Source organism: Dipteris shenzhenensis, chromosome 27 (genome assembly GCF_047967505.1).
Source record: "Dipteris shenzhenensis isolate YYH24624 ecotype China chromosome 27, Dip_SZ_1.0, whole genome shotgun sequence".
Lineage (NCBI taxonomy): Eukaryota > Viridiplantae > Streptophyta > Polypodiopsida > Gleicheniales > Dipteridaceae > Dipteris > Dipteris shenzhenensis.
In genome coordinates, this window is record NC_141622.1 from 13,312,697 (window position 1) to 13,384,785 (window position 72,089).

The 72,089-nt window shown below is 42.3% G+C and overlaps 1 protein-coding gene across 11 annotated transcripts; it reads right to left on the minus strand.

The window, feature by feature from the left end:
- Positions 1-13,829: 13,829 nt before the first annotated feature.
- On the minus strand, positions 13,830-47,809 carry LOC147883890 (golgin). 11 transcript variants are annotated; one of them, XR_015543662.1, is made up of 16 exons: positions 47,506-47,809; positions 47,302-47,344; positions 46,596-46,664; positions 46,324-46,341; positions 46,119-46,193; positions 28,461-28,562; positions 28,300-28,386; positions 27,630-28,184; positions 20,911-21,345; positions 15,837-15,901; positions 15,641-15,737; positions 15,330-15,409; positions 15,099-15,178; positions 14,731-14,953; positions 14,443-14,579; positions 13,830-14,338 (listed from the first exon to the last, which is right to left on the minus strand). XR_015543662.1 is itself a non-coding variant. In XM_087398571.1 (15 exons), the coding sequence occupies exons 1-15, from the start codon at positions 47,514-47,516 to the stop codon at positions 14,546-14,548; spliced, it is 1,962 nt and encodes a 653-aa protein (XP_087254697.1). In that variant the 5' UTR covers positions 47,517-47,809; the 3' UTR covers positions 13,830-14,545. The 11 variants fall into 11 exon arrangements, 8 of the variants coding, with proteins under 8 accessions (XP_087254697.1, XP_087254695.1, XP_087254696.1 ...); XM_087398571.1 differs by having other exon boundaries at positions 13,830-14,579; positions 46,119-46,187; positions 46,602-46,664; XM_087398569.1 differs by having other exon boundaries at positions 13,830-14,579; positions 46,602-46,664.
- Positions 47,810-72,089: the final 24,280 nt, after the last annotated feature.

The window sequence follows — 72,089 nt, forward strand, 5'->3', positions numbered from 1 at the left end:
GTTGAGCTTTATCAAAATGATGCGACCCAACAACCCCATATGTCAGAATGATCCCTACCAATTCATCCCCTTCACTTCCATCCATGTAGTTCGTAGCATGAAAATTTTCTTCCAATGGAGGCTTGCTCTTACATTTGGCACTGAACGCTTGGTAGAAATCAATGCTTCCCCTCAACCTTTCCTCTTGCCCATGTTGAACTATGATCTCACCTTTGATGTTTATATCTTTATCTTGCTTTGATTCGTCTATTTTCCTTTCCCTCTTGCTCTTTTGACTCTAAGAAGTGACTAGAATGAAGCATTCTGTGTCACATATTTTGGTGGAGACACCGGGTAGGTTTTGCCTAGGATTTTCATATCATAACCTCACGATCTCAGCTTGTTTACAAGCAAAGACTTTCTTCTTTGTGCTCATTTTTTGTGTAAGATGTACAACATTCCAGTGTTCCATGGATCAAAAGGAGAAGACCCGAGGAGTTACCTTCGGGAATTCAATCGAGCATGCCACTTGATTAGTTAGTCTATGAAGGAGCGTGCTGAGATAGTTCTAGATCTCTTGGAGGGTGTGGCATTAACTTGGTACAAGGCCTTGCCAAAAGATACCAAGGATGATTGGGAAAGCTTAGTTGAGACAATGAAGGAGAGATTTGGGACATTGGAGTCACCAAATTCCTTATTATTGTAGCTGGAGAAGATTTTCCAAAAGGAAGGAGAGTCAGTTTCGACCTTCACTATGAGGTATGAGGATTTATTCATCAAGTACCAACAAGCTGGTTTGCATGTGGTTGAGTCTTCTACATCTTCTATGAGAGATTCTAAAGGTTCGGAACATCTCAAGATAAGCAAATTTGTTTATGGTTTGGATTCTACCTTACGTGAAAAGTTCTAAGCAAAAATCCCAGTAATTTCAAAGAGGGTCTTTGCATTGCTTTGAAGAAGGAAGCGGCCCATCAAATTGAGTCCGCATTTCATCCATCTACAAGTGTCATGACTCCGGCACATCGGGTAGAGGTAGCCTCAACATCCCATGTATCTGCTCCCTCACTGGATTATAATATTGCACAATTGATGGCAGAATTTGCTGATTTGAAGTTGCACTTAGTGAATGCCAAGCCACATAGGGCTCCATGAACTGAGAATAAGCCTAGGGATAAAAGCAATGTTACTTGTTATGAATGTCAAGAGAAGGGACAGTATTGTCCCGAATGTCCAAAATTGAAAAAGAAAGAAGACAATAGTGTAGTACTCTTAGAAAGAACATGTTCAGAGGAGGAAGATGAGGAAGAAACTTTGATGCCATTGATGATAAGAAGTTGTAAAACTAGGAGTGACAAGGAAGAGGAGGAAGAGAAAGAACGCAAACATAAGAAGAAAAAGTCATCCCGAAGAAAGGTTGGACAATCTAATTTTCCTCTTGGACAAGGGACTCTTAGTTATGATCTATCGACAAATCTTAGAGAGAAGACTTCACAAATCACATTCGGGCAGCTTTTGGCACTCTCTCCAAAACTTAGGACGGAATGGAGTAAATTGGCCAGCACTAGGGAGTCTAAGAAAAAGAAGAAAAAGGATAACGGGACACCTATGGTACAAAAGGTAGACATAGATGTGGGAGATGATGTACCTGTTGTTGATGTTATCATAGATGGCCAAACTATTTCTAATGCATACATTGATGGGGGTACATCGATAAATGTCATGACTGAAAAGACAATGAAAGATGCTGATTTGAAGTTATCTTCTCTTAACTCTCCTTATTGCATTAAGTTGGCTGATAATACTAGAGTGAAAACTCTAAGAGTTGTGAAGAATTTGGCAGTGGATGTGTGTGGAATTTTTGCACCTACAACATTTCAGGTTATTCCTACAAAACCAAATGCTAGGGCTTACCCATTGATCTTGGAAAGGCCTTGGCTCCGTCAAGTGAAGGCAGTACAAAAGTGGGAGACAAGTGATCTTATTCTCCAAGGAGGGAATAGGAAGGTCCGCTACAACATCAAGATTTGGCACAAGAAGGTGGTAAAGGAGGAAACTTCAACTTCCGAGAGCTCAAAGTCCGAGTCATCCGATCACGAGACAAGCGGCACCTCCGAGGAGTCCATCTCAGGAGACGTGGAAGGAGTGGTGTTTGGTCTTTGCCTTAGTGTTGATTGGGGGGACAATCAAGGAAATAGAGTTTCAAAAGAAGAATCATCTTCAACCATGTATGAGGAAGTGGTGGATCACACTAGTCTTCGCCAACAAAATGAGATTCTTCTTGATGAGACTATAACAGGTATGGAAAGAGATGAATACCTAGAAATGCTTGATGGGTTTCCTAATCTATTTGCAAATAGTTACTCACAGGTGCGCCAAGTTACCTTAGTCAAACACAAAATTGACTTGAAGCCTCAAAGAAAGCCAATGGTGCAACGGCTTAGACAGTTGGGAGTGGTACAAGCAGAAGTGCTCAGGAAGGAGGTAACTAACTTGCTCCAAGCTGGATTTATTTTTCCAATTGAGAATTCAAAGTGGGTTTCTCCAGTGGTGGTTACTCTCAAGAATGGATTGACCCCTCAACAAAAGCATAGGCTCACAAGGAAGGCTCGTCCTTATACAATCTCTATACAAGCAAGGTAAAGATAAGGTTCTTAGGATGGTAGTGAGCTTGGAAGAATCTAAAAGGATTATGGAGCTATGTCATGAATGTTCAGGTCACTTTGCTTTAACTAGCACTACTCAAAAGATCCTTAACACAAGGTATTATTGGCCTCGACTCAACAAAGATGTCCATGAGTGGCGCCAAAGTTGTGAGGTATGCCAAGCATATGGACGCGTTCCTGGGCCCTTGAATCCCATTTCAGCATATGGTCCATTTGAGAGGTAAGGTTTGGATTTTGTTGGCCCCCTTCCTCGTTCTTCACAAGGGAAGTATTATATATTAGTTGCAACTGATTATGCAACTAGATGGGCAGAAGCAAAAGCTACTATCAACAACAAAGCAACAACGGTGGCATCATTTCTCAAGGAGTTTATGTGTGGTCATTTTGGTTGCCCTTTGGAAATCCTTACAAATGGAGGAAGGTCTCTTAGGAATGACTTGATTAAATCTTTGGTGCACAAATTGAAAATAAATCATGTCATATTAACTCCATATTATCCCCAATGCAATGTTCTTGTGGAAAAAACTAATGGTTTGCTTTGTGGGTCCTTGTCTAAGCTAGTAGACACCATGAAAAGGAAGTGGGATGTGCATATACCAGAGGTTTTGTGGGCTTATAGAACCACTCATAAGCTTTCCCTTGGTTTCACACCTTTTTAGCTAGTTTATGCAGTGGAGGCCATCTTGCCAATAGAATTGGAAATCTCAAGCCTTCGCACGACTTTTTCTTGATTGTGCAACGAAGAAGAAACACATGCCCAACGTCTAGTACAACTGGAGACCTTGGATGAGAAGCGGCTTCAAGCACTTCAACATTTGGAGGCAACACAACAACGTCTCAAAGCAAGGTATGATGCTCTTACCAAGAAGAAGAAGAAGCCAGAACTTAAAGAAGGAAGCTTGGTCATGAAGTTTGATGGTCGTGTGGAGAAGTGGCTAGACAAGAAACTCCTTCGGTGCTGGGAAGGTCCCTTCAGGGTGAAGAAAAAGTTCAAAAATAACACTTATCTTTTGGAAGATGCAAATGGTCAAGAGGTTCCTAGACGTGCCAATGAGTACTGGTTAAAAGTGTTTCATCCATGGGTACCATGGCCAGTAGACCCCCATGCCAAGCTCGGGGATCTGCTAGAGGGGGGAAGATGTGACAACAAAAAATGATATTTTGTTTTGAAACCTGTGGGAGGATTGGTGGGGCCTGCAAGGTGACAAAAGCTAGCCATAGAAACAAAGAACCAAAAAGCGTGATGGAGAAGTTAGTGGTGAGAGACGGCTCTTTGCAACTACTGTCGTTGCGGCTTGACAATCTTTTGATGTCTACTTTATTTCATGTAATCATTAATGTGGGTTTGACACTAATTAGAATAATTAGTGAAAATGATTGCAAATGTGATTATGAGTGGAGTGCATCATTGTAAATACCACAGGCATGAATTATAAATACCTTGGTATAGGGAGATATATTATTTGCTTTGTAGTTGGGAAATAGAAATGAGTCATATATTTAGAGTGGGCCAAAAGCCTACACGAACTCAATAATGTACTAAAATAATAGGGAGTGCACATGGAGAGCATGTGGAGGGAAGGTCAAAAAGTGTGAAGGAGTGTGGAGTCAAAAGGAATCCTTTTAGAATTCTTATGTGGAAAGTCGAGGATGTTGACATGTGGAAAAGAGGAGGGTCCCCTTGGGCTTCATGAGGAAGGACTATTGATTTTTCTACTCAAAAGGATAAAGAAGCATCTTGTGATGGGACACTTGTCAAAATCCTCCTAAAAGGACAATTGATGGTGACCCATGCCCTTATGTCATGAAGAGGTGAAAGAATCTACTGCCAGCAAATGTAATAGGGTGAAGGAAGGTGAGAATTGCACTATAAAAGAAGCCCCTCCCCTCTCTCTCAAGCATCTCATTTTCTCCTTGTAGCCTTGTCGTTGCCTTGTATCTAGCTCCTTCTATGCCTCTCCTTTCCCTTGAGCCTTAGCCCCTCTCTTCTTTGTAGTTCTCTGCCATTGGGAAGCTTTCCTGGCTTCCAGAACCAAGATCTTCCCTTCTTTTCCCTCTTCGCTCGGGAGCTCCGTTGGTGCTCATGTATGGCTTGTTTTAGGATCTGTTCTAAGGGGATTCTCTACCCTTTAGGGCGACCTCAATCCAATATGTACTGTGGAAGCAACCCCTTCAGTAAGAGAAATCATTGCCTTTTCCTATTGCTCAAGTCGCTCCTGGACTGTTTTGGTACCCTGTCGTAAAACGGCCATAACTTTTTGCTTCCTACTCCATTTTGGTCGAACCTATATTAAAATCTTCATCTCTTTGAGCTCTATCCATTTATGTCTTTACTTTGCAGAATAGGGTAGACGTGGATTTGGGATGGTTTTAGAGTCTGTTACTAAAATGGTCCTAACTTCTCATCTCTCGTTCCATTTTTCATGAACTATATGATGTCAATATTCTTGTCTTTTAAAACCCTACAAGCATGTGTTCTTTGTTTTGGGTTTTGAGGGTCAAAGCAAGAGCTATTCCCATGCTATCGTAGTAGCTGTATTTTTATTTCCAATAATTGTGGGTTCTCTTGTGTTGAGCTTTATCAAAATAATGCGACCCAACAACCCCATACATCAGAATGATCCCTACTAATTCAGCCCCTTCACTTCCATCCATGTAGTTCTTAGTATGAAAATTTTCTTCCAACAGAGGCTTGCTCTTACATTCGGCACCAAACGGTTTGTAGAAATCAATGCTTCCCCTCAACCTTTCCTCTTTACCATGTTGAACTATGATCTCACCTTTGATGTTTATATCTTTATCTTGTTTTGATTCGTCTATTTTCCTTTCCTTCTTGTTCTTTTGACTCTAAGAAGTAACTAGAATTAAGCCCCCAAATTCTGTGTCACAGTGTGCTTACTGCATGACAAATATATGGCTGTGTGATAGTCAGATATATAAGAGATCCGATGAGCTACCTATAGTACTTGTCATTGACTATAGGATTTTCTTAGTCTTTTGTAAGTTTCAAACTCTATTCCATGGGAGTGGCTGCAATCTTGCAATCTGCCATATGAAACTTCTTCAGCAGACTATCGACATATGTGAGTTGACTCACAAATGTGCTATCTGAATCTCTCAAGACTCAATTCCAAGACAATAGTGCATAAGTCCAAGGTCTTTCATGTCGAACTCTGCAAATAAGTCTTGTTTTAGCTTTTTTATGAAGCTATCCTTGCTTCCTGTCACAATCAAGTCATCTACGTACAAAAGTAAAATAGTAATGTCTTCCCCTTGAACTTTGTAGTAGAGAGTATGATCTGCATTGGACTTCATGTATCCCAGATCAGGAAAATACTTGTCGATTCTCCTATACCAACTTTTGGGTGCTTGCTTTAAGCCATAGAGACTTTTCTTGAGATAGAAAACCTTATTCTCTTTTCTTTGTTCAACATAACATGCTGGTTGTTGCATGTAGACTTCCTCGTCTAGATAACCATTGAGAAATGCATTATTGACATCAAGCTGATACATATTCCATCTGCTGAGAGTGTTGCTAGTGATATCAAGAATTTTATGGAATCCATCTTTGCTACTAGAGCATAAGTCTCATCATTATCTTGACCATATTGTTGTGCAAATCCTTTTGCAACTAGTCTGGCTTTGTATCTTTGAATACTTCCATCTAGATTGTACTTCACTTTGTGTACCCATTTGTTTGCTATGGCCTTATTTCTTGGTGGAAGGTTGCATAATTCCCAAGTATTATTCTTATACAAAGCATCCATTTCTTCATTCATAGCAATTTGCCATTCTGGCTTGTCTACTACATCTTCGAAGTACACTGGCTCTTCTATAGCCATGATGGTAGTCATAAGAACAAAGTTGGTGGTTTCAACTTGAATTGCTTTGCCTTTCTGAGCATATGTCAATCTGGCTGGTGGTCTACTTTCCCTAGTAGACCGTATGAGCTACTGTGGCTCTACTTGGGGTGTTACTAGCAATTGTTGCTCTTCTTCATCAACCTATTCTATAGATGACTGTGAAATCGGTGCATTTATCTCCTGTGTATTTGAGGTTTTCCATTCTGATTCCTCATCAAAGATTACATCTCTAGAGATAATGACCTTGCGGAGGTTGATGGGATCATACAAATTATATGCTTTGCTTTCTTCACTCTAGCCAACCATGATGCATTTACGTGACTTCGCATCTAATTTCCTACAATGATCATCATGTATGTGGGCATATGATATGCAACCAAATATGCGGAGATACCCAATGTGTGGTTATGTCCAGTGAATGCTTCATAAGGTGTCATACCCTATATCGATTAGGTAGAAAGCCGATTAAGCAAATAGTTTGCAGTGTCTATTGCTTCTGTCCAATACTGATTCGGAAGATGCTTCTCACTAAGCATTGCTCTAGCACTGTCTACTAAAGTACCATTCTTCCTTTCAACTCTTGCATTCTGCTGAGGAGTATTTGCACAAGTAAATTGTCTTCAAATGCCATGACTTTTGCAAAAGTTCATGAATGCTGAAGACATGTATTCACCTCCTCTATCTAATCTCATGACTTTGATCTTTCTGCCTGTTTGGTTTTCTACCATGGTTTTGAATTCTTAAAATTTGGAAAACACTTCATATTTCTCTTTCAGAATGTAGACCCAATAATATCTGTTGTAGTCGTCGATGAAAGTCAAGTAGTAAAGTGAACCATTGATGCTGCGGGTCTGGGCATAACCCCATACATCTGTATGTATCAAATCAAAAATACTCCATGCTCGAGAGGTACTTCCGCCAAAGTTGGTTCGCTTTTGTTTGCCGAAGCAGCATGCTTCGCAAAATTTTTCAAGAAACTGTAGCTTAGGAATCCCAATTGCCATATTTTGATTCCTAAGATCTAGCAACCTCTTTAAATTAACATGACCATATCTCTTATGCCATTTTGCGGACAGTGGCATCTGTTGTAGTTGAGCTGACATGGCATGCTTATTCGGTATTGTAGCTAGCATTCTGTACAAGCATCCTTCCTTGACACCTTTTGCTACTAGCTAAAATCTTCAGGATTTGTCTCTGATAGTGCATTCATCTCCGTCAAAGATGACTCGATAGTTTTGTTCCGTCATTTGACCTACTGACAAAAGGTTCTTGTTGAGCTTCAGAACATAGAGTACATCTTTCACCAATCCTTTCGTACCTGTGAAATTGTTCATAGGGATAAGACCTGTCTCTTGAATTGGATTTGGTGTATTATCTGTTGTGTAGATGACATTCTTTTGACCTTCTAATGGTTTCATCTCTGTGAACACCTGATGATTTGTCATGTGAGATGATGCACCACTGTCGATATACCAAGGATCCTGTTATGCTTGGTTGACTTGATAATTGAAATCCTCTTTGGGATTGAAATCAATGTCTAGGTACACCGTATCAGTTTGCTGCATTTTCTCATTTGCAAGAAACATATTCCCATGTTCATTTGCAAAATGACTATGACTAGAATGTCCACCACAATGATTTCCTTAGCCATGGAGATTCCCTCAATTACTACTGGATTGACTGCCTTGGTCGTACTGCTTCTTGCGGCAATCTCTTTCATAGTGTCCAAACTTATGACAGTAGTTGCACTGAATGTTTGACACGTTGGTGGATGCATTCCCTCGTCCTTGGAATCTTCATCGATTGGAATGATTTCCTCTTTATTGATTCTGATGCTGACTTTGCTGATGACTTTGTTGCTGATGATGACCACTTTTTTAAAAATGTCTACCTCTGCCTCTGCTTTTGTCTGAAGCTGTGAATGCCTGATCATTAGAATGACCTTCGCGTGCATGACTGGCCCGAGTCCTAAGTTCTTCCCTCACCAAGTAATACTGACTAAAGTTCTTCCAGTGTCGAAATTTATCATTGGATGGCAATACTCTGGACTAGATTCTTGTATCCTTCTCCTAGTCCATTCAAGATGACTTGAACCATTTCTGATGGGTTCATAGTCTCTTCTGCTGCTACAAGTTGATTGTTGTAGTCTCTGATCCTGAGTACGTAAACATGACCGGTTTTGCTGTTGTTGCGGAAAACTCTGGTTGATTTGGTTTCTCAGCGTGAGAATCCTCGAAGTGTTCTTGGACTCGTAAAGAGCTGCAAACATATCCCATGCTTCTTTCGATGTCTTGGCGGTGTTGAGTTGTCCTAGCATGACATCTTGCTTATTCTACTTGATCAGATGATATGCATATTTATCTTTTTTATCCCATTCTGCCTGAGCTCGGGCAACAATGGCAAGATCTGCTACAGGTGCGAAAATTGATTGTGTAGCTGGAGATCCTTTGTGGATCTCGCTGCTGGTGTTGTGACAACAAGTGGAGTAGAGCTACTGGCTGGGGCTGGATCGTCCAATGGTCTAGGTGTAGATCCATCAACATACTCCCATTTAACCTGAAGTACAAGAATAGTCTCCATTCGGTATTTCCATGTGTCGTAATTGGAGTTGTCTAGCTTAGCAGATGCCTCCAGATTGAGGTTGCTAGTCGTAGACATGGTGCAAGCAATGTACTCAAAGTGTCGTGAAAATCTCTGTGTGAATCAACTGCAAAACACTGACTATGGCAAGTGAACTATGAACTATCGGTGAAGGTAGAACTGCAATATATAATCCGATCTGAATTACAAGGCTTGTAGCAAATAATGCCGGGAATACCCAAGAGTCTTTACAAGGCTTGAAATGATGTACACAATGCTGTGAAATAGCCAAATAGGCTTTACAATGATGGCATGTGTGTGTGAAATCAAATCATGTGCTATCTTCCCACTGATCAATCGGCAATACCTCTGAACACTCTGAAGTCTGCTCACTGAACTGATGAATGTCAAGTTTTAGGTAATGTGATGATGTGAAACCGTATGTGAGCGTATGGACTGACTCTGAGTAGAAACTAGTCGGGAATTTCGAGCATGGCTTAGATTGGCAACTTGGGGAGATTTAAAGCGTCCTCTCTATGGCAATCTAGACTACTCTAATCTAGATCTATACCAACCATCGATCGATGAAAGAACAACAAATAATTTCTTTTCTTTGGTTCTTTTTAAGTGCTGGGTTAGATGCGTCGATGTAGAGGCGGATGTGCGTGTAGGAAGTGGATTTAATGGCGAAGCTCAAAAGTGAGTGATACTTGAACAAAATCTATGCATGATGTGATGACTGCATAGAGCACAAAAAATTGATCGATTTTCCTTTTTGGAGGACCCTCAAATTCTTCCTAGATCAAGAGATACGACTTGATCTAGGTGGAGGGGCAAAAGGAGTGCAAATGTGCTCAATGATGATGTGGCAGTCAAAGGGTCACATGCAGTGATTGTGCCTAACAGGGACTATGCCTGTGGACTTGTGCTGAGGTGGCAAGAGTGGTCACATGAAGTGCTTATGGAGCATTGTGGATGCTTGACTATGTATGTGGCGACTATACTGAGATGAGGTGGTAATCTGATGATGTGGTAATGATGCCAGAGCTGATGACATGGCAAGGTGCCACGTGTCTAAGTCTTGACCAAGCTGCTTTGTGGTAACCCAATCGTGGGTTAACCAGACTGGTGTTAAATTAACCAACCCTATCCATTGTAAACCTTACTCTGGTTACAAGTGACTCTTGGATATGGTTAGGTCTACCTAGGGTTAAGTAACCCTAGGTGACGTGGCAGATAAGGTCTACCACGTGTCAAGTCTTTGACCAAGGATTGAAGACTTGACCAAGGATTGAAGTGGTGACCTTTGGATAAGGGGTGACCAGGGTGTGCCACATGTCGTATCAACAGCCACCGAAATCTTTTGGAGATGTTGCAGAATCATTGGAGTCATGGCCGCGCAGCTTCGAAGATGAGGCGTCAAAGATGAAGCTCTGTGAATGGTCGTCGTTGCCAAAGCCTTTAGAGAATCCCTTTGGAGAAGATGCTCTGTCATGCGTGGAGCAGGAGTCGTTGGGCTCTTGGGCTAGCTGCAGTGTCGCTTGTTGAGGCTAGAGGGAGCTTGGGAGCTACAGTCTGTCGCTTGTGTAGGAGCTTTATAGGTGCTAGGTAGTAGGCGATAGTTGGTAGCCCGGTTGTTGAAGACTATTATGCCACTGAGAATTGGATGCACAGTAGTTGGTTGGATGGAGGTCACTTTGCAGCTGGCTGCTGCGTCGTATGATGTGACTTCAAGGCTATGTGTCGTCCATGGAACAGGAGGTCGATAGCAGGAGTGTCGGTTCTTGCTTGCCTTGCGACTGTAGAGAGGAGCCTGGAGCCGGAAGCCCTTAGAGGAGCTTATTGAAGGCTCGTTGATGGTCGTTGGAGAGGGCAGTGAGGCTTTGGCACTGCGTGGTTGTCCGCTGTAGGCGCTAGCGTTGGATGCGCGTTGGTGCTGTGGAAGCCAGCAGCTATGGCTGTTGTAGGATCGAAGAAGTCTGCACGTTGAAAGCTTGGAGTGGGATTGTAGAGACTTGATTCGCTGGTGCTAGCTCAATGGCTGAGTACTTTGTTGATGGCCTTCAAGGTCGAAAGCTTGGAGTGGGATTGTAGAGACTTGATTCGCTGGTGCTAGCTCAATGGCTGAGTACTTTGTTGATGGCCTTCAAGGTCGAAAAGCTGTCTGTAGAGCCGGGAGTTGGTGGCGTAGAGCTGCTGCAGCTTGTGTGCATGCACCTTTTGGATGAGCTTAGGAGCCGCTGAAGAGTTCGCCCATCACTACTGGAAAGCCTTGGATGTTGGAGAGAAGCCTTAGTTAGAGATGCATCTTTTTTGAGTGCTTGTTGATGAAGGAGAAGGTCGAGGCACCTCCAAGCTCCAATGCTCGCTAAGAAGGAAACCTTTTAGCTCCAATCTCTCTGTTCTCTCTCACAGAGAGAATTCTATCTATGTAGCAAACAATCTCTCTCTCTCTCTCTCTCTCTCTCTCTTTCGCACAATCTCTCAATACAAGAGATGTCTCTCAGATCTCTCTCTCTCTCAAATCGGAAGTGAAATTTCTCACTAAAATCTCTCAAACATCAAGATGTACGAATATACTTCTCGTCGGAGGAGAACAGAATGAACAAACTCACTCTGATTGAACAGAAATGGACGAAAATCTCTTACAAATGGACGAAATTTCCTTCTCATGAACGGAAGTCTCTCATGGAAGAGAACACTCGAGAAGCTCTTGATCTCTCAATCACTCTCACACTCTCAAGGATCGCAATGTCTCAGCAAAAGACAAGGGAGCTCTCATACCATAACAAAGTATGAAGAGGGAAGAGAAGAGTGGAAATGAGGAGAGAGAGCACAAGTAGAGAGCACACCCTAAATGACTAACTGTACACTAGATTTAGTTGAAAATGTAGAATATATACAGACACAATAGGGCTAGGATTTAGAGCATCTAACCCTTTCCTTTATAGCACTCTATTGGGTTAGTGCTATGCACATATGATAACATGATGTTGAGCATGAACTCTCAACACTTTAGTTCCAAGAAGGCCGACAAGTTACCCATCCAATAACACTCTGTTGCATCTTCATGACATGTGAATCGTAGATTTATTCTTTGCTTACATTTTCAATTATTTATTTTTTTATATCGTACTATTGCAACTTTAATTAATGCTTTAGTGCTTCCCTTTTTTCCAAGATAAAGTTCAAGCCTTATATCCTTTTGAATTTGAATGCCTCATGTTTCGAGCTTTTCATTCTCTCAAAGCAATGGATTAAAAAACATCTTACTATGTCCTAGCATTTGATCTTCTAATAGAAAAGAAAGCAAAACATAGTAGCTTGAATTTGAATTAACAAATGGTCATGTTCATTCTACTATGGAAAGCTGAACCATTGAGCTTAGTAGCCATAAGGCATGTTGTGCAAACTAATTAGGTCTGTTCAAACTTATTGGCATGAAAGTTGTTCTTTTCTCAAACGCAATGCGCAACTTTCATACAAATGTAATAAAAATTCTCCGCTAGAAATGTCTCAACCTAGCCACCTAATGTCTATATGCAACGATGTTTCGAAAAGTGTTTTAAAATGGACATTAATAATATGTTTTAACCTTAACCAAAAGCTTCCATCAACAAACTCTTCACTTCCATGACTTACCACAACCCAAAACCTTCTATCATTTCGCCTCCAAGGTCATTTTGAAAACAATCAAGACATGTACTCGTAGGCGAATTCAATGGAGCAGCAACAGCTTGGGATATCCAAGTTTGTGGATATTCAAGATTGGGACAGAATTTGCATGTCCTCGTTACAATTATGTTGTGGAATCAACTCAACATTGCTTGTGGGATTATAAACAAGGGATATATAGAAAGGGATTGCTAGGATCTTCAATACTTTTGCTCTCTCTCCCTACTTTATGAGTTGGGGATCAATTGCTTGGCTTTCCCTTTAAGAGCCATGACTCTTCTTGGGTTTTCTTGATTCGATGATACTTAGTTGAGTCATGCTCTGTGAATGGTGTTCCAACCTAACCCTTTAGACTAGTACATACATCTCTGGATTTCTCTTGGGAGATTCTGGCGAGCATTTCACAATGGACGGCTAGATGCACAGAGGCCTTGGATGGATCCTAGGTCCACCCCTCACACTTCAGCCAGTGTTTAGAAAGATACTATACATGCGCTGATGGCCACCTCGACGAGCATGCAAAGATCCTCTTGAACTACCTCTACTACGAGAGTTACTTTCCTTGGGGAATGAAGAGGCTCCCATTTCTTATCAAAGTCTACAGCAAGATTGAGAGCGACATTCTTAGGCTCAACCATGGTCATTTTCTAGCTCTTTTTTAGAAGCTTTTTTGGCCCATTTTGAGGCCTTATTTTCATGCACAGCCTGTTGTATTTCCACTTTGAGCTTGCTCTCACGCATTTTTTCATACTAAAAAGAAGTCTTTTTCATGGAAAAGAAACGTTTGAACAAAGTTAGAAAATCCTTTAGTTATTGGTCCGTCACATCTTTCATATAACTGTCAAACATTAAAAGATCCATCCACTATTTGACCACATATTTTGGTGGCTAGGTAAGTACGTAGAGCTTATGCTCATGCTGTGTGGTGTTTTATGCCATAGACATTGAGAAGTTCCTACATTTTTAATTCTGCTCCAGCTTTAGTAAAAAACAGTTAACAGCATGAAGTGGGGTCCTAAACAATCTCTTGCACAGCCTTAACCGCACCAAATATATGTTAAGGCTCATATAGTGTCCAAGGAATGCACCTTGTTGATCTCCACCATCACTGAAAAACTTCAAAACAGTCCCCTATCTCCAATATTGCCCTAGATCCACTGATGACTAGATCAGAGTAGAGAAGCCTCTCTGAGGCATTGAATTAGTAGTTATTAGCCATATCAGATGTGTCAAGGCACTATTGAAGCCCTCCATGGATAACAAATCATACAATGGCGAAGCAACTGTTCACACCTTGTGTAGTACTGCATTATAATACCTCTGTAATAGCAAAAGCATAATCATTCTTGTACAAACATCGAAGACCAACCAGCTGCCCATAAAGGTTCCATCCAAATCTTTTAAAGGTTCCATCCAAATCTTTTAGAGGCAAGCAGAAAAATCCACCTGCAACTAGATGGGATAAGAACCCACATCCAACAGGCATGCCTTTGTGGTGAGTTACTCGTGGGAAAAATGAGAATCAATCTGCCTCCTCAAGCTTCCCCCAACGAGTCATGGACCAATAGTACAGCAGCCCTGTTAAGACCTTCAATAATAAACTTAACATTGCCACTGTTTGTTATTGCCATGTTCAATTTTTGCATAGACATGCTAAGCATAGAATAATCAACATTACATACATGTGCAAATTCACCATCCCAGTGACATGATAAAGAAACGTTCTCCAACGACTCCATCATGTAATTATAATCAACCAGATTGTGGTTTGCGTTAAAAGCGATTTTAAAGCCACCAAAGCTGTTGAAACAAATCTAGCCTGCCAAAACCATAAATGTCTTTAAACGTATGTCGCAGAAAACAAATAATACAATCATGGTGCATCATAAGCTAGTACTTCTCAGCAAAGATGTATGACTATCCACAAAAACAAAGAGATTAGATTACAGTTAAAAGAAGAGCATTCATACTGCCTGAGGAGAGCTGAAGGGTTGTAAGGGAAGACGTGCTTTTGATGCAGGCGCTGAATTGCAACTTTCAAACTCAATAAACAATTTGCGGCCTTCTGCATGTCTATAGTTGTATCAAGCATCAAAAGCGACTTGCCCTCTCTCTTGTTGGAAAAAGAGACCATCGGATCAGTTGTAGAATCAGCCTGAATTTTCTTTGTTGCCTCCAACATGTAAGATTTATCTGCAAGTTTCCAATAGAATATCGAGCATAAGCTGGACTTCTAGCAGAGCCATCTTGATGTATGGCTGACACCAAACAGCATATGATTCTCAGCCGGATTTTGAAATGACAAATCATAAAAACCGTGTTCAAATTGGAAAACTACCAGTTTGACACTCTTTATCAGGCGATCTGTGTGACAACGATAAAAATTCTGGCCAAGTATTGCGAACTACACGGAGACATCTGCCAGAAACAGAGCATCAGCACATTTTTAGATTCTCCCATCCTAATGACAGGAGTAAAAATTGCTTTTAGAAGAGTAAGGAAGTCAAGTGCCGAACAAACAATGGGTCTACTAAACTCTAAAACTATGTATAGCCCATGGGATGTATACCGCAAGAGATACTGGATACAGAAAGAGCTTGTGTCCTTGGAGATAAGAAAGTCGACAATAACTGAATGATCATAGCAAACCTGCCAAGTCCACAAAGCAAGCCAACCATTGTCAAAATGTAGTGAGCAATTCAGCAATTTGAATAGTAGTACAATCACAGGTGGTTCATTACCAAAGTTTTGTGGCTTAACTACTAAGCACGGCTACAAGTAAATGGATAAATGCAGGCAGATGAGAATCATGCTTGTTTTTTTTTAGCACTTTGAATTGAAGACACGTGTGCATTAAAAAGTACCATTGAAGAAGAGTACCATTGATAAAAACACAGCAAAAAGACGTAGTGGTTTGAACATTTCCACCAGCAAGCTGTGGGCCAATTTTAAGTGTTCTTCAGCAGTCTCATTGAGGCTGGTGACAAAAGACACAAAATCACCCCTCAATCCCTAGCCACTATACAACATGGCCTTGTTGGAATGAAATTAAACTTGGTGAAAATGAGAGACTTACGTGCAGAAGGCATCGATTGTGGGAATGTCAAGCAACAGCAACAGCATCTCCAGCATTAAACTGTCCTGCCAGTCTCAAGCAAAAGGTTAAAAAGACAGCTCTAATAAAAGACAAGCACCTACTCTAACTGTGGCCAAATAATTTTTGGGTTTCTGGACTTCATTGCTTTTTGGGCTACTCATAGTCGTTTTGTTAAGGTTGCTTCAGGGGTCACTGCTTCCCATTTTAACACTATTACCCACCCTTCCCATAGATAAGTACATGCATATTGTTCACATCCATGCTGTTTGCTACCCTATAGAGCCTTGCTTTGGAGTAAGTACATCTTGCAGCACAGATCTGGAGTTCAGATCTGTGCCACCTCTTTGCAGTCCCATTACACCACCAGCCTGTGCCATCCTTGAGCTCTATCTAAATTTAGACTGTCTTCGCTCAGAATAGCCAATAGTTGCTACGATTTGCTCACCCAGGTTTTCTGCTCTCCCAAAGCATTGTTGCTTATACTCATCCTGCTGTATCCTGAAGCACAAAGCTGTAAATTGATGAGTAGCCTGCAGATATTGAGGTCTATGTCTATAAAAACAGTTACTGGAGCTCTGATTGGTGTTGATAGTAATTCACTTATTCCAGGTTGAGAACCTCAGGGAATTCTAAACTATTTTGCATGCAACAAGCACTTAACATTGTTTTTTTTTTAACAGAAAGAGCACTTTACATTGTTTTTTGGGGAAAGAAGTATGAGATGGTTTTTTTTTTAACAGAAAGAGCACTTTACATTGTTTTTTGGGGAAAGAAGTATGAGATGGTTGACCTGCAAGGAAGTCCTGGAGCTGCGCCCTTTTAATGCTTTTCTTCCTATTGTGGCCAGGATTAAATTTCAAAACATTTTGTTTCTGCTTCAAGGACACTCGTATTTAGGTTTTTCTAGATGTCCTGTTTCAAGGACTTGATGGAACCTTCCCCTTATCTATTATATGTCCTCTTGAGGTAGTCACAAAGAAAAAGAGGAGGTGACTGCAATCAAACCCAATCTTGTGACCATCTCTCAACCTTAGACCATGCTACCATGGTATTAGTGCAATGCCCACAATACAATGGATGATATCCTCATGGGTTGTAATAATAAGTCAGCAATAGCTTGTGTAACCAATTTTAGACCAAGGAAATTTCCTGGTGGGTGCCTCAACAGCACCGAGCAGTATACTCTCTCGAGAATTGGGAGGGAACAACTCCCGGTGATCCATCTGACACTGCAACACATTCGCAGCACTGTGAACCGGCAGGGCGACTTGCAGCAAAGAAATAGGAAATATAAGAGATAAGTAATCTAGAATGATCTCTGGAAAATGGATAATCACCAGCAATTAAAGGAAGACTTGGGTCCCAAGACCTGCAGATATGCCCTCATCGTTGTACGATGTAGGTGATACCCCCTACAAGTCTTTGATAAAAGAAAACAACCTTTAGCTTGGCTGCAGCGGGGACGAATCTAGCGAGCAACAGGATGGCTGTGCAGAACAAATTGACTCTATAGAAACAACAAAGTCGTATTTTCAAGGAAAACATGTTTCCAATTATTTATTTAACAAACACTTAGCATTTAAAAACCAGGAACTAAAAATAATTAACAAATTTGACTTTCACAAATCCACACAAAGGTTGCGACCTGTAAATAGAGATTTGCATTAGGTGTGGACAAGGATCACCCCTTATTGCACACAATAATATTGAAAACTCTAGATGAAACCAATAAACCCTAGGAGAATCTAAATGAATAATGTCATCTCCTTAAACAAATATGAGAAATACAATGTGCATATGTCAATGACACTGTAAATGAACATGCCACATTAATTATGGAGAGCTAGGCTTTGGGCTGAAAAAGATCAAGACTTGTTTAACTGGAATCTATTTTTGTCTTTCTTGAACTTAGGTCTATTACATCTTGAGTCGAACCTCCCTCCCTCACTTCTCCTTTTCTTAATCCGATTTGCTAAGGCAATCATCTTCTTATGATATGCCATATCAAGGCATTGTTGGAATAGATCAGGTTACCTCCCCACTGACCTTGAGGGATATATACGAGCTTGACAATGAGGCAAGAATCTTAGACCTCGAGACAGAGCTGTACATCATGACTATGCATCAAGGGGAATCAGTTCAGGAACACGTCGCCAAGATGAATGTAGGTGTGGGATCAATTGATGGCAGTTGGTCAAAGGACCAGCTCAACCAGGATGGCAAGGCTGTTGCTGGGAATGCTCCCGCGGAGATATTGTAGTTTTGCTGACTATGACGACTGTAGGGCACACAGCGACGCCGATGACTTTCGAGGAGATTCCACTACTGCTGCAGCAAGAAGCTAGGGAAAAGAAGTACAACGATACTGATAAGGATGACAGAAACAAACCCTCAGAGCTTGGTGCATGGAGGACTTCAGGCTGTTCACCTATCATGAGAGGGATAGTTGGAGGATGTTGGTACCTAGAGAGCTCAAGTTCAAAGGCGGGTTCGTGACTCAAGGTCGGGGTGCCAGGCTGGTGTGCGAAATCAGAACTAGACCTGGGGAGCAAGAGCCAATGGGGAAAAGCCGGAGAGAGACTTTGACAACAATAGAGTGTTCCAGAGGGCTACGACACGGGAGTTACTTGAGCACCTTCATTGGATTGGGATGAAGCAATGAGGGTCGGTGAGAGGAGATGTTGGAATAGATCAGGTCACCTCCCCACTTGTGAGTCCCCATATGAGGAGTGCATCGGGGGGGTGGACCAAAGAGAAAAGCTGAGCATGGGGCTGCCATGTGGGCAGCACATAGGCTGCCATGTAGGCAATAAGCCAGGGTTCATACCTGGAGGAACACAAGCGTCTTGGAGGGCCTGGTGCGATGACTTTGGGCTAGAGGGATCTGCAGCAGACGTGCATGCTAGCAGCGTCAATGTATGGGACTGTACGGAGGGTAGGGAGCAAGGTATGAAGCAGGTACAGGTGCCAAAGGGCTGGAGCAAACGTTCGGTGCAGCAGGAGTAGGTGTATGGGCAGGTTGTGGTGCCGGCAAGGGCCTACAACCTGGCACAATCATCGCAGGGGGAGGAGGAGATGAGTCAGCCATATGATAGGGCTGGTGGAGACTAGGATATGGGCAAACCTAGGGGTTGGGCCCCTACATGGAATCGAGAGCATAATGGCCCGGTCTTGTGAGCCCCACAAGTCGGTGTCGGCCAGCCAAAGGTCGGTAAAACCCCTACTAGCTCAGTCCAATGTTGGGGGCATTGAGCCCTATAAAAGGTGGCCCTTGTGGCCTTATTTCACATCGCTTGCAGCAGCCCTCAGAGAGCAGACAGGAGCAAGAAGACCAGCAGCAGTTGAGCCGTCACCAATTGGTATTTCTCCCAAGAAATAAAGAGGAGTCTTTATCAAATTACTACAGTCATAAATTGACTTTGGCTAACTAGAATAAGTTTAATTGTTTTTACTTTTGCTTTGGATCGGTAAAAGAGAACTGTGGGGATGCCCACAAGGGAACAGGATGGAATGCATGCATTACGCTAACCTTTAATGGGTTAAAGTGTTGCATTTTGTGCAAAAGGGCTCCCAAATGATGGAGCAAGTGCCAAAATGCAGTTCGTCCCACAAGGCCAAAAAGCACCAGGGAGATAGCCATTAAGAAAACCCCACATGGTTCTAGAAAGTGGCCCCACGGTGGGCAAAAGCAAGAAAGTCTATTTTCTGTAAAAAGTAGCTATTAAAAGCGAGTCTAGCTTTTTGCTAGCTCAAGTCTATAAAAGAAGGGCCTCGGGGCTCCTAGATCATTCAAGAGTTGTATTCAGCCTAATGCTCTTTTATAAGCCAATTCTACAAAGTTTATTCTATTGCAATAAAGACCTTCGGGGGGATCCAGCCACTATTTCTGGGCCCTAGTGTGTGTGTTCTCTGTTATTTCTCAGTTTGTTTTGCTTCCCAAAAGGAACCTGCTGCAGCTCCCCGTCAAATAAAGCTATCAGATGTTTTTCCCTGAGATCTATGAGATTCGAAATCTATCTTGGTGATTATCTACTGTGAATCAAAGATCCAGGCTGCGTTTCTACTAGGAGTGATTCGCTTTTAGGGTTTCAAGGCTGATCACAAATTCGTTTTATGGTTTCAAGGCTAATTACCAATTCGTTTTAGGGTTTCAAGGTTGATTACCAGTTCGTTTTAGGGTTTCAAGGCTGATTACCAGTTCGTTTTAGGGTTTCTAGTCCGGTTTTGTGAGCCTATAACCAGGAGGTGAATCAAACTGGAAGAAGACCTGCAGACTGAACTAGAGTGGCATGCCACCTAGGCTGCAACTACCCTAAGGACCACTCTGATCTGTTCCTTTTTTTAGTGGCATTCTGAAGTCTCTCATTGTAGCATGTTCATTCCTAGTTGCTTCTATAGATGGTTCATTATGGTAGAGAGATTCTGATATTCACCTCCAGAGAATCTGGTTGCCAGGTGCAAACAGGTTCTCATAGGGAAGCCAACAAAGGTCATGGGAATTTTGTCACATATTCAACAAAACATTATGCATACTATGAATAATCTGTGGGATAGATGCATTGGAGACTCTCAAGGACAAAGTAAAGATTTTACTCAGTTGTCTTCATCAACTGAATTTGGCGTGAGGTAACATTCTTCTCCTCATAACCCTGATTTTGCTTCGGATTAGGACCCACTATTCTTGGTTCATCTATCTATGATGTACTTCATTGGTTTCTAGTGATAAGATTGAGTTGTACCCTCATGATGTATATATTGGCCTTGAGACATGCTTAAGACTTGCTCATCACTTTGAGACATTATATATTTTACTCTATTTAAAACATCAAAAGTGTCAAAAGCTTATTGTAGTTCTTATGATATGTTTCTTTTTTCTTGATTTGTTTCTTCTTCTTGACCCAAGCTTGCTCCACTAAGTAATCTGCTCAGGGATCAATCTTAGGGTAGAGAAATTATGTAAACCAGGTTGAACGCAAGAGACTTGAAAGGAGATGTAAACACTAAAGAAGAAAAATTCAGAGTTTTCATCTATAACCAGAAAGAAAACGCTCACCTCATCCACAAATATCTGAACAAAAGATAATGCCAAGTAATCTGCTACTTCAGCGATTCCCAACCTTGAGAAATCACCAACTGAATTGATATGCAATATTAACCAATTTAGCAGCCATCCCTCCATCTGAGCAGCATGTTGATCTTCTGTACTTCCCTGATGAGAAATCTTTTTTAATGATACCACCACCTTGAAAACAAGGAACACTGCATGCCTTTCAGGTTGACAGGCTGGAGGATGAACTGCCTCTTGCAGCTCACTCTTTTGGACTAGATGCTGAATAAATGGAGATCCCAGTAAAGGACTCATCAACTGTGCTCTTCTCTGAAACAAGGATCCAAAGTGATCATCCAATTGTGATTTCAGGATATTCAAGCATGTTAGCGCCAGAGAAGGCTTCTGTAGAAACCATTCACGCTGGCGGAACATCAACATCTGAAACAACAAAATTCTTAGTTCATAATTGCATACAAGGCACGAGTCTTATCTGTATAAAGTATTGTATACAACAGCCTCCATGTGAGCTGCACTCTCTTCTATGTAACCAGTAAAAAAGAAACGTATCTTTATGTACAATAACAAATCTGAGATAATCCTCTTCTTGTATCCACAAAAATATACAATTGATTTCATTGACCAGGACCAAAGAAGACTTTTCTTCCATTTTACGCAGCACAATGATGATTGTTAAAACTCATGCAACGCTTGCAACTTGCAACCAACCAATCAACCCATTTGCAGGTCCAAGCAGATATGAAAGAATTATAGATATGAAAGAATTATAGATTCCAGCTTAAATCAGTAAGGGTAGCAGTAATCAATGAGGCAGTAGCAGATATGAAAGAATTATAGATTCCAGCTTAAATCAGTAAGGGCAGCAGTAATCAATGAGGCAGCAGCCATGATACTTTGGCATCGCAAAGGAAAGAGATCTGAGTAAAACCTGAAGGGACTACCTAAACTGGTATATTTGAGAAACACGAAGATTTTTACTGATTAGGAGAAAGAGAGATGAAATTACGAAGATGGATACGTAGTGCACAAATGACGTCTATACCTCATGAACAATGTCATCGGAGGTTTTTGCGGATAGGGAGAAAATGACATGAAATCAGCACTCAAACCTCAGAACAAACCTCATAGGTTTTCTATGTCAAGTTGAATACAAATTCCATAGTTATCAGGATTTGGTGGGTGGGACTGTTGACAATAGAGATGTTTTCAAGGCATACCCAAACTCATCATGTAGACAAATGCAAGTTGAACCAACCGACTCTATCTACTTGTTCTTCACAATCTCCACTTGCTCTTAGCCACCTTTCACTCAACAACGCCTACACCGTTATTTTCTCCCGTCATGGTAACCTTTATTACCACACAGATCCATTTGCACTTACCATCATCACCTGCACAGCCACCCCGCAAGCTTATACTCCATTATCTGCTTCCCACCGTGGTAATCCCAAGATTCTAGGCATCAACACACCCATTTGTTGAAGCCAGGTCCACCTCTACTAACCCAATCATGCACAATCCAGCCCACCAATCCTTCCCGCGCATTCTCAAGTTGATAAAGAGACCCTACTAGGCTTGGTCCCCAAAACATGCTGTATGACAAGAATTACAAGGGCTTGTAGCATATGCTGCTTCCAAAGAGACTCTAGGACACCTCTCAAGGTCATACAAAATATTGCTAAGAAGGAAGGAATCCCAATCAACCTTCTCCTCAGCAAAAGCTTTAAGGAATTTCAGCTGAAAATTCCCTTAAAAGTAGTCCCTCTGTCTCAACCCTTACAAACCCAAAGATTTGAAGCTGTCATGCCTATAGCCTCTAAGACATCAAGTATCAACCCTCTCCAAATCTATATATATATATACCTTTTGGATGACTACAATATCCAATCATAGAAATTTAGAAATTTTGTTGTTCTAAAGTCCCAAAAACTACACAGAAAATAAAAGAGAAAACGAAAGAGAAGAAAAAAGAGGTAACAATTTTTTTTTCAAAACAAAAGGAAGACATACTTAGTAAGCAAAGCAACACTTATGTCGTCATCAGTGCCCAAGCATAATGTACTTCATGATGATGGAACTTTATTGCCTTTTCCTTTGGCGGCCAGACAGTATGGCTTGGAGATGCATTGTCGACCCCTCTGGCAGATGCTTCATTGTTTTTTACCAGTGCCCAAGTTGGAGCTTATGTATCACCTCATTGATTGGTCCTTACATCGCCTAACTAATATCTCAGTGGCTAGTCTATACAGGGTTTTGATGCCTCCTCCTTGGATATTGCATCATGCAAATCAACTTTGGAGGTCGACTTCAGTGCAGGCTCAATACTCTCTCTTTTTTCATTGGGTTAGATTTTGGGGCACTCTAGACTGTTTGGAAACAAAGGAATCAGGTTTTCTTGGGGCAACCATTGCTCCAACCATACGAGTTTTTCATAGCCTCATTACGATAATCTCTGTATGATGCTTGTCGTGAGGATGACTTGGATGTATCTTCTTTAGAGGTGTTTTCCCACTGCTTCTAATTTTTCTGAATAGTCTATTCTGTAGACTATTCTCATTGTAAAAAGTTTTCTAATATAAATACAGTGGTTTCACCCCCAAAAAAAAAAGTGTGTGTGTGTGTGTGTGTGTGTGTGTGTGTGTGTGTGTGAGAGAGAGAGAGAGAGAGAGAGAGATTGTATGATTGTATTGAGCTCCGCATGAGACCCTTCAGGATCTATGGGGCTGCAATCACTATCAACTAATAGTGATCCCTTCCATCCAATGAGAGAAATATTACAAACTTGCTATTTACTGAGTAATTGTTGGGCCAGCTTGTGTGGCATGAGACCCTTCAAGATCTATGGGACTAGCGATCACTATCAACTAGTAGTGATCCCTTACATGTAGTGAGAAAATATTACAAACTTGCTATGTAGTGAGTAATTGTTGGGCCAGCTTGTGTGCTAGTCCCAGTGCATTGTTGCGGTGTTCCAAAACCTCTTTCAAATAGCTTTCTAGTTTTTTGGCTGGCTGCTCCAGCAGATTTTCCATATTGTCTCTACCGCCTCCATAACCTTAACTAATGTGTGCATAGGGCCTATACCTTCAGAGTACATGCTGCTCATTTTCTACCTCCCCTATGGAGCAGATGTTGCAAGCCCTTTGTTCTCTGGGGATCATGTGAACTAGATAAGATGCCTTTTAAATATTGTAATGTCTTCCCCAAGATATTTCTGCATTCCATAGCTGTCCATTGAGTCAATTTGATGTTTGTAGTACTGCATTTTTGTCTCAGGTTTTGCCATTGTTTTCTGTAGCATTTCTTGCGTCACTATCTCCCTAGTATCACATGCATCTTCTAATATATCAGCAGCTGTTATACCCCATGATTCCATCCACTTAATTCCCACTCTACGCCAACCTGTGAGTTGTGTAGCTTCAATTGCAATAGAGCTAGCTATATGCACGCAGGGACAAACTGTGATCTTTACATTGACTTCCATTAATATCCACCTTCTATATCTATGAGAGAGGAGAGAGGTCGCGATGAGCCGGCATGCCCTTTTATCGCATTTTAGCCACAACTTCTGCCTATATTCTCTCAGCCGCGTACTCTCACGCTACCCCATGCTGCCAGCCTTATCCTGACGGATATCCCCACCAACTTCCATCATGGTTCTAGGTCTCGACTACGGTGTCGTTCTGCCACTGTCAAGCGACAATCACATTCGGGATCCGCCCCTTTTGGCCTCTTGTCTCCCTCTTTCACCTTGGCCTTCGTCATTCACTCTTCACCCTTTGTCTTTTACTACGCCATTCGCCTTTCGGTTCTGCAGCTTGTCGTTCATCTTCTAGCCGGACCTTGGCTCTTCGTCCTTCATCCTTTGTCCTCAAGGCTTCAAGCTTTGTCTTCGGCCTTCATCTTCGATGTTAACACCTATTTTCTTAGGTATTAACAAATAGTGTACTTTCTCCCGAGTCCCAAAAGAAAGTACTCTTCTTGGTATTGACGTATAACTGATTGTCCTTGACAAGCTGTAGGATCTATCAATGTGCTACTGCTCCTTGGAAAAAATGAGAACAAACATTGTTGCACGAATAATTGGCTTGACGATGAGTAGTATCATCCAATTGAAAGCCGCGAGTGCTCTGGTGAGTCCGAAGGGCATGACAACGAACCCATACTAAGAATTTTGGGTGCAGAAGGCTAACTTGGGAATGCCCGATTCATGAATCTAGATCTGACAGTATCCACTTTTGTTTTATCAATCTTTGAAAAATGTTAACCCCGTTCAGGCATTCCAAGATGTTGTCAATTCGAGGCATGGCCCATGGGGAACCAACTTTTGACTATGAGTTTGCTAGTATCCAAGGAGTCTTCTCCCTCTTTTGACAAGGAGGATAGGAGCTCCATATGCAAAATTGCTTAGTCTAATGAAGCCATTCTGTAGTAATTCCTCTAACTAGTTCTCAAGTCTCTCTTTCATGGCCTTGCCGAGTTTGTAGGGATTCTTGCTGGTCCAGATCATGTCATCCTCTAGCCGAACTGGTGCTAAGGATGGAGGTAAGCTGAAAGTGAAAAATATCTCCCGCTATTCCTAGAAAGGTCGAAGAATTGCATCTCCAAATGATCCAAGTATTGTGGAGGTAGGAATCGTGCCCCAATGCTTCAGAATCCCATCCACGTGCAATGGGACGACTCCATCACAACATCATAACGATCTGCCCACCACTTGTGCCACCATGTGACCACTTCACTTGATAGATGCATGAAAGCTAAAATACACTTCTTGTTGTCCTTTGTGAGGACTACAAAGAAGTAGCTGATTAAGCCATGAAATCCATACCAATGGGTCAATTTTACCATTGTACCTCTGAAAATTCAGTTTCCCCTGAAAGGACAACTTGGTAGCTCTCTAGTGCCTCTCCGAATTTGGCAAAGTTTGTGGTTTGATCAACAAGAGTAGGCCCATCCGTATGCTTCCTTTTCTTCTTGCGCTACTTGGAGGTGCTCTTCCTTTCTTTCCATCCGATCTGAATATCGTGGGTTTTAAACCACTCTATTCCGATCAACAAGTCCACATGTTCCAAGTGCTTAACATAGCACAAAAGAGTATCTGTGTAGTCTTGAACCCAAGATCATTGATCGTGCGATCCCAAAACTACTTCCCAGCTGTCTTACTATCTAGAAACACTATCTTTTGAGAGCTCATTTCACAGTCTAGATGGATCATCAAAGTCTCAAGTAATTATGTTTCATGAGTAGCCACCTACAATGGAGTAAGAGATGGCTCCATCCTTTGTTGGGCAGCTTCTTTTGTTTCTTGAGCTGCTTGGAGACATTCTTCTCCCGTCTACTGGGCAGCTCGCTCCCAATCCTCCCTCAGCTCTTGGAGTTGGAGCAATCAGGCAAAAAGGTTTGCTGACTGCTGGACCTGCATCTGCTTCATGGAGCCCATGGCTGATGGAGATACATGTGCCTCCGCTGATGGTGCTGCAGTTGGAGGCACTGTTGGTGCACTTAAGTTGGAAGAAGCTCCTGCATTCATTGATCAGCCAGAGCATGTCTGTATTATCAACTGGACTGTCTTTCCTAATCTGTGCCTCACTCTTATAAAAAAACTGAAGCTCACTCTCTCTCTCTCTCTTGTTTCTACTGAGAGGAATGCGTGAGCTGTTAAAAGAAAGACACACAAGAACTCATGTGCTATGCTGTAAGTGTGTGTGTGTGTGTGTGTGTGTGTGAATGAGGCAGAATTAGGTTGTAATAGCCCCCCCCCCCCCCCTCCATAGAGAGTATTTGCTGTTTTATATTTGTTTTGCCAATATGCCATACTACAAGTGTTTGCCCGTAGGCCGAATGAATACTCAAGAGGTGTAATCCTTCTTGTGGAGATGCAGATGAGGCTGCTGCTCTACTCCTTCTCCTTGACTGCTACACTGGGCTTAGGCTACAAGCTGCTGCTGGAGGCTGAAGGTGATCCCTCAATGCCATGGAGAGGGACCATTTACATAGGTTGGGCGTTCCTCCTGCTGACAGGCAACTAAATGCTGATCTGGCCCACCCCTCCTGGTGGACCCCAACAACACTTCTGCTGCTGCCACCTACCCTGACTTGCCACGTGGCAGTTGGGTATTTCTATACTTGGTCTGCCTGCTGTACAGACACGTGGCAGGTCTAAACTGGCTGCTCACCTGTACCAGTCTCTGCACCTGTCCTGCTCCTGTACCTATCCCCGTACCTGTGGATAATGTCAGCAGGTTGAGATTTGCTTTCTATCTTCTATACTAGACTAATTGTCGCAGTAAGTGCTTTCCTTACCAAGGTTTCCTTTTGGTGCAGGCCTGGAGCCAAGTTTGGATGCAGCCCTTTGCCACCATAAGTTTTTGGATGGGGCCTTCTCTTCTACGGCGCAATCATTAGATCAAATCAGATTTGGGAGTTATATTCTTCAACCCCAACACACAGCAAAAAATATGACTGTTCTGTTCTGTTCTGAAAAATTTCATCAAATCGCCTCCAAATAAGTTTTGACCAAAAGTAAACATTAACACTAGAAGTCAGACTGACTAATTTGTCTAGAGATCGAGCTATAAATTAAGCATGAAATACAAATGCGCTTCTCATCCTTCACAAGCATGAACAAGTTGAATTGAATAAGCCCAAAGCAAATACAACTTCATGCATAAAATGTACAAGGACTAGTAGTTGGTGTTGAGTACCATAAATTTATGATGCACATAATGGGACACACTGCTTCTGTTGAGGGGTGAAAGGCAGTGGGATGCAAATGCAGACATAAAACATTGTACAGAGGTTAAAATTTGACAATCAGTGGTGCAGTCTGCTGCCTTGATTATCTCAGAATGTAAGCTCATACAGTGAACAATCGAGCATAGAAATTGTAGCAAGGCCCCCAACGCTAACTGTTCTTCGCTCTTCTGCTTCACTGTCGCATTATTTACTTGCAACAGGTCTGCAATGAATGCTGCAACAACTTCTTTAATGTGTAACGCAGAAACAGTGATAAATGTGTTCAATTGCAGTTTTCCTTCTTCCTTACAGTTCCTCAAGATGGTATGAAGTACATTTAGAGCTCGCACAGCAGCCACCCAATTTTTCTGTTGGACATGCCTATTACTTGCTAAAGGATACACCGAAGTAGCAGCTTCACCACTGAGCCGTTTTTGTCTCGCAAAACCATCATTTTCAGAGTCACTCAACCAGGCCTTCAAAGCACTCCATAGAATGTGAAAGACTGAGGTCCACCATGCAGGCTGCATCAAGAGGAGGAAAAACTAATTTAAGAAAAAGCATTCAAGCATTGAGCACTTAAAATTGTTAAATATTGCAGCCAGGAAGAATTCAAAAGCCAATACATAACAGGACTACCTCTTCATTTAGATAGTGTAAGAATGCAATAAGTGCTTTTCCAGCCGAATGACTGACATAATTGCTCTCACATGCAAGAATCGAGACCTATCACACAGCAGAGTGAGACTTGAACAATATGAACAGACTTCTGTCCAGAAAGACATATTACTAATCAGTACCAAAGTGATAGCCAACTCTTGCAAATTGCTTAAGCAGGGTCTTCCGAAGTCTTCCAAGTCTGTTCTTTCCCTGTCCTCTAGGTCAGAGTAAGCTCCTTTCCACTGCAATCAGAACTTTAATCAATGTAAGCCAGAGGCACAGTGGAAAACATGCCGACCTGATTAATCCTTTCTTTTTGTCCTATGAACATTTCAATGTGAAAAACAGGTGGTCATAAGTTTTATCATGTGTGTTATCTGAACAAAAAATTATGTACCATGGGTGTCTTTATTGCAGAGAGCTCTACACAGACGTATCAACTCATACTTGACACATACTACCACATGGTCACCTCACATGCTTGATACCATGCTATGTGTCCATGATTGTTATGAGCATTGCCTACTGCATGTAGTAGATCCTATCCACTGGGATTATGGTCACTAGTTCGTGACGATTCTAATATCGAATCATCCTCGCTCAGGTTAGACCTCTCCTAATTTATTTCTGTTAGACCTCTCCTATTCACCTTTCCTACCAAATTAATTAATTAATTAATTTTGATGCATGGAGGCTTAATTAAGCTATGTTTATCTATGGCTTAATTTGTTTTTACTTTAATTAACTTATGTTTTTCTATGGTTTAATTTATTCATGCATAAATTAACCTATGTCTCTCCATAGCTTAATTTATTTTCTGCATAAACTATGTCCAAGGGGGGCTTCCCCAAACGTTGAAGAACCCAAACCCAAGATTCAAAACCAAAACCTTCTTTTTCCCAAGCATGAGCCCTACCACTAGGCTATTAAGTAATATTATATGCCTCTTTCCTTACAATAGCATTATAAATCCTCCCTCATCCCCCTCCCCCTTTGGGATGTCCTTTCCTCTTTAATGCCTTTCATAAGTGGTCCCCCCCTCCCCAATCACACACGTCCCTCCCTCTTTAATCCCCCTCCCCCTCCTTTTATTTAATTCAAGCTCTCTCCCTCCCCCACATAAGACTAATTATTGCCCCCCCTCCCCCCTTTATGCTTAAAAATGTTGCCAGCATATACCATTCCCCTCTCCCCCAACTAATTGATTAATATGATTTTTTGAATATTAGGGGCACCTATTACCAGATCTTCCTCCCTCAGGTTAGTAGACTCACCATGCATTGCAAGCTCCACTTGTCACTTGGACTTCCATTACTTTTTTTTTTTTTCCAAAGAAAGGAACCTTCTATTAATGCTTGAAAGATTTCATACAAGACAGCAGCCCCGAAGGTGTTGAGAATGGGAAAAACCGGAAAAGGCTAAAAGAAAGAAACCGGCCTGTCCCAAAGAAACCCAGCTCACTGCCTAGGGAATCTTGGAACTGGGGCTAATAGCCAAGTGGGGGGACTATACAGCCAGCGAATTTCTCATGGAGTGAAGATGTAGAAAACACCTGTAGGCCAAGCCTTGCAGAAACGAGCACGCCTCTCAATAGTCGCCCCATTACTTCCGCATCCCTTACTACAGAACCAACATCTTCAGCAAGCCAAGGAATTAGGCCTTCATCACATGAGGCATGAGATGGTGGTAGCTCCTGCTTTGATGGACTGCTCCACCTCCCTCACCATCCTCTTGCCCTCCCTCATTGTTGCGGTCGTCCTCAGCCTCCCTCACCTCCTTCCTCTTCTGCTTCCTCCTAATCCTTCTGCTTAGCCTGTGAGCATTCAGCTCATGAGTATGAGCCTTTGCTCTTCTGCCCACTAGTACATCGCTGCAATTTCCCTTCCCTTGCCACCTTTCTTTATGGTTCCTTTGCACACATCGTCCAAGCTTCATGGCCATAGAAAGGTCACATGGAGAAAGAAAGATGTATTACCGTCTTCAGGAGGCCTCGTGAAGTACAATCACAAGATAATTCATACAAGCTATTGTGGGCTGAAGCAGAGGGCTCGCTAAGGCCAGTACTATGCTAAACTAACTCAAAATACAAGAGTCAAAACCAGTATTCAATCTCACAGTCAAAATACGTAACCCAATGCCAGCGGCGAGAGGCGCGGTCTCCGTCATCTCTGTATCTAACAGGTCATGTTTGATAGTGACGCCTCTGATTGGGCAATCCTCTCCGAATACAACGGTGATGGGCTGAACCTCCATTGTGCATGCCCTAGTCCGTCTCTGCATCGTGTGTAGCTCTTGCATCTCTGGCTGCATCTCTCCTCGTTCTCGTCTCATCCTACTGACCCATCAGCCCCTATATCATCATCTCCTCCTCCTCTACTCTCCTATGTCCAAGGGCGGACTCAAATGTGTAAAAATCAATGACATGTCGTTGGGCTCGATCTATCTCAGTCTCATGTGTCATTGTCTCCTCTTGCTCTCTGATCTGGTGCAACAAGGTCTTTCTACGCCGTCGCATCTAGAGATCAACGCAATCCTAGGCTCGGAAGTGAATCAGCCGGGAGAGAAAACAAAACCGTGCTCCTCCTGAAATAAGCAATGATATTGTCCTCATATCTCATAGTAAACAAGGCAAGTACACAAGAAGTTCTCCTTGATAATCACTCCATCCTCCGATACTCTCAAGAAGTGATCACGGTAGAATAGGATCTTGGTGAAAAACTCCTAATTCTCCCCTCCAAAGTGTGACGTATAAAGCTGAAGTACATCCAACCGTATAATATGGTGGATCTCATCCCATTGGATCAAAGGATTATGGGTATCTAAGCTATACTATAAGAGGGGGAGAGGGCCCATCTGGCTACAAAACCATTGCGTACCAAGCCATGCTAACCCCACTCTCAGCTAGTCGTATAGACTACTCTAGTGTCAATCTCCCTCCCAGTAAGGTCCAGACCCTGTGAAGATAAGTGACTCTGGAAGATGGCATCAACCTGGAGCAGTATCATGCCGAACTCTGCATATATAATCTAGTGGGGAACTGAGGGCTTGCTCCGAATATCCTAGATCCCAGTCACCTGCATCTCTCGAAGTGCTGCCACGCAGTCGGTGATAGATTGCCTCCCCAAAAGGGTGCTGCGTACATGTCAGTCAGTCTCACTAATGTGTTGAATAGTCATCCCTTTGTTGGGGATCTTGGAAATGTGCCTAAAAGCATAATCTCTCTAGCAGAGCCAGAGCCCTCTGCTCTCATGTAAGTTGTGCTCTAAGTACGTGGGCCATCGTGAAGACTAGACCTGCAAAGACTGCCCTTAGGTAAGCACACAAATGTACAATCTACACTAGCTCCCCTCGATAAGTGAAGTTGTGTCGATGAAGGACTACCCGTGAGGTTCTAAAGATCATAACCTTGGTCTTATCAAGGTTGACTGTCAGGTGTCTTACCTCACCCCCTAGACGGTCAATGAAGGTCATGATCTCATCAATGTATAGCCCAAATAATGATGGTGAGAGAGGGCATCCCTGCTTCACGCCTATCATGCTCTTGATCCAGTCTGACAGGCCTCGAGGAGCAGGTACTCTCCCTCTGACTGACTCATATAAGCTCATCACTCCCCAAATCGTGACTCCTGAAATTTACATCTCCTAAAGCCACTTGATCATGCGAGATCGGGAAAGGCCTTCCGAAAGTCTACAAAACATGCATAAATTTTATGGGCTCTTGATCTTGCCTTCGCGATGACTACGTGCTATGTGAAGATGTGTTCACGAGTAGAATGTTGTCTCCGAAACCCAATCTGCCCCAGTGCCCATTGCCAATGTGCTTCCGTGTATGAGATGATCCCTCTCTCTAGTAGTGACCCATAAATCTTGGCCAGTGTATGACCAATCATGAGAGTGCCATAGTTCCCAGTATCTATGGGGTCTCCTACTTTGTGTCACAATGGTGGTGCTTCAAGTGGGTGGGAAGCTGTGGCACACGGCGTGATTGAACATTTGTGCTACGATCAGGGCCAAGACCAATTGTCCATGTGCGAAGTGCTCAATGGGTAGCTCAATGCGTAGTCCCTCATGATCATAGGCTCTCCAATTGTGGAGCCCACATAATGCAGCTCACACATTCTGTGCTATGGACAACCTACATGTGGTGGGTCTGGGGAGGCCAGACATATCAGGAGTTGTCTGATATGGAGTGTCAAAGAGGGATGTCGCATAAGTGTGCCACACACATCACAGTCTGTGATGGGAATAGGTGACTTCCCCTCAAACAGGAATCCCTAGGCATTGAAAAGATCAAATCACTTGATCCATCCTATGGAGGAAAGCCTGCTTCTTACACCGTGTCAAGTGCCGACAGATCCATTGTGCCTCTGGTCTCATCAAGTGTCCCAAAGTCTGCTCTCATATGAAGTGAGATCTCATCTCTTGGCACTCGTCATCAAACCATGGAATCTAGGGCATCTTTCTAGCTAGGCACTGGGATGTAGAGCGAGTCATGAGAAAAGACCTAGTGGCAGCATCTTGAACCACCAAGACCAAAGTATTTGAGCATGTGCAAGGTCCGCGTCATCTCTCAGGTGAGTCGGTACCTCACGTGACAAGTGGCTCATATACATTGCATCTAGGGCAATGGTCAAAGTGTGTTCGAATACGGGTGGGAGTCAACAAGTCCCATTCTGCTGCTGGTGTGGTGCTCGATATGCATGTGGGAGGCAAGTGAGCCCTCCAGATGACAGCCATCTGAGAAGGCCGTTATATATGATCAGGTCATCCATTGCTCCCATCTCCAGTAGGTGTCAGCCATATCATGTGACCTGTGCATCCTCTGAATGTCTCACTATTCCTGAGCTCTAGGTCCTACTGCCACAAATAAGCAAGCAATCCTCCACCTGGATCCAGAAAGCATCGCATCCTACCTCGTGCTACTAGAAGGCTGGAATATACGTCGCAGCAGTACTAGTTATTGGTCCCCTCAATGTTCCTTTGAGAACACTGCCGCCAATAAGGACCTTTCTGGCTACATCGGTTACAAGTACAGGACGCCTTGAGTGTTTCTCGTTCCTCAGCTGTCAACTACTTTCTGCCTTCCTGCTCAGCTGCCAACGCCTCAAGCTGACTCTCATAGGTACGATCTACAAATCAGTCCTCCTGGTCAAGCACCATCAAGACCAGATCCTCCCAGGTCAACGAATTCATCCTTCCATTTGTTATCAAGGACGAATACAAGGCCCCATACTAAGAGGATAACTATGACGGTAGCGTTAGGTCCATGTCCTTAGACGATATCTACCTCCCTGCCTGGAGGATCTCCTACTGAAGTTCCTGTAACTTCTTGATGTGCTCCCACATCGATGAATACTTCTTGGGATCCAACAAACGCATATGGACTTCTAGGGAAACCCTCTTCATGGGAGAGGTTCGATTATACAAGGACGCCAAGTGCTCCCAAATACTCTTGGCCAATATCATGTGCTTCACGTGATTAATCACCTGAGGAATACAACTAAGGAAAATAAATGACCTTATGCAAGATTGACACGGTCCTAGAGCTGAGACATGGAGTCGGCCTCCTTTTGCTCCAAGATGCCAAAATTGGACGCAAGGGGATCGGGTCTGGCAACTCCTATCAATATGAAATCTGCCAAATCATACGATTCTAACACAAACTCCATCATCACCCGCCATGATGTATCACTTCTTGACTCCATCATCCTCTTGCCTCCTCACTCTCCCTCACCTCCTTCCTCTCCCGCATCCTCTGATCCTTCTGCTTAGCCCGTGAGCATTCAGTCATGAGCATGAGCCTCTGCTCTTCTGCCACTAGTACATCACTGCAATTTCCCTTCCCTTGCCACCTTTCTTTCTGCTTCCTTTGCACACATTGTCGAGGCTTCATGGCCATAGAAACATCACATGGAGAAAGAAAGATGTATTACCATCTTCAGGAGGCCTCGCGAAGTACAATCACAAAGATAATTAATACAAGCCACTGTGGGCTGAGGCAGAGGGCTCGCTAAGGCCCTTTGCTGAGTACTTTACTAAACTAAACTCAAAATACAAGTGGAGCTCTCCCGTTGCTGGCTGAAGGCGTTTTTGCTGAGTTCTCCGCGATAGATCTTCTCCTGCTGGTGTTTCCTGCTGCTGGAATGCTCCCTGGGCCTGGGCAACTCCATTCTGGGCCTTTTTTGATGCTTTTCTTGACATTCTTCGCGATTGGCTGAAATCCTCAGTTTGGTGGGCGACTTCATGGCTGGTTGGTTGCTGATTGCTGGTCAACTCTTCTTGTGATTCATTCTTGTACTGAAAGGCCCTCCTGCCAAAACCTGTTAATTGCTGGTCGGCCCTCATCAAATAATCCAGAGGAGTTCCTGGGCAGCTTGGCCTGAGAAAGTATCTACTGATTTTCCTTGGTACAGCCACCCATTGCCTTTAATATGGAGCATATAAGACTTGGTTATGATGCAGACTCAGAGTCTGAGTTGGAGCAGCAGTCTAGGGGAGCACACCTTGGAACAAGAGTGCAAGATGCAGCCCATGAAGGGCAGAATACTCAGGCTGATGTATTGGGGCAGCACGCACCTCAGGGAAGCCAAGTACTACCAGTTTTGGGGCAACTCCACAAGTACATAACCTTGCTGGTACAGTTGCATTGGGTGCAGACCCAAGCGTACAACCAGATGCTATGGCTGTGATGCAAACTCAGATGGCTTCTGTGTTACAAGTTTTAACTCAGCTCACTCAAAGCTTTGCTGAGATTGTGCATTCTATTGCCGAGGGCAATGGGACAGCCCATACAAGATCCACAAATGCATGTGGGACAGCCACTACCAGAGCCACAGACACCTATGGTACAGCCACTTGCAGTGCCACAGAGGCAATGATCAAATGGGAATGAGCACGGCAGCAACGCTCAAAATATGCAGCAAGGGAAGCAAGGCCAACCACAGCATGTGGTTCAGTCATCCCACTTTGGAGGAGGATCTATATTCCAGGCCATGACCACACAACCAACCCGAAATCCTATGTATGCTAATGTGGGGATACTGCCTGGAATGCAGGGAGGCAGCCCCATGGTGTCTCACAATCAAGCAGTACCACCTGTGCCAGCAAATCTTGGTATGGAGAGTGTTATACAAGCTCAAGAAGGACCCCAAGATTAGCAGCCTCCTTATTTGCAGCCCCCTGGTTATGATCATCTGGATCCCACGCTTGAGATGAAGGATTACGAGGAGGGAGGGACAGCAGTGAAATTTCAGACCTTCAATGGACATGTAGATAGGATGAAGGCTCTCACCTTTTTCCAGCAGTTTGACTTGGCATATGCTAGAGGCTATTTCACAGTCCTCAAAAATCAGGAAGGCAGCCACATTCCTCAAAGGTAATGCGATGCAGTGGTTGTCTAACCTTCTTCTTCAGAGGCTGACACCTGCTACGTGGGTTGACTTCAAGCTACCCAAGTCATAGATGTAAAAATGAAAGGGGAATCAGTCCCAGTTGTATCCGCTTCGGCAATTTTACTCCATAATGAAAAAGCATCTTTCAGCATACTTGATATTTGTAAAAGAAAAGGAACCTAGTGAGGATGAATCTACTCTCTTCAAGCTAGAAAAACAACAAACTGAGTTTTTATTTCAGTTTCAAGATTGTTTCTCAGATGATCTTCCAGAGGAGTTACTGTTAGAATTATTATTATATTCTAGGCAGTGGCCAATGTATTGTAATAAGTAGGTCAAGGGCACTTTTCCCTCTTTGAGGTTTTTCCCCCTAACCACAGTCCGATACCTAACTATGGTTAGTGGATAGGATAAGGGTTTTGTCACTAAGACAAAACCCCACACTCTCATTTTGTACTCATTCATTCTACTCTTGCTCTCTGCTCCCCTTTGTCTCACATTTGGTATCAGAGCAGGTTCTTCCTACCCGACCTCCTGCTCCGCTCCATCCTGCTCCAGCTCGCGACCTCCAACATCCATTCCATACAATCCGTATGAATGCACGACCCCGTACTTGCTGACCGTACACACGTACAGTTCTACAAGTCGCATTCCGTACCAACGCCCTTGCTTGTTCGTACATCCATACGGACTCCGTACCATAGAGAGCCGCCGTCCGTACTGCTGTCAGATCCGTACGCCTGCAGCGCCGTTGTCCATACCGCAGTCAATGAAGCTACGGTACCTGCATTTCGTACTACCCGCATTCAGCCGTACCTATCAACGCTATACTACAAGTGTGAACTACTGTATGCCTCCAACACCCTGCATTCCGTACTGCGCCAACCGTACAAGTCGTCCGTATTGTCGACCGTATTGTTAGCCGTCAATGTACAGGTCATTCTGTACATACCTGCCGTCAATGTCCGTACAGCCGTACAGTCCACACTGTACGGATTGTTGTAGGTCTCCAGAGCAAGGTACTTTTATAGGATACTCTAGCAAGGTGGTCATTTGCAGAGTTTTCTTTGCAGGTGGACTTTGGAAGGTATTTTTGGCTGGCATTCGTGCAAAGAGCCATTGTTTGGCCTGCATTCTAGAAGCACATTTGGGGCTTTTGCATTTTTTGCAGAGAATTGCAAAAATTTGGAGCTTTTAGTTGATTTGCACCTTTCAGGTGCAAATTTGGGGCTTTTGGCATTTGGATGCAATTTGGCAATTGAAAGAGCATTTGGGAGATTTGCAAGCAGTTTTGGACTTAGTGTGAGTCAAATTGCAGACTTTTGCCATTTTTTGTAGATATTCTTTGCAGATTTTTGGGCATTTGCAGAGCATTGTGGTGCATTTCAAGCCTTTGATAGGTTATGACAGTAATTGTCATTGTGGGCAGAATTTTTTGGCAAGACTCTGGTTGTGCATTCTACATCCCAAGAAGGGATTTTACTTGTCTAGTTTGCTGCCTTTTTTGATTTTTTTGCAGAAATGGCTCAGAACAACCCAACGAGGTGTTTGGAGTCCTCACACAGGAGGATAAGTTGGATGGCACCAACTACTCCTTGTGGAGTTTTATGATTCGCAACATCTTGGTTGGCAGACATCTTTGGGATTATGTCAATGGAGATGACAAGGCCAGAATTTGTGGCTACACCTGTCACTCCTACAACTGGAGACAGGGGTAGAGGTCAAAATGCAACACAAGTAATTGGAGCAACTGCTACTCCAGTGGCTCCCACAGCAGAGCAGAAAAGATGGGATTCTAGGGATGCACAAGCTCTTTCTGTGATTTCTCTTTTTGTCAAGAGGTTCAGTATTCCTCACATTCGATCATGCAAGACCTCAAAGGCAGCTCGGGAGATTTTAGAGAGTATGTTTGCAGCAAGAAATGATGCCAGAGTTTCCTTCGAGAGAGCTATCTCATACGCATATGGATGAGGGAGATTTCATGAATGCTCATCTCACAAAACTTCAGGATTTGAGCGAACAATTGCTGAATATAGATGAAGTTATTCCGGATTCAATGGTGATTACCACCACTCTGAATTCTCTTCCTTAATCTTATCTTGCTTTCCACACCTCACTGAACTTGTCATTGAGGGAGGGCAGCAATCCTCTCTTTTCACGAGTTGGTAGGACTTCTATTACAGGAAGAGCAAACAAGAAGAAATATGGCAGCACGAACTGGCGAGCATGCCATGTTTTTTAAGTTTAAGCCCAAAGGAAAAGGGCAGCAAAAGCAACATGCCAATCAGCCCGCACATCAGCATAAAGCTGATTCAGGACAGCCCTCTTATAAGGCTAAAGGTGATGCAGATAAGCCTAAAAAGAAGGGCATTTGTCACTACTGCAAGAAGCCAGGTCATTACATTGGTGAATGCAAGAAGCGCATAGCTAAAGAAAAGAAAAGGGATTCAGGTATGGCTGTCTCAGATGCATTAGCTACTAATGCACATGATGGAGGAGATGTTACAACCAACTTTGTGGAAGAGCACTATGCCTTTTTGTCTTGCATTCAGATTTTTCAGTGGATGGTTCAGATACTACAGCCACTCTTGAGGATGACCCATATGCTTTCTTGACTTGCAATTATGACCCTTAGAAGGATGCATGCTCTCTCAGTGTCAATGAGACACTGAACACTTCGTATTTTGATAGTGATGCTTCTAAGCACATCACTTCTAAGAAGAGCCTTTTGCATCTCTGCATCCACCACCTACTAAATCTTCTTATTCAGTGTGTGGAGTGGGGGACATCATACTCACATCCACAGATGGCACAGATTTCAGAATTACAGATGTTCTTTATGTGCCAGGTATAAAGAAGAATTTGCTTTCAATGTCCTCTCTCAATAGAGGAGGATTTCAGGTCATATTTGATGATGCTAAGTGTGCAGTCCAAGACAAAGAGAATGACTTTGCTTTGATGTTGTCTGGCACTTTGTATCGAGGTCTTTTTCAGCATGACATTTATGAGAAAAGATCCGATCTTGCACTTTCAGTGAGCACTTCCACTACTGCGATGCAGTATGCAGAGTTATGACATGCCAAATATTGGCACATGAGCTATGGCAACTTGATGACACTTCAAAAGCATGGTATGGTTGATGCATCGCCTCCTTTGGAGTCATCTCCTCCTCATGCATGTGAGGGTTGCATCCTTGGCAAGATGCAGAGAGTTCCTTTTAAGGATGGTGCAGTTAGAGCTACTCGTAAATTACAGCTCATACACAGTGATGTCTGCGGTCCCATGAGGACACCTGCTTTTGGTAATTATCTCTATTATGTTACATTCATAGATGACTTCATGAGCTATGGCAACTTGATGACACTTCAAAAGCATGGTATGGTTGATGCATCGCCTCCTTTGGAGTCATCTCCTCCTCATGCATGTGAGGGTTGCATCCTTGGCAAGAGAGTTCCTTTTAAGGATGGTGCAGTAAGAGCTACTTGTAAATTACAGCTCATACAAAGTGATGTCTGCGGTCCCATGAGGACACCTGCTTTTGGTAATTATCTCTATTATGTTACATTCATAGATGACTTCACCAATTACACTTCGGTCTAAGGTCTTAAGGCAAAATCAAAAGTGTTTATGCATTTCAAACACTTTGTGGCTACGGTTGAAAATGAGACAGGACTCAAGGTGCAGACACTTCGCACAGATAGATGTCTCATGAGTTTGAGGCATTTTTGAAGGAGGAAGGCATCACGCATCAGCTTACAGTGAGGCTTACATCTCAGCAAAATGGCAAAGCTGAGCACAAGAATCGCACTCTTATAGAGATGGATAGATGCATGCTTACAAGTAAGAAGTTGCCTCACAGGTTTTGGCTAGAAGCCTCATGTGTGCAAATTATGTTTTGAATCGGGCTCCCACGAAGGCTTTAAAGACAATCACTCCCTATGAGGCATGGCATGGGAGAAAGCCTTCAGTGGATCACTTCAGAGTTTTTGGTTGTGTTGCATAGGAGTTTCGACATAAGTTGTCAGATAAAGCAATTAAATGCATTTTTGTTGGGTATAGTGTACAAAGCAAAGGCTATTGTCTCTACAATCCTGCTTCTCGCAAGATTTTTCTGAGTAGAGATGTTATATTTTCAGAGAATTCAGCACATACACATGTTGAATTTATTATTCCAGCCTCTTCAGATGATGTTTTTGAGGGGATGCTTCCTATAGCATTTGGTTCCCCAGCTGAGACTCATGCTGAAAATCAGAATTTACAGCAACCTCCTCCTGATCCACATGCCCCGATTCAGCCACGTGCTGATTTTGTACCTCCACAGGGTGTGGATGAAGTTGTTAGGCAAGAGATTCAAGAGATACATGCAGCCAAAACAATTCCGAATTGGTTGCTATAGACTCTCAGGGAGAGTAGGCTTGAGGCACCTTTGCCTGGCAGAACTCGTAGTGCAGTAAAGCACGCAGAGGGGGCTCTTTCTGTTGAGACAACTTATGCAGGTACTCTTCTTGTTGAAGAAGAACCTGACTCTTTTGAAGAAGCCAAGGATAATGTGCATTGGATGCACGCCATGCACAATGAATTGCAGTCCATTGAAAAAAATCAGACTTGGGATGTTGTGGATTTGCCACCAGGGAAGCATGCCATTGGTACCAAATGGGTTTTCAAAGTGAAACGGAAGCCAGATGGGTCCATTGATAGGTACAAGGCACGTCTGGTTGCCAAAGGCTATGCACAGAAGAAGGACATAGATTATGAGGAGACTTTTGCTCCTACATCCCGGATGACCACCATAAGGTCAGTTATCGCCACGGCTGCAAATTTTGTTTGGAATGTCCATCAGTTGGACATAAAAACAGCTTTCCTTAATGGGGAATTGCAGGAAGAGGTTTATGTCAAACAAACTCCTGGATTTGAACTTTCTGGCAATGCACTTGAAGTTAGCAAGCTGAACAAAGCTTTATATGGGCTGAAACAAGCCCCAGATGCATGGTATGCCAAGATTGATGCATTCCTAGCAAGTAAGGGGTTACATAATAGTCCCATGGAAAGCACCCTCTACATCAAGAAGGATGGGGGGGATTTTTGGTCATCATTATTTATGTAGATGACATGCTGCTCACAGAGTCAAATGAGGAAATAATTGCAGATTTCAAAGCTGAGTTGAAAGCTGAATTTGACATGACAGATTTGGGCATGTTAAATTTCTATTTGGGGATTCAGTTTATACAAGACAAGCGTGGCATCGTTATGTCTCAATCCAAGTATGTACAAAAGCTCTTGGATAGGTTCAACATGCATGATTGTAAGCCTATAGCCACTCCCATGGAGCCGAGGCTGAAGCTTACTATGTATGATGCTAGTGAATCAATGGATGTCACACTTTACAGCCAGGCTATTGGATGCCTCATCTATTTGTGCAATACAAGGCCCGATATTCAGTATGTAGCATCTTAGGTGAGCATGTATATGCACAGCCCAAAGACTACACATTGACAGGTTGTAAACGCAACTTCCATTATTTGCAAGGCATAAAGTCTTATGGCTTGATGTTTCCCAGGGGGGAGTGACTTACAAATGCATGCTTACAATGATTCACATTGGGCTAGAGACTATGATACTAGGCAGTCCACTAGTGGTAATTGTTTCTTTTTGGGCAACTTGCATTTCTTGGCTAGGCAAGAAGCAACCTACAGTGGCTACTTCCTTATGTGAAGCTGAGTACAGGGCAACTTTCACAACGACAGTTGAATGTGTTTGGCTGCGTCGTTTGTTTGCTGATCTTCGTCTCTTATTGAAGGGTTCTTCTCCAATTCTCACTGGTAGTCAGAGTGCTATAGCAGTGGCAAAGAATCCTGTGTTTCATGCTCGCACGAAGCACATAGAGGTTCATTATCATTATATCAGAGAGAAGTTGCATGCAAGGGAGATCAGTATGATCTATGTGTCAACACATGACAATGTTGAAGACATCTTCACCAAAGCACTTCCACGTGAGAAGTTCGAGGCATGTCGCGGTGTCCTGAACTTCTCTCCTTTTCGTGATTAATCCTTACCTGGTACATCATCACATTGGCACTGTAGGGGGGTGTCACTTAGACCAAACCCCACACTCTCATTTTGTACTGAATTCATTCTATTCAGTTATTCAGTACTCACTCTTGCTCTCTGCTCCCCTTTGTTTCACAGTTACCTCCTGCCAGAAGATCATACCATTGACAGTATTCGTGGCAGCTCTCCACCGAACCGACCACCATACAAAGTTAGTGCCGCACAACAAGAGGAGATCATGAGCTAGATCAATGGACTGCTACAGAAGGAGCTAATTCAGCCAAGTTCTCCATATTGTTCTCCCGTCCTACTGGTGCAGAAGAAGGATGAATCTTGGAGAATGTGTATTGACTCCAGGGCTCTGAATAAGATCACTATCAAGAATCGATTCCCCATCCCACGCATTGATGATATTTTGGGTCGAGAAGGATGAATCTTGGAGAATGTGTATTGACTCCAGGGCTCTGAATAAAATCACTATCAAGAATCGATTCCCCATCCCACGCATTGATGATATTTTTGATCGATTGGAGGGATCAACCATCTTCAGTCGCATCGACCTGAAGAGTAGTTACCATCATATACGTATCACGCCCAAAGATGTACACAAGACTACTTTTGGACTTTATGAGTTTCTTGTCATGCCATTTGGTTTGACTAATGCTCCTGCTACCTTCAACCGCATGATGGACCAGATTTTCAGAGAGCACAGAAAGTTTGTGGGTACATTCTTTGATAACATTATTGTGCACTCGAAGAATGAAGAGGAGCATAAGCTATATCTGGCAATTGTATTTGAAGAGCTCAGAGACACAAGCTACTGGTCAACACTAAAAAGAGTGAGTTCTTCATGCCAGAGATGCATTTCCTAGGACACATCATCTCAAGGGAAGGAGTAAGAATGGACCCTGCCAAGATAGAGGCAATCAAGAATTGGCCTCCATTGAAGAACTTACATTAAGTCCGTGGCTTTCTTGGCTTGTGTTCATATTACAAGCAGTTCATACATCATGAGATAGCTTCACCTTTACATGCTTTACAGAAGAAGGCAGTGCCTTTCCGTTGGGAAAAGAAAGAAATTGCAGCATTCAATGAGCTGAAGAATAATTTATGCTTTGATCCTGTTATCATTTTGCCAGACTTGCGAAAGCCTTTTGTTCTTCAATGTGATGCACGCGGCAACAGTGTTGGTGGAGTTCTTATGCAGGAAGGCACAGTGGTTGCATATGAGAGCACGCTGCTCCGAGATGCTGAATGCAACATGAATGTGTATGAGCAAGAATTGGTAGCTGTAATGCATGCTCTTACTGTGTGGAAGCACTATTTTTTATGTGCAAACTGATCACCAATCGCTGCAGTACTTTCTCACTCAAAGAAAGCTGTCAGAGAAGCACATGAGATGGGCAAACTTCCTTTCCATTTTTCATTTTCAGATTGTTCATGTGGCTGGAAAGAAGAATGTAGTGGCTGATGCACTTTCTAGAGGCCACGTACAAAAGCTATGTCCAAGAAACCACAGGTATCTGCAGTTACTATTATCAAATAGTTATGTTGGAAAAGAAATACATTATGCAGTTTCAGCTTACATGGTTTTTGTAAAAGAGAGAGATGTGGAAATGCATGCTGAAATAAGTGAACATATCAAAATAAATTTCAGTTTCGTGAAAATTCTAAAGATTGCTTTTCTAACGCTTTGCCAAGGAAGCTACCCTCTGAGAGACCTAAAGATCATGGCATAGAACTCATTCCTGACAATGAGCCACCTAATAGGCCCCTATACAGAGTTAGTGCAACTCAGCGAGAGGAGGTTATGGCTCAGGTGCAACTCAGCCCAGTTCTTCTTTTTGCTCCCCTGTACTGCTGGTACAGAAGAAAGATGGCTCATTCCATATGTGCATCGATTATCGCGCTCTAAATAAAATGACCATCAAGAATAGATTCCCTATTCCATGCATTGATGATGTGCAAGATCAGTTAAATGGGGCTTCAGTTTTCAGCAGGATAGACTTAAAGAGTGGCTATCACCAAGTGAGGATACAGCCTCAGGATGTGCATGTGCATAAGCCAGCGTTCCGCACTCTTTTGGGTTATATGAGTATCTTTTGATGTCTTTTCGATTGACTAGTGCCCAAGCTACTTTCAATAGAATGATGGATCATATCTTCCAACCCTACAGACAGTTCATTGGTACCTTCTTCGATGACATTATTGTATTTTCCAAGTTCGAAGAAGAGCACAAGGAACATCTTGCTACAGTATTTCAAGAGCTGAGGAATCACTAGCTCTATGCAAACAGCAAGAAAAGTGAATTCTTCTTGGGAAAGACCATTACTTGGGGCATATAATATCCAAAGATGGATCCGGCAAAGATCCAAGCCATTCAGGAATGGCCAGAGCTGAAAATTGTGCATGAAGTTCGAAGTTTCCTAGGCAGGTGTTCTTACTACATAAGATTTATCGGGCATTTTATGGATATAGCCGCTCCACTTCACGACCTTACTAAGAAAAATGCAACTTTCAAATGGGGAATTCCACAAAAGACAGCATTCACCACACTCAAAGAGAGGTTGACCACAGAGCCAATCTTGATAGTTCCATATTTGTATCAGCCATTTGACATGGATTGTGATGCTTGTGGGGAATATGTTGGGGCTGCATTGCATCAGAATGGTCATGTAGTGGCCTATGCAGCAGACTCCGAGATGCAGAGAACTATTTGGGAATCTATGAGAAAGAGTTGCTGGCTATAATTCCTACCATCCATACATGGAAGCATTATCTTTTGGGTGCAGACTTTACAGTTAAAACAGATCACCAAAGTCTGAGATATTTCTTGGCTCAGACAAAGCTCTCCAAGAAGCATATGAAATGGGCAAACATGCGGTCCATGTACCATTTTCAGATTGTCCATACTCCGGGAGTTAGGAACAAAGTGGCAGATGCCTTGTCTCGAAGACCCCAGGTGAACAATGTGACTATTGCTTATCGTCGGGATCTGGAAGACATGAGGGAGCAATATGCTAATGATGCAGATTTTGGTGAGATTTTACAGCAAATGCAAGAGGGACAGTCTATAAGTCACTATTCCCTGAAAGATGGGTATCTAATGAAAGATGACTACCTATGCATCACCCAAGAGATAAGGAAAAAGATTTCAGCAGATCAGCAGGGTTTGGCCCATCATCCAGAAGGACCAGAAGGGCCTGATTGCTGCAGACATAGCTCAAAGGGAGACTTCACCCTTGGCTGTCTTCCAGGACAGTAAGGTGTACGGATCAAAAGGAGCATTCTGCCTTACACATGGCTGTCCAGGAGGGATATACCTTTGTAAGACTAGAATATGTCCTATCATACAAATTTAGATTTTTTGTTGTTCTAAAGACCAAAAATCTACACAGAGAAAAGGAAAGAGAAGAAAAAATAGAGGTAAACAAAAACTTTAAAGAAAAACAAAAGGAAGACATACTTAGCAAGCAAAGCAACATTTATGTCGTCATCAGTGCCCAAGCATAAGAAGCTATACTGGGTTTCTAAAGCATCAATGTCCGGGAGGGATAGCTTGGAGGTATGTTTGCAAGCACGGTTAACAAAGCCAACTCAAGGTCCACAAAAGCATGCAGGCTAAGTGTTCTAGAAGTGCCACGAAGGTAGGCGGACAGCATATTTTGTATGTACACAGGACCATGTCCGGGTGGGACTCTGAACTTGTTTTGTATTATGTCCATCTCTTGGACGGAAATATATCTACTACTGGCTTTACATCTCTCGTGAGCACTGTCTATTTACTTGCCTGCATATGTATGTTGAGCACACTAAGGAAAGAATTTTTGGATTCCGTCGAACCACCTTGTGTGAGATTCTGGACCACTATAATCTATCTTCCACTGTGTATATACTATACCCTCTGTTGTGAATTTTTAACGGTCTATTTGCGGGTGCTTGCTTTGAATGCCATAAATTTGAGCATATTGCTATCCAATGCCCGTAGGTATTGCATAAGATGTCTCCTAAGGCTTTGCCTACGTCCGTGTAAAATAGGATACTCTTGGGACTTTGGGGCCCCTCAGGAAATATACATACCTTTATGAATCCAGGAACATGTCATCCTATGACAGCAAAACAAGCAATGCAGTTTTAATCCTCATGATAGTCACCCAGAAACTCCATGATGTATAGCAAGGACTAGCTCCTATAACATCCTTGCAGATGTCATCAGCACCCAACTGTGGGTATAGACAATTGTACAAACATAGCTTCTCACATGCACACACACTTACACAAACATTAGCACATGGGCATCCAAAAACATTCAAACATCAGAGACACCAAACTGAAGAGTAGAGGCACAGAATTTTACACCTTCTGAAAGGATGCAGCACTTATAAGGTTACTTGAGCCTGCATCATCCAAACGAGGATTTCTTTCAACCTGCAGCTAAGGTAAAAGAAGCTTCAGCCGTCCTCCTTCCATAGAAAGTGGGTACAACGATCAACATGCAATCGAAGGAGCCAGAACTTGAAAGCATGAAACTCCAAAATCTGCAGCTCTTCCAAGATTTGCTCACCTGTAGATTTCTTTGCACCTGCAGCATGGCCATATTGAAATAAAAAGTTAGATCACGTGTCTGTTTTCAGAAACTCCAGAGATGTAAAAGCTGTTCCACGTGTTACTAGATCCTTTCAAAGCTTCTGAGCCAAACCAGGCCAAATGCAGCACTAGTCCAAGGTTTTGGTCAAATTCAGTGTTTCTAAGTGACAGTTTCCAAACTATGCAAGTCTCTATGACAATTGGCTTCCGTAATACAATTCCTTTCTGAGCAAACCAAAAAATTTTCACCTGTACCTTCGACAATGCCACAAGAAGAACCATATCGCCCCCTTTCGAATAGCTCTGAGCTCCATCTTCCTGTTGGATTTAGAAAACTTAAAAGTCCCACTACTGTAACATATTAATTTTAACATGAGAATACACTTTCATTAGAAGTTTGCCTTTGCCCTTGAAAGTACAACAATCACAAATGCGTCTCTGCTCAGTCCCCGATTACGGACAAATTGTTTTGTTGCCCAAACTTTGTGATGGAGAGCAAAACCTCGGCTCTTAAAAGCCACTGAATGTGTGTGGCTATTATTGGATAAAGACACTGATTTTCTTTCATTTTCTGTGGGGAGGGGCCTTCCGAAAATGGAATGCACATATGTAAATAGCTCAGCTGGTATATACCGTAAGATGCATGTGACCTTCATAGAAACAAGATAGCGCAAAACCTTCACCCTCATCCAATGTACTCCAAAATTAACAGCAGAAAATGATAATCTGTTTAGAAAATGAAACTATGTGCAAATAGGTCTCTTCGATCACAATACACGAAGATGATAAGAAGATTACAATATACGAAGACGATAAGAATGCTACGACTTTAAGGACCTTGATGAAAACTTTGAAACCTCCAAACGTTAAGTTTTTGAATCTTATGCGCGATCCTTTCGACGAATTGAACGACAAGTCAAATGATGGTCTAATTCTTAGAAATATAATCACGTACCAGAGCCAGATGTAAATCTGATCGTAAAGTCTCCAAAAACGATCTGTGTTTTCAAAGGGAGCATTCAAGGTCAGCGGTAGCGCACAGAAGGTTGTTCCACGAGCTTAAGGGACAATTGTAAATTAATTAAAAGAGGATTGATATCATCCAAGTAGTAAAGCTACGAGGGCAAGTGCTTCTAGCGACAGTGGAAGGATAAGTTACCGTTTGATCATTTCGTTCGCAAAGTTCGTGTATTGTTAACACCAGACTTTGTGCCATAGCCTCACTCTTTTTATGCATCTACTTCGTTGGAGGGGCAACGAGAGAGGGTTTGAGGGCTCATTCTAAAGCTCGAACTCTAGCAGTGAGATGCAAATAGCACGTCCCCATGAAAGCTTTGTGATTCCAGCTGAGGACCTCACAAGATTGTTACAGGTAATCGGAAACAAGCTCGAAGTCAGTGCACCAATCACACGGCTTGGACATTGGAATGCTCGGCTAGAATTGGCAAAATCCACAACGCCAAGCCAATGGTCCAACGCTAGGGAAAATGCTAGGCGTAGCATTTTGAATCCATGGGGATGCAAATCCTCCAAGCCAGTGGAGCTAGACCAACCCCACTGCCATGCACGGTGAGACCGTCTTAGAAGGACACGGAGCAATGGGAAAGACATTAATGAATGGTAGACATTTAAGAGGTTTAAGAGGGTGTCGAAAAGCTGGTGGCATGCCGAACACATGCAAGTCGGATGGGAAGCGTCATCCATGGTATTTCCAGTGGCAAACGGGTGAATAACGTATAAGAACCCACATGTCCACATTGTTTGGATTGTCAATAGCAAAGCCTTTACACATACACTCTGTGCGTGAACATGCATAAAAATTTTGAACAACCCATGTATTGGCTTAATTTAGCAAGAAAGCAAGCCATTAGCCAAAATAATGGGTGCCCATCCATGGGCAGCCAACGTTGGCTACCCATGGATGGGTAGATTTTGGGCTTAACATGGCAGACACATAGTATGCAAGGAGAAGAGTGTGGTGGGCGATGTGTAAAGCCCTCGGTACCCGCCATTGGTTTTATTTGTTCCCATATGTAGGTGTTGCAAGAATGGTGATTAATGTTGCAAATTTAAGCCGTTCATTTTGTAGAGATGTTTGGTGTCAGTAGTGTGGAGTACTTGATATGTGCTACCTTAGGGAGTGCCAATCTACTTGATTATCCCACTTTAGTGAGTAGAGTATATATATGATTTGATCATCAATAATATAGCAGTCCATAGAAGGCCATAAGTAAGCAATGCAAGTCACAAACACAAAATTTAGGATTTCCGAAATAACTTTACTTTATCTCTTTCAAGACCTTCTTAGGGTTGACTAGCATGGTGGCCATGGCCAATAAAACATGGGTGGGTACCTAGGAAACTACCAAGGAGCTATCTCAATTTTAACTATTGATGCTAAAGGATTACTTTGAAAATTTTTCAAACCGAGTTCTCCCTAGTGGGTTCTATCTATGTTTTCAATCTTTCTTGAGTGCTCCACTAGATATTAAGGTGCATTGATGTTATCTAAGAGTGGTTCCAATGCTTTTTAAGGGATAAGTGTGCCCATGTTGCTTTTAATTATGGGTCATTGCATTGCACATGGCCTCTGTTGTTGGTTACAATCACAGGAGGCAAAGTTGCATAGAGAATCAACTTCTTATGTGCCAATGTGCAATATTTTATCCATGCTCTCCTTGCTAGACTAACATGCTTGCATTAGGCCCAATGGTTCCATATAGACTTGCACCCTGGCAACATCTTGGTTGATTTTACTTGAAATGGTGCATGTTGAGTTGGAATCATTGATTGGGGAATGGCACAACATATTTCAGAGGAGCATAGAAGGGCCTTTAGAAAACTAAAGCGACTATACGATAAGACTAATGAGAATTGGTAGAGTGGAATCTCAAGCACAAGCAAGACCAATTTAAAAAATACTAGCTCACACTAGAGTTATGGGTTTTTGCACTACAAGGGAGATCTACTCCACAATCCTACATGTTTGCACTTGGTTGGGTTATTACGAATTTTTGTAGCATTGTCATGCATCATATCATGTAGCATCATCACAATGCATCCTGTCATATAACATCATCATGCATCATGTGGCATGGTCACGCATCATATCATGTTGCACCATGTGGCATCGTCATGTAGCATTGTGTGGCATCCCTGTGTTGTATTATGTTGCATCTTGTCATGTGGCATTGTCATGTTGCATCTTGTCATGTAGCATCATCATGTTGCATCATGTGGCATCATGTTGCATAGTGTGGCATCATCGTATTGCATCATGTGAAATCATATGGCATCATAATGTTGCACCCTATCATGTAGCATTATCATGCATTACATCATGTTGCATCTTGTGGAATTGTCATGCATCATATCACGTTGCATCATGTATCATCGTCATGTTTCATCACATCATGTAATTGCATCCTATCATGTAAGATCTTACGTGAATTGATATTAAATATTTCATGTGATCTATTATGGAATGTGAAATGTTATATGCTCCAATATTGAGATTAAATTTGTCAATGTGCTTGAATTTATGCGTGCAAAATACCTTGCCTACTATTTGGACTTCATTCTTGACCACAAATATAGCTTCCAACCATCATCTATCTTCACACAGCTTGATAGAGTCTCTAAAGGAGATGAGCCATCATGCCATCAACAAAGCCAAAAGAGCATGCAAGATACCAGTTGCATTAGAGGGGGCTTAAGAAGAAGAGGATTGTAATTGTGCGATTCATGCATGCTACGATGGCTTCCAAAGAATTGTCACTACACCTCCACAACGTTTGCTAGACACTATCCAATGAACCACAGTTTGCAGTTCCTACTAGCACTCCTTGGAAGGACATGCAGTATTGGGTAGTTAAAAAAAGAAAAAAAAGTTTGCTAGACACTATCCAATGAACCACAGTGGGCAATTCCTATTAGCATTCCTTAGAAGGACTTCAAGTATTGGGTATCCAAGGATCAAGTTTTATCCATCAAATCACTAAATGTAGAGGAGAGATCAAACATAGAGGGAAGCCAAAAAGGCAAAGGCACTTGGCCTTAAGTTCACAGCCCATTGAGAAACATGGGAAATGGAAGACCATTGGCTATCAGCACATAAAGGTCCAAGCATGACATATACATTGATGGATATGGCAAAGAGAACCATTGTGGGGACATCCATTTGTACTTTGCAAAGATATTGTTTCTCCACTTTATCAAGGGACTCTGAGTAGAGTTCTCATCATACAATGACAATTGCATAAAACTTCAAACAAATGTTGTCGTGACACAAGAGATGCTCTCAAATGCATTTTGGGGAGCACAAGAGACATTGGAAGAGCAAGTGGAAGGGATTCTTGATGAAAACAAAGATTTTTAAGGAGATCTATCACCTTGCAAAGCACAATGATAGATGAAGATGCATGGAATACTATCACAACTCTATACGCAGAGTTGAGAAGCTTGAACTGTAGGAACTCGATCTTTGGCAAGTGCATGGATCAAAGAGCTTCATTGCAAGGGACATAGTTAGAGGACATTGAGATGGTTATACATCACCACCCTTCAAATCAACTTGCTCCAATGGCTTCTAGTGAACAGTGGTCATGCCCTTTTATGTCCTATCTGTCAAACAATTTTTGGTGCATCTAACCCACATCTACTTCTCTTAGTGACACAATCATCGCATTCATTAATAGACATCTTTTTATCTTTGTCCCTCCATTCTATGCAAGAGTTGAAAAATACTATAGCTGATGTGATCCTTTTGCTTGGTACATGCTTTTTCGAGTATAGTTGTCCATAAGGAATTATAAGTTGTGCACCATACTGTGCGATGCCATTCCATGTGTGTTCTATGCATCTTGCATGTCTGTGTTATCAACCATACTCAATGGATAACCAAAACACAAAATATGATTGACCAAGAGTGTATTGGGCCATCTTCAAGCCCTCAACCTAGATACTCTCAATAATTGATGGTTGCCTCATGCTCTAAGTTTCACTCCCAGCAATAACTTTCATTCTATGTGGTGTAGATACGGGTGTTTCTTGACTTCCTGATTGAGGTTTAGTTGCACCAATACTACTAAAATAGGCTTGGGTAGCCTTGTTACTTGTGCAAGGTTGTATGATTAGAGTTTGAGAGTCTTGTCATGATGGGAAATGGGTCATTGGAATTATCACTCATAACTCCCAAACTGATATATTCCACCCTTTTTCATTTGCTCCTAGTTTAATTTTGGATTATCAAGCGACTACAATTGATCCTAGAGCATGGCAAAGCATGATAATTTATTTGCAAAACCAAGTAAGTGACCCCTTATATGAGGTGCACCTCCATATTTCTCTTTGTAACAAAATTTGCATTTCCATTCAACATAGTCATGCAAACTGATTGCAAACTCCAATTCTAGGCTAACATAATTATGTTTTTCATCTCACTATTTTTTGCTCTCCTTTTTGTTGCTTGAGCGAGTCTAGTTGTAACTTGACTAGAACTCTCATGAGCATCATGGGAGGAGGGTGTTACATCCACTTATGATAGTGGAGCTTCATTTTGACTTGCATTAGCATTAGCAACTGTAGTCAAAGGCTCATCAACCACATTGTGCATTACACAAAATATTAAGTGTGGTGCATCCAAAGTTGCACTAGGATTTAGATCTAATAAGACAGGGAAAAATATGTTCTTGGCAATCTCATTACCACATACTTTTGCCATAATTCCCATTACATTCATTGGCTTGTTGTTGTGATAAACCCTCACCCAAATATTGCTAGATATTGGAGTAGTCAAACACTTCTCCCACCTCCAATGAATGCTCTCCCTCGGCCTTGTCCTCTTAGGACTCAATTGTGGTTCACCTTCCTCCTACATGCTAGGGACAAGGGCTATGGACTACAATCTTGTCAAATGAAGGAAATTGTGGCACTCAAAAACCTTTTGTTAGCAAGAAATTGGTGAGAAATTAGGATAGATTATTATCAATAGAAGCCACACTAATATAGGTATTACCCTTATGCTAACAATATCAATCCTATTACTGGGTAATAATAGGCAAACAACCCACTAGTATAAACCCTATTGCTAACAATCATTCTCTTATTATCGTCGATAATGTGGGAATATATTTATCTGATTTACTTATTGTTTTTTTGGTTACCACCATCGTGACGTTATTTTCATGCTATTTGGGACCAAAAATGATGTTTGTGAATAGTACCTTAATGCAAATATGAAAACCTAACGAAATAGCTGAGTGTGTTACAAAACTAAAAGTAAGCATGATCACAAATTCATGATTTACCAAAACCATAGAAACCAAAAACAAGGAAACAAATGGGGGAGAGAAGAGAAAGAGAGAGTGACATTGCATGGCGTCCAATCTACCCCCCCTAGATGGTGGCTCTTGCTTCCCATCTAGAGTATTTATGATTGTAATTCCAAAAAGCAAAGAGCCAATAATAGTACATCCAAAAACATCCCTTTTCCACAATTAGAGGGATTCGTCAATGTAGCTCCATGAGCTTAAAATATCACAAGGCTTAATATGCCCTCATCCACAATTAATAAAATAAATTAGCCCATGGCTTCATATTCATTACTTTACAAAATAGCCCATGGCCTTTGGTAACCATTTGATACTTCGATCAATCCAAATCACCTTCGCCATCTCCGTTCTTCGTTATCCAACTCATCATCTGTACTCAAGCCGCCAATTGTGTTAGTTGTTATAATGAAATGACAAATCATCAACATAATTGTATGCTTGATATATAGACATCAAAATACACACCTTGCGTCCAATTGCAATAACACCAGTAACACTAGCGACATTAGTATTAACATGGAATCACCCACATTACTAACTAAACCCCACAAAGCATCCACTAGTACCTCTGCCACATCTGGTGTGCTCCTATGGAATACTTTGCCATAGTCACACTTGACTAAAATAAAATAATTTCCATAGCAAGAAATATTAGAAATACAATTCCGTAATAGGGTGGAAGTAAGAAAAAGTAAAGAGTAGATAGCTAAAGGTGGACTTAAGAAAAGTGATGAGCAGATAATGGTAAGTGCACTTAACCATAATATCTTAGGGCATTAGCAAGCCATAGTTTGAGTTTGGAATTGTTCGGTATGACACACAACACAATGTATACATCACCTCCAAACACATGCCATAAGCCAACAAGAAACCCCTATATGGGACTACAAGGAGGGAGTGCTGATTGTAGCAAACAAGCATGGCTTGATGTAGGCCAATTTCATGTTGGGTATAAAAACGCATGGGCTAATGTCCATAGATTGGACCCTTGGGCTATTGTGATGCTAATGGAGCTCAATATGTTGACCCTTGGATAATGGGTAAAATGCATGTGGAAAAATGAGAGCAGGAAGTAGGGAATCCTATAAGCTATCTCCTTCCCTTAGAATGGTGTGTTTCTCCCTAAAGTAAGCATGCCCCTCTATGTCCTTAAATCGACTATGCTCCTCTATGTTGCCAAGATATGTAGGTTGTAATGCCTTGAATGCATTTAGTTATTTTTGTCCAACATCATACTCATGTAATGGGAAGTATTCTTAGATGTACTACAATTCTTCATCACCCCTGTTTCTTTCTACATTGTAAAATATATTGTGTGCAAAGCATATTCATTCAATGAAAATTTTGTACAAGAAGCTCAAGCTTTGTTGTATGCATTTATACTTGCACTAAATGAACATTCAAACCACCCATCAACTACAACTCTCTAAACATATGTTGGCACATTGAAAACATTAAAACACACAAATGTATTATTTCTTATTTGAGGCCTAGGAGTACAAAAAAGAACCTAATAAATATAGTGAAGCAAGAAATGATACTCGTTAGCTATAAGTCAAGTCCTTCTCTAGCAACATATGCCATCATAAAGACTTAAAGCACTAATACAAGTATGATGTGGGAAGAAGCAAGTTGCCAAGGAAATTTCTTGCTAATTAGCAAGACCTTGGACAAGGGCGAGTTTCAAAAGAGGGTTGAGGTTTCAACAATCATAGGCAGTGTTCAGCAAACCATGTGCCACATTTCCCATTAAGGCTTTGTTTTCTTGGCCTTTTGAAGGAGCGTCATCCCATTTGGTTGTTTTGGTAAAATGTTAGAATAAACACCTATAAAAATCTTGGTTCTTGTAGATGACATGGTTCCTCAGCTTTGGGTGATTGTGGAGTACCTAGAGTCCCTTCTCGAGGAGATACTTATCGAGCAGGGGTGAGTTTCAATAGAGGGTTGAGGTTTCAAAACTCTAGGGCCATGCCTTTACTATAGATAAATGGGACACCTAGTGAGAGCTTACCCTATCAATGTATGTCAAGCCTCCAGTCAGTCATCATAGCTTGCTTAGATTAGTAGTAGGAGGGCCATATCCAGAGATCCCCTCATTAAGGCATATAGTAGCATGAGGCTTGGGTTGAGAGCTAGCGTGAGGGGGCTTGGACCCAAGTGGGCCAAATGAAGCCAAGAAAGAGAGCTACAAAGAACAATAGACATCATGCATGCCATCAATAATAGGCGAGCACAAGTCTGCCACCAACTCCCTTAGACTAAGAGGATCATGCAAAGAGGGGGCCCTTGGGATGCCCCTAGACACCTAAGGGTGATGTTTTCTTTGACCCCTTGACACACCCTCTCTTTTGGGTGCCAAGCTTCCCAATTGTCTGAGCAGTCTATCTTGGGCTCAGGTATTGGGAAGATGCCCCTTCCTATTCCACTTTCTTTCATCATGCAACCCCCCCTCCCCCAGATCCATACCCTCTCCACCTGCTACCCCCACCTTGTTTCTACATCTCCCCCATTAGCTTGCTCTTTCCCTCCACCTCCACCACCCCTCATTGCCAATTCCAATCTTTATAATTTGCATTCACCATCTTGTTGTTGTTGATGATCTTAACACTTTGTTCGTGGCTTTAACCTACCCGTTTTCCCTTGGATAGTAAGTTGTGGACTTTTCTATTGAATTAGGAATTCCTTTGGCATGTGCTCTACAACCAACTTGATGAACTCGACACCTTGCTCTAACTTACTTTCTATTGGGAAATCAAATCTACACAAAACATTCTCATACAGCTTCTTGTTGTGTAATCTTTGTTCATAGCTTTGCTTCTATCAAACTCTAGTGGGTGTTTTGACACTGTTGTCAATGCTTGTCAAATTAGTTAAAAAGTATTGAGACAAAATTTCAAAAAAGTATTGTATTGTAGTAGTGTATACAAAGTCGCCATCACTTTTTTTAGTCTTGCAAATGGCACTGCCATTTTTGAATCACCTGGACTGATTGACATTCCTACATAATAAGATGACCTATTTTGGAGGAGCTATAAGTAGCCTCAACTCTTTGAGTACAAAGGGGACTTTTGAGTAAGATTTGAAGCAAAAGATCACTAGCGCAAATCTAATTAATGTTTTTATGTGAGTAAGATATGTCTTATTTTATATTGCCAATGTTTTTTGAATTGGTTGACAATAAATGATTCTCGCCTTAGCAAAAACGTTATCTCTGAGTATTTGCCTCAACACACTCTATCTCTATTAGATTTTTTGCTATGGTGTGACCCTTGGCCTTCCTAGCATGAATCTCATTGAAGCATCCAAAAAGGTATTGTATTGTAGAAGTATTTACAAGTCGTGCCTCATTTTTTTGCATTTTCTCCACTACCACTACCATTTTTGAATCATATACAATTGATCTACATTTCTACATAATAGGAACTATAACTATAACTAGCCTAAGCATTCTAAGTGCAAATGGGACTTTTGATGAAGAGTTGGAGTACAAGATTGCTACCACAAATGACATTGTTGTGTAAGGGAGATTTTCTTTTTGATACTATCGATGTTTTTTGAATAGGTTGACAACAAATGATTTGAGCCCATAAAAAATGTTCTTTGAGTAGTTGCCTCAGCACCCTCTACCTATATTAGAGTTTTTATCAAGGGTATGATGCTTGGTCTACCTGCCACAAAACTCTTCAAGACTTATTTTGTGTTCTATAGTCACCATTATGACTCCACTTGGTAGATGGTAAAACAAATCTGGAACATTTTTTATTTACATGTTGGCCTACCTACTTTATAGCAACCACATGTGCCTGGCTTCTCTGCATCTTTCTCATATGTGGGTTATCCATGTTCTTTATGTTCTTTTACCCATGATTGAGGACTTATATGTAGCAGCATTATTTATGTTTCCAATGATTGATGACTTATCAACAATTGTAGCACAAAAAACATTCCTTTGCAACATTGATGAATATATATTATTACTCTTTCTCCCAAGTGCAGGTTCCGAGAATGTTGGTCACCTACAGTCGTGTCATTGCTCATTGTAGCATAGGTGTTCACAAGTGTAGCATAGGTCCTCGGGTGGTGTTCCGGTGAGAGGTGTAGGCTAAAGTATGGAAAGCAGATCTCATGCACACATGGGTGAGAAAGAGGGCTCGACTATAACGATTGATGGAGGCTCTCGCCTCCACAGGAGTTCAAGGGTTTAGAAGGGTATTTTAGGGTTCGAAAAGGGGACAGGGTTGAGAGAGCTATCTAGGAGTTCCAGGGTTCATAGGGGGTTGCAGGGTTTAGGAGGAGTCCAAGGTTGAGGAGTGGAGAGCTAGTCTCCTTCGCGGTTTTGAGGGGTGAGGGTTGAGGAGGAGGGTCAAGGAAGGAGGAGGAAGAGGGAGGAGAGAGGAGGGAGGAGGAGGAGGGAGGAGATAGGAGAAGGGAGGAGGGAGGAGGAAGGAGCAAGGAGGAGGAGAGGGAGGAGGAGGAGGAGGAGGAGGAGGAGGAGGAGGAGGGAGGAGGAGGGAGGAGGAGGAAGGAGGAGGAGGGTGGAGGAGGATAGTGGAGGAGGAGGGAGGAGGAGGGTGGAGCAAGAGGGAGGAGGAGGGAGGAGGAGAGGGAGAAGGAGGAGGTGGAGGAGGAGGAGGGAGGAGGAGGGAGGAGGGTGGAGGAGGAGGGTGGAGCAAGAGGGAGGAGGAGGGAGGAGGAGATGGAGGAGGAGGGAGTACAAGTGTAGGAAGTGCAAGGGTAGGGGCATGCTAGAACACAATAGTATAAGAGAGCATGGACACAATGGAGATCAATCACATGAACACAATAGTGAGCTTGAACATTGAACCCCCAAGAGTCAGAGTTTCATTCCATTGAGAGCTATTTCTACATGTTGGTCTCTACACAATCCATAGGTACCTCCATGGTGGGACCTCTTTTGTAGAAGACTTTTTGGACAAGAGTCCCTCCACTTTTGGGGGGAAACTTTTGGGTCTCTACACAAAGTGGGGGGACCTTTTGGGTCCCTACAGAAAATGGGGGGACATTTTGGGTCACTACACAAAGTGGAGAGACCTCAAAAATTGTAGGCTTTTAGTCTCTCTCTCTAGATTTAGTATATCTCTCTCTAGATCCTCATTTTGCAAGTATGATTGGATCTTTTCTAGAGAGGATTTTGGCTATCCTCATCCTTTAAGATTCATCATACCATCTTTTAGGCTCAAAATATGACAACCTGAGCTTTGCGGCTACTCTACACACACAATGTTCTCATAGTTGTTGTCTTAGATTGCACTTCTGGCCCTTGTTGCAACAGGGTTAACAACTCCCCTAGACCGATTTGATTACCCGCCATCCTCGGGCTATGGTTGAGTCTGTAGACGATGTTGTGCTGCAGTTGTATTTACCCAATGAGTATGGTAAAGATGGCGGTGGTGATAGATGGAGCGAGCTTGTTGTCGATCTTTTCCTTGTAATCCACAATCATCATAGATTGCTTGCTCAGTTTTTAAGAAGCCAGTGTCAACCGAACAAACACACATAACACCCTTGAAGAAATATGGTTCTTTGAAAGACATGACTTGTTGTTTGAGCATCTATCTATTGATTTGGATTGGAGGCAGAGGTTGGACAAATGGTCATCAATGGTGAGGGACATCTCCAGGATTACTGCTAAGGCTTCAGTATATTTTGCACTTTCCTTGAGTGTTTTTTCATAATTGCCTTGTATTATTGATGCATTTTTGTCCAAGCCTCTGATGAGTGTTTCTTGGCTTGTCCATTTGATTTTAGAGTTTCTTTTAATTAATGGCCAATTGTGAGGAGCATCTGCACTATCTGGATCATGATGATTGGCATCCCACCGGTAGCATGATGATTGGCATCCCACCGGTAGCAACAAGGTACCGCATCAAATGGAGCTTGTAAGTATTCAAGGAGGTACTTTTCATTGAGTAGCTTTGGTCTATGCCAAGCTGGCTATGGCTCCAATTTGATGCTAATGTCTGGAGTGATTTGTGCTTGGCGGATACTCATTGAAATTCCGGAGAGTTCCCATCCTCCTCTTGACTGCATGTTTGGGTATTGCCTCCAAAAATCACCAATGGGATTATCGAGCATGGGAATCCTATCTATATCTTGTTGCAACTCCCGTGTGGGTGTGCGAATTGGATTATCCAATTCTTGAAGCTCATTGATGGAATCATTAATGGTGTCTTCCATTGAAAACTCAAGGGAGATTGGAGGAATATGTGGTCTTGGGGGAGAGGAAGTGGTTATAGGGGAAAATCTTGAGGTCGAACCAAGTAGTGAATTTGAGAAGGTAGAAGTAGGGATGTTGGTGGAAAGTGGAGGGAGAGCACGGCAAATGGATTTAGCAACTTAATGGTCCTCAAGAGATGGATTGTCAAGTGTTGGAAAAAAGTTAGCTTTAACAAGATGATAGGAGTTAGATTCTTGGATTAGGCAATAGTGTTGAGAGGCATGGGCAAAGAGGCATGGCGAGGAATATGGGTTAGCATGGATTTGTGGAAAGGTATGGAGGATAGTACTGGAGTTAGGGAGGGACGTGAGTAGATTAGAATAGAGAGTGGCAAGATAGGGGAGATTAGATTGAAGGTAGACCACATATTGCTTGGCAGATCTTTGTTGCTTCTGGTAGGCATGGACAGCTTTAATGTTGGATTTTTTGGGGAGTTATATCCCATGGAAGTTGCTGGTGATTGTTACAGTAAGGGTAGGAGGCCACCTACTACCTGAAGAGGGGTCTTCCCATTCATATAGTAGTATTGCATTAGCCTTTAACCGTATGAAATTTGCATGCACAAAGATTCTTGGAGAGGCATGCTTTTTGGCTCACTTGCAAAGTCATTATGTGGCATGGTATCCTCTTGGATTTCTATGCTCTAGTCCTATTGTTGCGGGAGCAAGACTAAGCTGAGTTGGAAGATTCTTTGGTAGAGTTCTACATCGTCATTCTCTGGAATCTATTCAGATTGTTGCCCATCCATGTTATCTGCATTGAGAGTAGGTGGAGGGTTTAATTCCCATTCTAGCGATAATATCAATGTTTCAAAGTCCTCTATATCTTGTGTTGAGAGGGGTGTAGAGTCTTCCTCTTGCTCTTTGCAAACCCAATTATTAGGTCCAATAGATGGGCAATGTAGCTTTTGCCATTATGTGTAGTGGATACATAATTGGTTAGCCAGCAAGGATATGTGTAGAGCCCAGCCTTGTAGTTTTGATCTACAAAGGAGTGTAAGAGTTTTTACTGACATATAATTTTTCTCACTCCTGTATGATTGAAAATGTCAGCCAAAATCTTAGCTACCTCTTTGCATATGGGATCCAGAATCATGTCATGGCGTATTCCCCCGCTTTGTGACTTTGTGGTTAGGTGGGAATAAATCCTGAATCTTAGAGAATCTTGCATCCAAATGTTTCTTTGGATATTCTTCTTGTGCCTCTGGAAATGAGAAAGCCTCTTGCATAGTGGATCTATTGAGGTAGATCTGTAAGGGCTTTTCTTTATATTTTACTATGCCATACCTATCTTTCTCCAAACTCTCTGCTTTTATATGATGTTATGAATTGACAAATGTATTCTGTCATAGCAGGTGTTGGTAAGAAGGATTTTAGCTTCTCAAAATGACTTCCTAGTCCCTTTGACTACAAGAAGTTGTAAGCATCGGGTGACATGGCGAACATTGAGACTCGTGGCCATACAAGCTGTATTGTCTCATCTATTGCTAGCTCTTTGTTGGTTTGATCATCAAGGTGTTCTGCACCTACATCCTACATAGTCAATTGCTCTACCTCAATTTCTCCTAACTCTAGGATCCTTAGGTTCTATGGCATATCTTCTTGACATGCATTTGTTTGCTCATTAATATCACTATCTAGAACCACTAGCCATGTTCGTTTTGGTGCTGACCTTTGAGTTTGTGATTCTAGATCATGTCCTTCTTCAGGTTTGGTGATTTGAGGAGGGCTGTTGAGGTTGAGGCTTGGGTCATTTGGCATGGTGTCGCTTTGTAGAAGGCATTGTAGGCCTTTTTCCCATCTTATTAGACTATCTTCACTCTGACATTTCACACATGAATTAGGTCCCAGTTTGACAATGCCAATATAGTGCCATGTGCTAAGAGTACCCGTTTCTTTTGTGAGTGGCTAATGCATATTACTCTTTTTGTGATGAGGGTGCCGTGTGTGTGTGGATCAAAACAAGTATCTCTTGGGGCTTTTATTTATGCAATTTATTCGTGGTGCTCGAAATGTGTGGGTGCACTATGCGTGACTAGTGAGGTGGGCATTCCTCCTATATGCTTAATTTTCTAAGGGAATCATAGGGCAGCTAGGACTCAGTCATCACCTCTGAGCCCTAGGTTGAAATCGATTGAAACTACCTATATGTGTGAAGTCGTACATATGATAGTGAGTGCTCGTGATACAATCTAGTCCTAACTATGGAAGAATTAGGCCCCCGAAATCTTCATTATTGTCGAGGATGGCTTGCATGTTGATGTAGTAGTGCTTTCGTCGGCTCCTGTTTATTGTTGTTGTGAACTAGACTCCATCCAGAATTTCTAGTAGCACAGCTTTGATGGGGTTCATTTTTTTGACTCTATAAGGTCCTTGACCTAGAAATTTGAGCTTGCCCTTATGGACTTTGGTATTGTACAGCAAAACCAAGTCACCTTCCTTGATGTCTTTGTCTTTGAGGTTTCTATCAAACCATGCCTTCCTTCTTTGTTTTTATGTTGTCATGGCAAGGTAGGCAATTAATCTGATCTCAGTATTCTTCTCTAAATGGTAGAGTCTTTCTTTTAGCGATGCATGATCTCCCATACATTCTTGTACTGCTATGCGTAGACTGGGTATTACAAATTTCAGTGGAACCACAACTTCAAGGGTGTACACCAATTGGAAAGGTGTATTTCTTGTACTGACCTTGAGTGTGGTTCGGTATGCCCATAAGGCTGCATTTAAATTCTCTGCCCAATTAGAACGCTTTGGTTCTACTACTATGGTGAGGACAATGCATAATATTTTGTTGGTGGATTCGGCTTGTCCATTCTCTTGGGGGTAGTAGGGTGTGCTCTTTCTATGGATCACCATAAAGCTAGACAAGAGTTCTTGGATGACCTCATTGACAAAATGTGTGCCTCTATTTGACACAATTTCAATGGGACATCAAAATTGGGTGATCATATTCTTGTACAAGAACCTTGCTGTGCTTTTGGCATCTGCCTTTTTGGTCACAATGATGTAGCGTGCCTGTGTTCCCTTTGTTGTTACTGGATGGATGGGACCCACAAAATCAATCCCCCATTTTTCAAATGGTTTTTGTGCAACAACTGTTGTTAGGGGATTGAAGTCCTTGTGTTGTGGTTTAGTAGTCCATTGGCATACATCATAGCTTTTGACATATTCATAGGCATCTGCTCAAAGTGTTGGCCACCAATGTTCTGCGAGAAGGACTTTTCTTGGTGTTGCTTCCCCTTGGAAATGTCCACTTGCAATGCCTTCATGTGCTTCACTGAGGATTGGCATGATCTCACATGGCATCACACATCTCCTTAAAACTTGGTCCTTGCCCATCTTTTGTAGTTGCCTTGCAATGAGTTGATAGGGTGCAGCTTTTAGAATTAGTTTTCTGGCATCCACTGCTTTCATTTGTGGAAGTGGTCTTCCTACCACCATTAAGTATCCAATGATGTCTGCACACCAGTCATGCAAAATGTGTATTTGAAATAATGCGGCATTTGGTAGGTCATCTTCTATTCCTTCCAGCTCTTCTCCTATCCTTAATCGTGACATGTGGTCAGCAATGAAATGTTGAGCTCCTTTTCTCACCACGGTTTTGAAATTGAATTCTTGTAGCAGGGAAGCCATTGAGTGATCCGGCCTGTGGTACATGGCCAATTTACAAGATATAATAAGGCTTGATGATCTGTGTAGAAGATTAAGTCAGTAGCCAATAGATAGTGTCAAAATTTCTTCACACTGAAGATCATTGCCAAGGCTTCTCTTTTTGTTGTGGTGTAATTCACCTCCACATCATTTAGCTGTCTACTTGCAAAGTATAGTGGGTAGTCTTTGTTGTGTTTGCCATGTTGACATAACACACTCCCTACTACATAATTGGAACCGTCAGTATATACATGAAATTCTATGTCCCAATTTGGTGCCATTAGAACAGGGGCTATGATTAATCTCCACTTAAGGGTTTCAAATGCTTGTTCGCATTCATCTGCTTGGATGAAGTTGACTAGGAGCTTATATAGGGGTCTTGGAATCATGGCATACCTTAGTATGTGCCTTCTATAGTATGCAACATGTCCCATGAAGACTTGGACTCCCTTGGCATTTAGTGGGGGGGGAAGTTCCATGATGATCTTTATTTTGTCCATGTCAGTTGGAATCCCATGTTGAGAGACTATGTGTCCCAAGACTACTCCGTATGTGACCAGGAATTGGCATTTTAGAGGATTCAAAGAGATTTCATACTCCCTGTACTTTTTTAACACTTCTTTAAGGCATTTCAAGTGATCCTTTTTTCCTGAGTGTATGCACAAGTCGTCGAGGAAGACTTGTTGAGAAATTCCTTGAAGGCGGTGTACATTACCCTTTGAAAAGTAGATGGTGCATTGCATAAGCCGAATGGCATGACTTTGTATGCAAAAATGCCCCATTCTATGGCAAGTGCTATTTTTGCTTGATCTTGAGGTGCAATTTGTACTTTGTTGTACTCACTGAACCCATCCAAGAAGCTATACACTTCAGAGCCTGCTACCCTTTCTAAAACTATTTCAGTCAATGGTGGGGGATAATGATATCTGATTGTGGGGAAGGGCAAGAAGCGACTTTTTTGAGCGAGTTTTTTATGGCAGCCAGCATGTTTTGTTCTACCTATTCCACTTATGACATCTCTCTCTCTCTCTCTCTCTCTCACACACACACACACACACACACACACACACACACACACACACACACACACACACACACACACATCTTTTTGTCTCTTTTCTCTCTTTGTCTTCCTTGTCCTCATTGCAACCCTCTATCTCCGTCTATGTCTAACTCTGTCACATCTCTCTCTACCCCCTCTCTCATGCACGCACTGTTCTCTCTCTCTCTCTCTCACACACACACACACACACACACTCGTTTTTATACCAAACATGACTAAATTTGGATATTTCTAGCAAAAGTTGTGAAATTGTTTTTAGCCCAAACTGGCGTTCAAAGGAGGGCATTGGCTAAGAAAAAGTTATTTGATTTCTTTTTATAGTCTCTCTCTCTCTCTCTCTCTCTCTCTCCCCCCCCCCAACCCACCATGATTATTTGTCTTTTTTTCCCACCATTTTGGATAAATTTTTAGCCCAAAAGGGCTTCTTGAGGAGAGCTAGCATGCATAGAATCTCACTAGAGATAGAATTTCATGAAATTAACAAAAGAAATGAGCTCATTTGATGTGTTCCGATTGTTTTGATACCAAACATGACTAAATTTGGATATTTCTAGCAAAAGTTGCGATTTTTTTTAAAGCCCAAACTGGCATCCACCTCTGGATGCCAATTTGGGCTTAAAAAAATTTCGTTGATTTCTTTTTTAGTGTCCTCCCCCCCCTCTCTCTTACACACACACACACACACACATGAGAGAGAGAGAGAGAGAGAGAGAGAGAGAGAGAGAGAGAGAGAGAGAGAGAGAGAGAGAGGGGCGGAGGGGGGGGAAGGGGGGGACTAAAAAAAGAAATCAACGAAACTTTTTAAAGCCCAAATTGGCATCCAGAGGAGGGCGCCGGCGCCCCCCTTTGGATGCCAGTTTGGGGTTTCAAAAAAATCACAACTTTTGCAAGAAATATCCAAATTTAGTCATGTTTGCTATCAAAATGATCGGAACACATCAAATGAGCTCATTTCTCTTGTTATTTTCATGAAATTTTGTCTCTAGTGGGATTCTATGCATGCTAGCTCTCTCTAGAAGCTATTTTGGGCAAAAAATTTATCCAAAATGGTGGGAAAGAAAGACAAGTTATGATGGTAAAAAAGGAGAGAGAGAGAGAGAGAGAGAGAGAGAGAGAGAGAGAGAGAGAGAGAGAGACGGGACCACAATGCGGGCATGAGCGAGGCAGTAGAGAGAGATGTGACATAGTTAGACATAAATGAAGATAGAGGGTCTATACATACGACGAAGAGACAAATAAGACAAGATAGAGGGTCTATACGTAGGAAGTAGATGTGAGAGAGAGAGAGAGAGAGAGAGAGAGAGAGAGAGAGGAGATATGTCATAGAGAGGGGGGTTGGTAAGGTGTTGCTAGCACGCACACACGCACACACACACACACACACACACATACATAGATGTGTCATAAGTGGAATAGGTGGAACAAAACTTGTTGGTTGCCAAAAAAAACTCGCTCCTCGCACACACTCTCTGATTGTTGCTGCATTGATGTTCTTGAGATTCACACATATTCTGAGCATCTTGTTTTTCTTAGGAACAATCACCCAATCGATGTGCTCGATCTCATAAATGAAACCAGCATCCATTAATTTTTATAGTTCTTCATAGACATGGGTGCCATACTTGGATTTGTCTTGTAAGGTCCGCATACCTTAGGTTTGAATCCTTCCCTTATTGGTATGGTATGTACTGCAACTTCTGGGGAAATCCTTTTCATTTCTTTGTATGACCAAGCCATGCAATCTCTATATTCCATCAGCAATGCTTTCAATTCTTTTTCTTCTTGTAGAGTGAGCTATTTACCGATGTATATAGGCTTTTCTTCTTCTCCATCCAAGGCAAGATTCAATTTCCTTGTCTTGGCTGTGGTCCTTTATAAACTGAGGTATCCTCAATATTATCTGTTTTTGGGAGCTATGATTTCCTGACTGGCCTAGGCATTGCTATTGTTGCTTCTCGCCCTGTGTAGTTTATAATCGAGAACTTCCCTTAGGCCTTCATGGCACTGTGAGGTGCTTGCTTGGCTCTTAGCTCCACTGAAAGATATTTGGTCCAATCCACCTGTGTTCCTTGCTCTTCTTTTTTGTTACTATTCACCATTTCACTCTTGATTGTCACATTGGGTTTGAACTCTCTAAGCTTTTTGATTTGTGAGACTGGTGATGGATTTTCAATAGGAGTCGCACTCCCAAGGAGTGGTTTGTCGGTCATACAAACACCTTCAAGCCCTTTAGGATCCCATTCAAAATTTTGGGACTTAGGTACTTTTGTGGGATTAGTTAAGTACAATTCCACCACTCTCATCTACATTCTTATGAATTGGATGAAGTGCTCTATCTTGGGCTTTTGGCATTGAACACCCTCCTTTTTCCTGGATCGTTTGCTATTGGCTAGTGCTAGAGGGTAGATCTTGGGGTATTCTATGACCATGAGTGCCTGTGGGATTGCCAAGTCATTGTCAAATACTTGGCCTTCCAAGGTTGCATTATCAACTTCTATTTCTATATCCCAATCAATGTTAGCACCGTAGCCTTCTATTATGGCCTCTTTAGCATCACTGTCCCACTCGACGCTTGCCATGAAGATTGGCATTTCCACTACTTCTGATTCATCATCCCAGATTGGTGCTTCTAGTTGTATCATTTGGGCATCCACATCTGGCAACATTGGATGTGTTATTTTATAGTTATCTATTGTAGCCAATGCATGTATCCAATTATTGATATCACTTTGTGTATCCCCTTCTATGGGCTTTAGTACATTGGTAGGTACAGGGGATGCATGATTGGTGGCTATAGTGGAGGAGTATCTTCAACATTTCTAAAAATAGTGGGTTCGATTTCCCCTGTTCCCAGATTTATCTTGACAACGGTTTCTCTATTTTGGATAGTGATTCTATCCAGTGCCCCAATCATGGAGTACCGATGCTTCCTGAAGCCATGGTCTTCCCAACAATATTTGGTATGCTGTGGCTCCCTTGGGAAGATCCAAGATAATAAATTGGAGAGTGAACCTCACTATACTAAATCTAGAGAGAGAAATACTAAAAGCCTACACTTTTTGAGGTCTCTCCACTTTGTGTAGAGACCCAAAAGGTCCCCCCACTTTGTATAGAGACCCAAAAGGTCCCCCCACTTTGTGTAGAGACTAAAGGTCCCCCCACTTTGTGTAGAGCCCCAAAAGGTCCCCCCCAAAAGTGGAGGGACTCCTATCCAAATGGTCTCCTACAAAAGAGGTCCCACCACAGAGGTACCTACGGATTGTGTAGAGACCAACATGTAGAAATATCTCTCAATGGAATGAAGCTCTGACTCTTGGGGGTTCAATGTTCAAGCTCACTATTGTGTTCATGTGATTGATCTCCATTGCGTCCATGCTCTCTTACACTATCGTGCTCTAGCATGCCCCTACCCTGGTACTCCCTCCTATTCCTCCCTCCTTCTCCATTTCCTCCTCCCTCCTCCTCCCTCTTGTTCCGCTTTCCTCCTCCCTCCTCCTCCACCCTCCTCCACCCTCCTCCTCCCTCCTCCTCCTCCTCCCTCCTCCCTCCTCCTACTCCTCCTTCTCCCTCTCCTCCTCCTCCTTCCTCCTCCCTCCCCTCTTCTCCCTCCTCCTCCTCTCTCTCTCTCTCCTCCATCTTCCTCCTCCTTCCTTGACCCTCCTCCTCAACCCTTACCCCTCAAAACCGCGAAGGAGACTAGCTCTCCACTCCTCAATCTTGGACTCCTCCTAAACCGTGCAACCCCCTCTGAACCTTGGAACTCCTAGATAGCTCTCTCAACCCTGTCCCCTTTTTGAACCCTAAAATCTTCTTCTAACCCCTTGAGCTCCCGTGGAGGCGAGAGCCTCCATCAATCGTTATGGTCGAGCCCTCTTTCTCACCCACGTGTGCATGAGATCTACTTTTCCATGCTTTAGCCTACACCTCTCACCAGAACATGACCCGATGACCTATGCTACACTTGTGAACACCTATGCTACAATGAGCAACAACACGTCTGTAGGTGACCAACGCCCTCAAAACTTGTACTTGGGAGAAATAGTGACAACATTTTAGCACCGCTATTGGGGAGGTTAGTGCTTGAAGCAAAAGCGGAGCACATGTTTGCATGTGTGAAAAAGAACCCCCTTCGAAAAACCATTCAAGATACATCCCTCAAGGCAAAGGAGTGAAAAAATGCTTCCAAATGGTGCAAAAGGACAATGTTGCCTTACAAAATCACATTAATACCCTAAACACCAAAAATTAACCCTTAATCCCCCCACATCCTATAAAAGCAACACCAACCCCCCTCACTTCTTTCCCCACACTTTTGCAAGCCACTTCCTTCTCCAAATCTATTAAGCCTCCATATTTTCTGCCTATGTCTATTTTCTGTCCTCCAACTTTCATCCACCATTTCCACCACCACCACTATTTCTGTCAACCCCCCCTCCACCACCAACTTTTCTGTTACCCCTCCCTTCCATCTGCATCTCCACCTCCCATCATCTTCCTCCCCACCACCTCCACTTTTATCATCCATCCCCCATCTCCCCCACTCAAGGTAACCATCCTTTCCCCCTCCACCATCTCTCTACCTCTCTCTACTTCCCCATCACCCTCCACTCCACCATCTCTCTACCTCTCTCTACACCCCCATCTCCCCTCTTCCCCCTCCCCCTCCCCCTCGCCCTCCACCCCCCCCCTTCCACCTCTAAACCCCCCCTCCCCCCCTCTCCAACTCCCCCGCCCCTCTCCTCCACCTCCAACCACCCCCTCCAGCCTTCCCCCCCTGCCTCCACCTGAGCCACCCCCCCCCCTCCACATCCACTCCCCCCTCTTCCACCTCGAACCCCCCCCCTTCCACCCCCGACCCACCCACCCTGCTTTAAAGGTCCATAACTTACTTATTTAGGACCCGAATGGGACCCAGATTGAATCATAGATTCCCACATGAAACCATCGTACTATGGGGACTTTTTCTAGCCCATTGCACACCATTTAGCCATCCAGAAGACTCATCAATTTGTGCCACAATGTGGGCTCCCTTTTTGCACTATTTCACTCATAAGTTTCCACCACAACCTCCGATTGACAATCCATCTACATCGACACATTCCCCCACTCACGTGGATAATCCTAGGCACATTTTTAACATGATAGTCCCTACTACACTAACACATCTCTAACCCCCCTACCTTTTTCCCCCTTTTTCAAGGCCTGTATCTTGGCAGTTTGAAGACCAAATCGCACACAGTCTGATGCCAAGCTTGATTCACGCACGCAAAGTCCCATCTTAAACGATGATTTTTAAGTCTTTTTACCATCGTTTTTAGTCTCAGTAGTCACCATTACATAGGCACTGATTTCGACCTGTTGATTGCATTATTTTTTGCCATTATCAAGCTACGAAGGTCAAAATCAATTATGGATTTCAAAGTCAAATGCACTCTTGAAAGATTAAATTAAGCATTGTGTATGCACCTCAGATCTGGACGAACACTAGCACCTGCATGCTTTTGCAAGATTTCTTCGGCTGTCGATGCTCTGCAAGAATTCAACCTCTCACCATCAACAAGCAGCATGGAGGACCTAAGGGTTGAAGAAGAAATATGTAATGATGATATGCATCCTTCAGACTACTTTGGTGAACAACGCAACCACAACCACACCAATAATGGTAGATGACACTTTGGTAAATTAGAAATGCCAAAGTACAATGGACAAAGGGATCTTACCAGATTCCTTCAACTCTTCGATGCAACATGTTGTGCTGGAGGCGATCAATCAAAATGAAACCAAAGCCGCCTGGTTCCCAATGGCCCTAACCGATGAGGCTTCAGAATGTTACCTCGACCTTCTTGTAGAGGAAAGAGCCACATGGGCACTACTATTTGACCAGTTTAGAAGAAGATTTGGATGATTCCAAATAGAAAGGCTACAAGATGACCCCGCATTACAACTAGGCAATATAGCAAGGCATAAGAAAGAAAAGGTCAGGACATACTTAGGAAGAATGAAAAGATTAATAGCAAAGTGTGATCCGCATTCGGATGACAAGTACCTCATAGCATGGTTTATCTCTAGCCTAAAAAAATCCATTTGCAAGGACATGAAAAAAATTAGCAGTATGCACATTTTAGCGATGCTTATGAAGCTACAATTGACATTGAGGATTGCGTGACCAATTCTGACAGCGAGACAGTGATGGCTATAAATCAAGTCATCACGAAAAGAAATCTTCGAAGAAGGGAAGCACTTCCAAGAAAGATCGCATCATCAAGGACAGAGTGGAAGCCATGGCCCTAAGAGTAAAAGATGAAATGATGCAGGCGATCTAGCAAAATATTGCACCACAATACCCACGGAGAGAAAATGTTTGGTGCCCACACTGTATGGCCAACCATACAGCCAATGAATGCCCAATCCTGAGGAATAAACTAAATCCACCAGAATGGCTCATCCCCCATGGTTATGGTGTCCCATTTGCAATGTTGCAGGGCATGATATAAATACCTATTTCTATAATATGAGGGTAGCACAACCCCAACCCCAAGAATACCAACAACCGCTAATCCTGATTTTGCAAGTATGATTGGATCTTTTCTAGAGAGGATTTTGGCTATCCTCATCTTTTAAGATTCATCATACCATGTTTCAAGCTCAAGATATTACAAGCGGAGCTTTGCTGCTACTCTACACACACAATGCTCTCATAGTTGTTGTCTTAGACTGCACTTCTGGCCCTTGTTGCCATAGGGTCAACACTATCATATGCATCCTTGATAGAAAGCTACCAAAAATGGCTTGTTATGGCACCCCTTTCAAATTGACAAAGGGGTGACATCTTTAATTAACATCCTCATCTAGAAGCTCTAAATGCCTTAAGCATCTGGCAAGTGACCCTATTGTGAAATTTGCACCAAAAGACCAATATCCCATTGCAATGTTGTTCTACTTCCATGAAGCACAATCTTTGCAGTGTTGTCATGTATGTAGTCTTGGATGATTACTTAGGACATGTCGACATGCTCCCATGCTTGTTGTATTATCTTGTCTTTCGGCTCCAGTTCCACCTAAATTTCTTGATCAGAACATGGTAGGGCATGCTCTTTACAATTTCATGTGCTCACTCACATGGGTCTTTATAAGAACCTTGATTTGATAGTCACTTTTATAGTAGCCATTACTATGTGGTGTTGGATGTGGTTTGCACCCCTAGGACCTATAATATTCATCTAATTATGGATATATATAGTGGCCTAACAAACTAAGTTAGACCATGGAAAGTCCAATCTTTATTAGTTTCTACAATTAAAATATATGCGAGGCCCCATTATTATTGCAGAGACAATTTAGAATCATACACATTATTATACTATGGTCCTCTATGTGTGTGTGTGTGTGACTTCATTGTGTATGACATTGGAATGAGAATCTAGCTAAATATCTTCCTTCTATTATTTTGAGTGCCTATTTCCACATAGAAGGATGAACTTGTAGCAAATTAAAGGAGAGATAGAAAAATGTTATTGGTGACAGTAAGATGATATCTCTTTGTTGTCTAGCTTATGACTCTCAAAATCCATCACACCATGCTCTTGTTTTTGAGAGAGAGAGAGAGAGAGAGAGAGAGAGAGATTTAAGGACCATGCTACAACTAGTAGAAGAACAAGTTGAGGCACTTGTTTCAATACATGGTTAAAAACCAAATGAATAGGGATGTGAACCTGATCTTTTTTCAGAGATTGTTTTTTGGCCGTGCATTAAACCTAGGCGTACTTATACCCATTGTATGAAGGGGGGGTAAGGGGGGCAATGCCCTCCTTAGGATGTTGCCGGGGGGGTTCTAAGGGGGGTTGGCGAGGGACGTGCACAATTTTTGAGCAAAAACCTACGAGCAAAAAAGTCCGAGCGATAATTTTTGACACCGACCATGCTTGTATATTTCTCAAAGGAATATACAATTCTTTCTTAATTTCTCATTTATGGAACTAAATACTTACTTATTTTTCATTATAACCCTCATTTTAGAGAACATCATCTATATATGAACAAATAGTGAACACTTTAGAAACTCCTATAAATACCTCCCTACCAAACTCTCTTTTGGGGATTATGGTAATTAAATCAATTTAAAAGATTTTCCCTAATCTTTAGCAATCCCATGTTTAAAGATCTCATATAACAATGTATACCATATTCCTTGGATGAGTAGGAAAAAGATATTGGAAACCTCATACTTGAAGCCATTATACTCGATCATAAATTAATCTCTAATACATTATCAAATATGGGAAGGCAAGGGAGGGATTTTCAAAATATTCCCAATTCTCCAAACCTAAGTACTTTTAAGGAAATGTGGCCGCTACTGAACTCCTTCCTGCAATAATATGAATTAGGGAGAAGTTGTAACTCTCATATGCATCTTAAAATTTCAATTTTTCTCTTTTATAACTGTAAAAAGTATAATTTTAA

Coding starts and splice junctions, on each gene's coding strand:
- LOC147883890 (XM_087398568.1), bottom strand. Junction 46,665..47,301: donor CAGATTTACATCTGGCTCTG/GTACGTGATTAT, acceptor TAAATCCAACAG/GAAGATGGAGCTCAGAGCTA. Junction 15,179..15,329: donor TGTATCCAGTATCTCTTGCG/GTATACATCCCA, acceptor TGTTTCTGGCAG/ATGTCTCCGTGTAGTTCGCA.